The 72,089-nt window shown below is 36.9% G+C and overlaps 4 protein-coding genes and 1 long non-coding RNA gene across 7 annotated transcripts; 4 read left to right on the forward strand and 1 right to left on the reverse strand.

Annotated features, from left to right (window-relative positions):
• The first annotated feature begins 6,258 nt into the window (after positions 1-6,258).
• Positions 6,259-14,085, forward strand: LOC113113009 (kelch-like protein 31). Its single transcript, XM_026279092.1, has 3 exons — positions 6,259-6,383; positions 9,470-10,672; positions 12,045-14,085. The coding sequence occupies exons 2-3, from the start codon at positions 9,498-9,500 to the stop codon at positions 12,775-12,777; spliced, it is 1,908 nt and encodes a 635-aa protein (XP_026134877.1). The 5' UTR covers positions 6,259-6,383; positions 9,470-9,497; the 3' UTR covers positions 12,778-14,085.
• A 1,523-nt stretch (positions 14,086-15,608) lies between these two features.
• On the forward strand, positions 15,609-34,377 carry LOC113113010 (glutamate--cysteine ligase catalytic subunit-like). Of its 2 annotated transcripts, XM_026279095.1 has the most exons (17): positions 15,624-15,758; positions 15,834-15,885; positions 16,968-17,080; positions 18,000-18,182; positions 19,765-19,878; positions 20,217-20,275; positions 20,731-20,867; positions 21,242-21,316; positions 21,911-22,027; positions 26,400-26,538; positions 26,804-26,916; positions 27,062-27,154; positions 31,010-31,114; positions 31,295-31,376; positions 31,548-31,660; positions 32,824-32,944; positions 33,299-33,500. In XM_026279095.1, the coding sequence occupies exons 3-17, from the start codon at positions 16,977-16,979 to the stop codon at positions 33,478-33,480; spliced, it is 1,737 nt and encodes a 578-aa protein (XP_026134880.1). In that variant the 5' UTR covers positions 15,624-15,758; positions 15,834-15,885; positions 16,968-16,976; the 3' UTR covers positions 33,481-33,500. The 2 variants fall into 2 exon arrangements, with proteins under 2 accessions (XP_026134879.1, XP_026134880.1); XM_026279094.1 differs by lacking the exon at positions 15,834-15,885 and having other exon boundaries at positions 15,609-15,758; positions 33,299-34,377.
• Positions 34,378-35,856: 1,479 nt separating this feature from the next.
• Positions 35,857-48,835, forward strand: LOC113113012 (elongation of very long chain fatty acids protein 5-like). Its single transcript, XM_026279098.1, has 8 exons — positions 35,857-36,048; positions 39,480-39,544; positions 39,814-40,001; positions 44,088-44,165; positions 45,765-45,936; positions 46,270-46,394; positions 46,791-46,925; positions 47,014-48,835. Exons 2-8 carry the CDS (start codon positions 39,487-39,489, stop codon positions 47,131-47,133), a joined length of 876 nt encoding a protein of 291 aa, XP_026134883.1. The 5' UTR covers positions 35,857-36,048; positions 39,480-39,486; the 3' UTR covers positions 47,134-48,835.
• A 196-nt stretch (positions 48,836-49,031) lies between these two features.
• LOC113113011 (F-box only protein 9-like) lies at positions 49,032-58,465 on the reverse strand. 2 transcript variants are annotated; one of them, XM_026279096.1, is made up of 13 exons: positions 58,301-58,463; positions 57,655-57,729; positions 56,877-56,999; positions 56,650-56,707; positions 56,467-56,563; positions 54,418-54,548; positions 54,223-54,337; positions 53,965-54,083; positions 53,795-53,885; positions 53,243-53,338; positions 50,837-50,930; positions 50,577-50,734; positions 49,032-49,709 (listed from the first exon to the last, which is right to left on the reverse strand). In XM_026279096.1, exons 1-13 carry the CDS (start codon positions 58,301-58,303, stop codon positions 49,601-49,603), a joined length of 1,269 nt encoding a protein of 422 aa, XP_026134881.1. In that variant the 5' UTR covers positions 58,304-58,463; the 3' UTR covers positions 49,032-49,600. The 2 variants fall into 2 exon arrangements, with proteins under 2 accessions (XP_026134881.1, XP_026134882.1); XM_026279097.1 differs by lacking the exons at positions 49,032-49,709; positions 50,577-50,734; positions 50,837-50,930 and adding an exon at positions 51,731-52,516 and having other exon boundaries at positions 58,301-58,465.
• Positions 58,466-63,913: 5,448 nt separating this feature from the next.
• Positions 63,914-64,322, forward strand: LOC113113194 (uncharacterized). The gene is made up of 2 exons (XR_003293562.1): positions 63,914-64,071; positions 64,139-64,322. It is a non-coding gene; the product is annotated as an uncharacterized LOC113113194 (long non-coding RNA).
• Positions 64,323-72,089: the final 7,767 nt, after the last annotated feature.

Raw genomic sequence — 72,089 nt, forward strand, 5'->3', positions numbered from 1 at the left:
GATTCTTACAAATACACAACTTTTGGCTTCACAAGAGATTGATTGATGGACTGAAGTGGTGTGGATTATTGTGATGGTTTTATCAACTGTTTGGACTCTCTGACGGCACCCATTCACTGCAAAGGATCCACTGGTGAGTGAGTGATGTAATGCTACATTTCTCCAAATCTGTTCCCATGAAGGAACTAAATTCCCATTTTTCCCTCACTGCAAAACACAAGATCCAGGGGGTGAGGTTGCATCCACATTTAGGGGGTGGAGATGCTGGTCATATAATTACAATATCAACAAAAAGTTTATTTATTTCACTAATTCCATTCAAAATGTAAAAACTTGTATATTATATTCATTCATTGCACACAGACTGACATATTTCAAATTTTTGTTTCTTTTAATTTTGATGTTTATAACTGACAACTAAGGAAAATCCCAAATTCAGTATCGCAGAAAATTTGAAAATAACTTAAGACCAATACAAAGAAAGGATTTTTTTAAATTTTGGCCAACTGAAAAGTATGAACATGAAAAGTATGAGCATGTACAGCACTCAATACTTAGTTGGGGTTCCTTTTGCCTAAATTACTGCAGCAATGCGGCGTGGCATGGAGTCGATCAGTCTGTGGCACTGCTCAGGTGTTATGAGAGCCCAGGTTGCTCTGAAAGTGGCCTTCAGCTCTTCTGCATTCTTGGGTCTGGCATATCGCATCTTCCTCTTCACAATACCTCATAGATTTTCTATGGGGTTAAGGTCAGGCGAGTTTGCTGGCCAATTAAGAACAGGGATACCGTGGTCCTTAAACCAGGTACTGGTAGCTTTGGCACTGAGTGCAGGTGTCAAGTCCTGTTGGAAAATGAAATCGGCATCTCCATAAAGTTGGTCAGCAGCAGGAAGCATCTAAAGATTCCTGGTATACGGCTGTGTTGACCTTGGACCTCAGAAAACACAGTGGACCAACACCAGCAGATGACATGGCACCCCAAACAATCACTGACTGTGTAAACTTTATTGGATTGTGTTTCTCTCCTCTCTTCCTCCAGACTCTGGGACCCTGATTTCCAAAGGAAATGCAAAGTTGACTTTCATAAGAGAACATAACTTTGGACCACTCAGCAGCAGTCCAGTCCTTTTTGTCTTTAGCCCATGCGAGACACTTCTGACGCTGTTTTTTATTCAAGAGTGGCTTGACACAAAGAATGTGACAGCTGAAACCCATGTCTTGCATACGTCTGTGTTTAGTGGTTCTTGAAGCACTGAATCCAGCTGCAGTCCACTCTTTGTGAATCTCTCCCACATTTTTGAATGGGTTTTGTTTCACAATCCTCTCCAGGGTGCGGTTATCTCTATTGCTTGTACTCTTTTCCTTCCCTTCGCCTCTATATTAATGTGCTTGGACACAGAACTCTGTGAACAGCCAGCCTCTTCTGCAATGTCTTTTCCTCCCTGTGCAAGGTGTCAATGGTCGTCTTTTGGACAACTGTCAAGTCAGCAGTCTTCCCCATGATTGTGTAGCCTACAGAACTAGACTGAGAGACAATTTAAAGGCCTTTGCAGGTGTTTTGAGTTAATTAGCTGATTAGAGTGTGGCACCAGGTGTCTTCAATATTGAATCTTTTCACAATATTCTAATTTTCTGAGATTCTGTTTTTTGTTTTTTTTTACTTAGTTGTCAGTTATAATCATCAAAATTAAAAGAAATAACCATCTGAAATATATCAGTCTGTGTGTAATGGATGAATATAATATACAAGTTTCACTTTTTGAATTAAATTAGTGCAAGTAAGAAACCCAATTAACTTTGGGCTTCTTGGAGTGAGCAGAGATGATGCTCTTTGTGAGCTGCTTTAGTTTGTTCTCCCTCTCCTCTGACATGCGGCGGTACATCTCTTTCCAGGATTTATACTCCTCCAGCCAGGCATTTCTGAAGTCCTTCTGGCAGTGTCTTTCCGGCAGGTGGTCCATCACCCCAATGTACACCTGTGTCAGAAATATAAAATGTACACTAAATGCTTCAAACTGATACATGTAGATTAGATCCATATCTATATGGCACACACTGTTCCCAGCATTCTCAAAGACAAGAGTTAACTTCTTGCTGGATTATACTCCTCAATCCAGAGGAGCTGTTCAGACGTTCAACACTCTAGTACCGGTTCCAAAATATCGAATGGCAACCCTCCAATGTCATAGAGAGCGGCAAAACAGTCAAGGTCTTTAAAACCAAACTTAACTCACGCAAGTATTATATTGAGACCAAAATCATAATGTTAGATATCATATAGTCAATGTTATTCTGCAGCGCTCCAATTCATTGCTGGTACAGCGTCATTTATGTGATCTTACTTCCAGAGTACACTTGCATCTTATTATTCAGCCTTTGTCCAGTGAAGACCAGGGGCTCTTCATAGACATCAAATCCATAGCTCAGGTAGGCCTCAAAGGACATGAAAGGTGTTTCACAGCCATGCTCAGCAGATTTGTCAGTCTCCTCTTTTACCAATTTGTCTTTGGCCTTTTCAATCTTTTCTTCCTTGCATGCATCTCTTCTCTTCTCTCTCTGCTTTTGCATTGATTCAGGTCTTTTCAAAGATTGTGCAAGTTTCATATTCTCCTTTTTTTTTTTGCCAAAATCCTTCTCTGTCTTTTTGCTTTTATATTTTGCAAGCTCACAACTTGTCTTTTCCTTGTCGTGACTCCATGAGCCTCGAATAACACTTTAATCTTTTTTTGGCTCATCCTTTTTTTCTATTTTGGATTTGCTGGGCTTGATTTTGCACTTAATGTCAACATTCTGTGACATTTTGTTTTCAGTTCTGGTATTCTCAATTTTTGGCTTCTTTCTAAAATTATTCTCTGAAAGCTGGCTGTTTATCATGTTTATTCCTTTCTTGAACTTCTTTATTAAGCTGTTTATTTTGGGTTAGGCAGTCATCAGGCTTTCCCCCAATCGAACTGCAATTTAAAAAGAAAGAAAGAAAGAAAGAAAGAAAGAAAGAAAGAAAGAAAGAAAGAAAGAAAGAAAGAAAGAAAGAAAGAAAGAGGAAGTGGAGACTAGGATTATGTCACATGGAAAATATAATATCTCAAAGGCCAATAAAATACATTTGTTTTCGATTACAGATTTGTAGGCGCAGATGATACCTTAGAGTCTTTTGGAACAAGCGTTTTCCATCGATTCACCAATATTTCTGCCACCTTTCCAGCCTCATCATGTTTCTGAGTTGACGCCTTTACAATTCCTGTTTCCTACAAATATCAATAAAGCTCATGGGATATTTTCACTAAGAATAATGGAAAATTATTATTGTTATTTTATTTTATTTTTTTTCAATTAAAATCTTACAATAAGAATTTCAAGTGTAATGTCCAATACTTTTGTTTCTTCAAAATTTGTTCTGAGACAGAATAGGTTAAATTAAATAATCTAAGCAAATTAAATAATTTACTTGTTACCAGGTTTGGGCAAAAACCGCCTCTTTTCCAGCTAATAAGAATTTAAATTCCAACAAGCTGTTAAAATGAAATGACAATACAAGGAAAGATTTACTGAATTCAGTATCATCCGAACAACTGAAGCAATCATCCAAGCACATATGGTGTGGTTGCACGTGTTTCAACAAAATTGGCAAGAACATAACTCGTAAGAAGTTCTGTTTAAGCTTACCATCTTGCAAACCTGCTTCATGTTGTTTGATTCTATTTTGTAAACTTAGTAAACTAGAGCACTCTGGGAAATGAAGTTATTCCACAGTCCAGAAAATAAAAGTTAAAGACATGTAGTATGAATATGAATCAAATACAAATTTCTGTAGATACCATTTTAAACATTGATTGAATATGACCTAATGTTACTGAAAATACCCCATATGTTGTTGGTATCACGTATAGAACAGAATTATAAATCACTGTGTCCCTCCCATTTCCACGTGGCTGTTTAAAAATGTGAATTTGCTGAGCCAGCGCACTGGTCAAGCTCTATGTATAGGGAAACCTCAGCTGAGGTACTATAAATGGGCAATAAAATGACACCCACCCACCGGTTGTAAAATACAAGATACTGTGCGTGTGCACTAGAGGGGTTAATGCATTGTGTAGCCACATCAAAAAAAAATAAAAAAAAATAGTATTTTAAAAATGCACTACAAATTCACCAACACACTGACTGTTAATTTAATCAAAATAAGTACTGCCACATTGGCCCTTCAAGGCCTAAAGTGACAGACAGCCTACATGAGAGACAACTGCAGTGTTATTTTTAGAATGACCCCCTCTAAACTGCCTACCCCCCAACAACACCTCTCATCTTCCTGTCAACAGCTGCTGACACAGGCCACTACATTTTCTATTCACAGTACACCATCTTTTTTTCTGTGCAAAGAGTATAAATAAATAAATACATACCAAACCATTAATTTAAATCAAACTTAAGGCTTAAGTAGGAGACTGGGGCTAGCTGTCAAACTTACATTACCGATCGTAATGTAATAGGTATAGGTTATTTAATGGCTTTTCAATGGAATTTAAAACATTAAACAATTATATATATATATATATATATATATATATATATATATATATATATATATATATATATATATATATATATATATATATATATATATTTTTTTTTTTTTTTTTTTTTTTTTTTTTTTTTAGGTAAACTGACAGTTTACTAATTAAATACTTTGTACACTTTGAAGTATAGTCTCGGTAAACTACTAGTCTAGTAGTTTTATACTGAAAGTATACTCATAATTTTTTTAATGTGTATATATTTTGTTACATGAATATCTGAACACACAAAACATCCAAAGAAAGAACAAAGAAATCTGTAAACAAAAACATTTTATTCAAGCTTCATGCATTTTTTACAAACTTTAATGTTTTAAAAAAAAATAAAATAAAGAAATAACATTTGAAATAACACAAAAATCTGAAAAAGACTATTAATTGGAATCAGAATGATAATCAAAACGTAGATGGAGTCGATCAACACCCCAAAACTTGACTGTAATTATTACCTCTTCATTGGTCAACATTTTATTCCATAATGTTACAGTTTTGATGTCGTTTTATGTCAGATGATTGTGTTAGATTACATGTGTCAGTATCTGTTATTTCTTTTTTCTTCTTCACTTGTGTTTTTTTGGAAATTCTGTACAGAAGATGTGTATTAGCGCCATCTAACGTATAATAATTATAATGAACACACAGATTGTAGGAGTATAGCTCAAATATATTAAGACTTTTTGTAAGTATAAGTCAGGTATACTTAAATGACATTTTTAATTTATTTATTAGGAGAACAAAAAGCCCATTACTGAGAACTACATAAAAAGTAAACTAAAAGCATACTTTCCTATTTTTTGTTTAAAAGGACTATACTTATAGCATACTTGAATATACTTCTTTTTCGTAAGGACATATATTTTTCGTCACATTTATATGGGCGGAGACAATATAAATGAAAGTGTTTTCCTAGTTTGAAAGGTCTATTCAGAATCATTGCACACAAGCTGTTTGACTAATGAAGACTCATCGCAGGGCCTGCGTCCCAAACAGTCTGCAAATGCAAGAAGTCGATTAGTTACAACTTTGATCAATTCTGGAGCACAATGAAAAGACAAAACGCTTATTCTACTGACTGCATTTAATATTGAATGTAGCCTACAGCAGATGGGTCTGCTGGGCTGTTGTGTAGAGTCACACGGATACAGCCGTCGTGGCTGCTAAGTCCATTATATCGGACCAATCGAAATCCCAGTTTATCATGTCATTTTTAATGTAATATTGGAATTAGTTCAGTTTAATAATTTAAATTGGAAAATTTGATATAGGTTGCCTAGTTTTAACAAATAAAGTAAGGGAAGTTAAAAAAGAAACAAAAGGGAAAGATAGACTATGAGGTAACATGATACAGAAAACATCTTTGTTTGTTTTTTTGTTTTTTTAAGATTTCAGGATTCTTTATATAACTGAAGCACGTTTATTTTGATTATAAACCTTTATTTTTAAGAGTGTGGAAATGAGTTCATGAACTGCAGTCCAGTTGCGCTCCATCAGTATTAGGCTACACACATCCTCTAAACCCACTTTCTCCTTAATGTGTTTTCATGTTTGTTCTTCTCTTAAATCCAGCAGAGACAGTATCAGACTACATCAAAAGCATTTTATGCCAATCAGGTTTAATTATGACCTATTGGTGAAATAATGGAGCACCACATGCTCCGCACTGTTTGCGCAATCAGCCGCCTCTTCTGAGTGAGCTGGAGAGGAGGAGTTAATCAGCTCTATTCGGACCTCTGACACAACGTCTCTCTCTTCTGCACACCAACTTGGAGGTGCAAGTCTGTCTTTCTCCTCCACCTACTTCATCTCGACTACGGTAAGTGCGTTATATTTGTCTTTACACACAAACACAAAATGTTTTCTGTGGTATATTACAGCACCTAAGTTTAACAAAGAACTATCTCAGCAATTTCCAGTTTGACTGAAAGGATGTTGATTGTATGATTCTTGGGAACTGTTTTTCCCCTCAGAACCAGTACAAAAATAAATGAAAGTTGTTAGTGGACTTATATGAGACTTGTTAGTGGAAATAGTTTCTTATGTTTTATCAGGCTCTTTTCAAACACACACACCTTGTGTGTGTGTGTGTGTGTGTGAGAGAGAGAGAGAGAGAGAGAGAGAGAGAGAGAGAGAGAGAGAGAGAGAGAGAGAGTATGTAGTACAAAGACAGATCCTAATAGTATGAATCAGTTTACTGTAATATTTAACAAAATAACAGTTGTCTACAATGAAGTTACATGTTTTAGTTCTGAAATACTGAAAGGATAGATGGGATTAAATGACTTTGGGTCTATAAAAGGAACCTCAGAGCGATGGTACACTGCCTTTCTATTCTTGGCCATAGTTGTGATAACTTGTGACAGATGCAAAGAGGGGAATGCCGAGGTGATATGCTGCGATAACAACTCTTAAGTGTTTATTTTATTTTATTTATTTTAAAGAGTATTAGTATAACACTTTACACTTCTGATATTACTTTTTTTATTTATATTTATTTATTGAGTTCTAGTTTTCTTATTTTTTTGCTTCTTGTTAGAATGACACTAATAGTTAAGCAACACCACACGTGGTTTTGAAATATGAGAAATGACTAGAAGCGAGATCTGCTTATTTTTCCAATTTAATTAACATCAACAGTCACAATTCTAGGTTTCTATTTAAAATAATTAACAATTTGACAAGTAGTGTGTCAAGTTCTATTGATTGTAAGTCATTCTTGTCATCTTTTGTGGACAAGGTCTCTTAATATAAAGGCTTCGAATATTCCTCCTTTGGTCCAATGTGAGGTTAACCCAGGTTATAGGGAGGTATTGTTGGATTCTTTTTTAACCTGTTTCAGAGCACAATATTTGTGAGAATATTTGTGCGTCAGGAACTATAAGTTCTGTTATACAGTCTATAGTGAATAGTTCTCTTATTTCTGGATATGTCCCGGAGTAGTTAAAAATTGCTACAGTCCATCTAATTCTGAAGAAGCCTTCATTAAATCCTGCAGTGGTAAACAATTACAGACCTATTTCTAAACTACCTTTTATTTTAAAAAATATATAGAAAAGGCAGTAGCAATACAATTGTTGAAGGTTTTAAAGGAGAATAATATTTTTGAGAAATATCAGTCTGGTTTTACAGCTGATCATAGCACTGAAACTGCCCTTTTACGAGTGACAAATGATTTATTGATGGCAGCAGATGCTGGTGAATGCTCAGTCTTCGTACTTTTCAATTTGACTGCAGTTTTCAATACAGTTGACCTCTCTATTTTAATTAATACTTTGAAAACATGGGTTGGGGTTTCAGGGACAGAGCTGGATTGGTTTGTGTCTTATCTGTCTAACCCGACGTATTAAGTATTAGTTGAAGGTGAAGTAACGTTCTGCAGTTGTATGTGGGGTTCTGCAGGGATCCCTGTTAGGACCTGTTTGTTTTCTATTTACATGATCTCATTAGGTGCAGTAATTTGACGACAATATAAATGATCACTTTTATGTAGATGCTTTACAATTATACCTGTCATTGATTTCTAAGGACCTAGGGAGCCTAGAAGTTTTTCAATCATGTTTAATTGATTTAAAAAATGGGATGGCGTTAGGGTTAAATACGGAAAAGACTGAAGTGATGATAACTGGTCAGAGCTCAATTAGAAATCAGATTGAACGTGCTCTCAACATGGTTTTTCCTAATAATAAGCAGCTGCTAAAAAAATGTGGGTATTTATTTTATTTAACCTTTTAATTCCATGTCAAGAAGTTGGTTCAATCTTGTTTTTATCAGTTAAGAAATATACTCAAGGTGAGATGGTTTTATTTAATTTTAATGATACTGAGAAGCTTATTCATGCTTTTATATCTTCCAGTCTTGATTAGTGCAATGCCTTGTTTTCTTCTTTGAACTATCGTAACCGATCGTGGTTACAAATAGTGCAGAATGCTTCAGCGAGACTAGTGACATGAACAAAGTTAAATCAGCATATCACACCTGTTCTTGCCTCTTTACATTGGGTACCTGTTCATTTTAGGATAGATTTTAAGATTATCTTATAGACAAACAAAGCTTTACATGGCCTTGCACCTTTGTATTTATCCAAACTTTTGATACCGTACAAAACAGGGAGATGCCTACGATCCTCTTTTAATGAACTGCTGGTAGTTCCTAGAACTAGATTAAAGACTAAAGGAGATAGGGCATTTGTCTGTTTTTAAAGGTTGTTTGAAAACATATTTGTTTAAATGTGCCTATAATATTTTGTGAATTATTTTTTGCTTTTATTTTTAATTGTGTACTGCTTTTTATTAATGTTTTCTTTTTGTGATTGTGTGTTATATAGCGTAAAGCACTTTGTGCACAGAAGTATGAAAAGTGCTATACAAATGTAAAAAAAAAATAATAAAAAAAAAAACTACACTACAGATTTAAGTGTTGTTTTGTTGCTGAAAAATTTTTGATACATAAAGCACTGTAAAATGAAAGATCTCTTGCTCAGTATTAAAATGCTGCATGCACAGTTTGAGAGCAGGACTGCAGCCATTATACTGTACATATTTAGAGGGACATTTCCAAACCAGCCATTTTTATATGGTCATTTTATATGGTTTTTCAATAACTGATTATTAAGCTTTTGGTACAACCACTCTTTATATATATAGGTCACTAAAGCATATACATTGTTAAAGTCATATGTTGAAGTTTATGTTTTAGATCTTTCAGTTGATGTATGTTTTGTCAAGATTTAAAAAGTGTGTTATTGTGGGCTGTCAATGATTGTAAACATAGAAAGTGGTCACCTCCTGCATATTAACAGATCAAGAGTAATAGATTTGTTCAGATTCGTCTTTATACACTTATATGTTTTAAAATTTGTTCTTTGACTCATAATGTGTTCTTATTTTGTCAAAATTCCTTTAGGTCTTGGCTGTGACCCATTATTACAGTCATGGCACCCAAAAAGAACAAGGCCGCTAAGAAGAACAAAGCTGACATAAATGAGATAACAATTCTGGTAGAGGACAGTCCCACCAACAAAATCAATGGGCTCAACACTCTCCTGGAAAGCGGAAATGGTTTTAGTTGTATCTCAACCGAGGTCACTGACCCTGTCTATGCACCTAACCTCTTGGAGGGTCTTGGCCACATGAGGCAAGATAGTTTCCTCTGTGATCTGACTGTAGCAACCAAGTCCAAATCCTTTGACGTTCACAAGGTTGTGATGGCTTCCTGCAGTGAGTACATCCAAAACATGCTCAGGAAGGATCCAGCCCTCAAGAAGATTGAGCTCAGTGAGTTGTCCCCAGTTGGTCTGGCTACAGTCATCACTTATGCCTATTCTGGAAAACTGACCCTGTCTTTGTACACCATTGGTAGCACGATATCAGCAGCCATGCTGCTGCAGATCCATTCTCTGGTGAAGATGTGCAGTGACTTCTTGATGCGGGAGATCAGCGTGGAAAATTGCATGTATGTTGTCAACATTACTGACACATACAATCTGAAAGAGACGAAAGAGGCTGCGCAGAAGTTCATGCGGGAGAACTTCATCGAATTCTCAGAAATGGAACAGTTCCTAAAGCTCACCTATGAGCAGATCAGTGAATTTCTTACAGATGACTCGCTTCAGTTGCCCTCTGAGCTCACAGCTTTCCAGATCGCAATAAAGTGGTTAGACTTTGATGAGAAGAGGCTGAAGTATGCTCCTGATCTGCTGTCCAGCATCCGCTTTGGAACCATCTCACCCCAGGACCTTGTTAGTCATGTGCAGATCGTTCCCAGGATGATGCAAGATGCTGAGTGTCACCGTCTGTTGGTTGATGCCATGAATTATCACCTGCTGCCATTCCAGCAGAACATCCTGCAATCCAGAAGAACCAAGGTCCGTGGTGGCCAACGAGTGCTGCTCACAGTGGGTGGGCGTCCTGCCCTAACCGAAAAATCTCTCAGCAAGGACATTCTCTACAGAGATGATGACAGTGTCTGGAACAAGCTGACTGAGATGCCTGCGAAGAGCTTCAATCAGTGTGTGGCTGTTTTGGATGGCTTCCTTTACGTTGCTGGTGGTGAAGACCAGAATGATGCTAGGAACCAAGCAAAACATGCTGTCAGCAATTTTATAAGGTAAGATCCAATGCTGTTTCTTTAAAAGGATAGTTCACCAAAAAAATAATAATAATAATGCAAATTTTATGTTTATTTACTCACCCCCAGGCCATTGAAGATGTAGGTAACTTGTTTCTTCAGTAGAACAGTAAAGATAATTTTCAGGTGAAAATGCTGTCTTTGTCCATACACTACATTTTTGGGGCTGCTGACTTTTGAGAGTCAAAAAAACATATAAGGAGAAGACTTAAATTAAATTAAATTAAATTAAATTAAATTAAATTAAATTAAATTAAATTAAATTTAAAGTTTGCAAGCAAAATCCCATTCAGGAAGTTTGTGTTTTCACACAGATTTCTGACAACTGATCCAGAGCGATTCTACCTCTGATGCCATTGCATGACACTTAGAGCATGAACGCCAACGCATCTCAAGAGTCTCACTAGGTGGCCACCAGAGCTAATCGTGGCCGCTCTAGTTAACACTTGAGTTACCGGTCACGACAGTGCGTCTCAGAAACTGTTCTACGGACTGCTTCTGTCAAGATGCACTCATAGGCCTCTTTTGATTACATATAATGGCTAGTCTTGTCAAAATCCAGTCAAAATCCATTGCCATGACTTATCGCAAGAGGAATAAATTAAGTTTTAGTCGCATAACATCAGTTAATGAAAACACCATCATTTTGCAATACTTTTTATTGATAAAAAATTATCCGCAAAGTTTTGTGCAAATTTGTAATGGAAATGCACTGAGGCTTGCCTTTGCAGTCGCATCATACATCTTCTTGGTCCACCCAGTTCTTGGTCTGGATATTCTGGTTTAAACAAGTAGGGCTGTGCATAAAATTCCATGTCATCCACTTTCAGAGAGAAATCATCTTCCGCTATAAATTTTATGTAGTGAGATTTAGACGTTGGTTCTGCTGGTGAAGCTCTACATATGAGCCCTCACTCTCCATTGTAAACAAACGGCATCACCAGCTTACTTGTGAGTATGCGAAGATCGCGCTCCAGACAGTCGTGAACATGCTCAGAACCATTTGCCCAGGCTGTGGATAAAGGTAATAATGTTGTAAATAAATAATGTTCAGTTTCTTGCACAGACTGATCATTTCGCTTCATAGGACCCCATTGTATAGTCAGGAGACTCAAAAACCGGCAGCCACAGATGTGAGGTATATGAACCTCCAAAGACAGCAGTTTCACCTAAAAATCTTCTTTACTTCTTTACTGTCACCTAAATTTTGAATGGCCTGAGGGTTAGTAAATTAACAGCAGATTTTCATTTTTGGGTGAACTATCCCTTTCAGATGGCTTTATTGTCAAAAGTCCATTGGCATGTCTTTTTTTCCAAGCGATGCATAACGTACAAGTATTTCCCTCATTAGATATGACCCCCGATTCAACACGTGGATCCACCTGGCAAACATGATTCAAAAGCGCACTCATTTCAGCCTCAACACCTTCAACGGTCTCCTGTTCGCTGTAGGAGGGCGTAATTCTGATGGCTGCCAGGCATCTGTCGAGTGCTACGTCCCATCCTCTAACCAATGGCAAATGAAATCACCAATGGAAGTCCCTAGATGTTGCCATGCCAGCACAGTTATTGATGGCAAGATCTTGATTAGCGGTGGTTACATTAACAACGCCTACTCTCGTGCTGTATGTTCTTATGACCCATCCACCGATAGCTGGCAGGACAAGAACAGCCTGAGCACCCCGAGAGGATGGCACTGTTCAGTGACCGTTGGAGACCGTGCCTATGTTCTCGGCGGCAGCCAACTGGGTGGACGTGGAGAGAGGGTGGACGTCTTGCCAGTTGAATGTTACAACCCTCACTCCGGCCAGTGGAGCTACGTCGCCCCCTTGCTGACTGGAGTGAGCACGGCTGGTGCTTCCACCTTGAATAATAAGATTTACCTCCTGGGTGGCTGGAATGAGATCGAGAAGAAGTACAAGAAATGTATTCAGGTGTTTAACCCCGATATTAACGAATGGACTGAGGATGACGAATTGCCAGAGGCAACGGTTGGTATCTCATGTTGCGTTGTCACCATCCCCACACGCAAAACACGCGAGTCGAGGGCCAGCTCTGTATCGTCCGCACCGATTAGTATATAAGCAGCGACGGAATAGCCGGCAAAAGTAGAGTTGCTAAATGTAATTGAGTAAACATTTTTATCTTACTGTTTGTTCAAAATCAACTTTTCTCACAGATGCCAAAATGTATTGTCAGTTCGTGGCAACCTTGGAAATGTTGGATATCATATCACAACAAAAAATGACGAAGTTGAATTATGCATACACATTAACATTTATTTCTATAAGCCAACATTGTTTAAAATTTAAGCAATCTAAAAAAAACAACTAAAGATAAATGCATTTCAAAGATGGTTCCTAGGTTGTGAGAACAGGAAAAGTGAGAGAGATTTATAGATTTATGGAGGTTTATGGAAAAGGAAATGCATACAAACAATACAGGTTACAGTCATAATTTTAATTGGGAAATTATTTTCCAATTGGGGCCAATTCTACGGTTATGATTTGATTAGTCCCTTAATGTGCAAAATGGGGTAATTGCTACATTGCAAACTGTCCACATATATTAGACATTGTCCTCTGATCACCAAACAATGAAAAACCTTTAAAAATGCCTGCAGATATTTATTACATCATTTTTTTCCAATGATGCCATTCTTATTGCACTGTAGGCATGTGAGCTTGTAATTCATATTTATTTAGAATAATACAAAAGGAAGCACAGATTCCATGAGGAAGACCGGTTTTAACATTTCACCTACAACTACACTTAGGAGTAGGTGTTCATACAACCAGGCAGTTTATGTAATCATGTAAGACACCAACAAAGTGCTGCTGGCTCTTGGAAAATCAAGCAAGTTAATTATAAGCAGGGTTGCTGGCAGGAGGGATTACTGAGAACAACCTCCTTAGATCTAAATCATTAAGCCACACAGGGAGAAGTGCACATGTCCCCGGCCCTGTAGGATTTTAGTCGTGACCCTGTTTGACTCATTATACACTGAAAAAGAAAAAGAAAAAAAAAGACACTATTGTGTTGTGGGTGGTGATGTGAAGAACACTGAATAGGACATAAAAGGATTTACTGTGGTGACATATTTTGTAAACCTAGAGAATAAATAATTGTGAAAAAAGGTTTGGCCTGAACCATGTAGACAAGTATAAAATATGCTCTGTTTCCTGATGGTTCATGATTTTTAATATTTTGGTTAGAAAACATTGTAAGATAGGGGGAGAAAAGTGACATCTGGACACACTTCTGATTTATTACTTTAATAAGGTATTGCTTATTTAAGGTAAATCAATGGATTGTTCACAATATGCATACTGTGATACATGTTGTCAGATAATAAAGCTCTACATATTTATTAAAGCTTCTTAAGAAATGTTGCTGTTGACATTTTTTTTTGGAATCTATTTTGAAAATGACTAAAGAAGAGAGGGGGGTATTTCCTTAATTCAGACCTGTTTGACCAACCAATGAAAGACATTATTTTTGCATTTCTGTTTGGTGCAGCTAGTGGCACAGAAATAACTGCGTAAAGCACTACAAAAGGCATTGTTCAACCAAAAAATGATTTAATTACCCCAGTTGTTCAAAAGCTGTATACAGTAAATGTTTTTCTTCTGCTGAACACAAAAGAAGGTTTCTTGAAGAATATGGTCAACCAATTTTTCTCTCTCTCTCCATACTATGAAAGTCATTAGGGTCCAGCAGAAGAAAGAAATTCATACAGGTTTGGAACAATTGATGGTAAGTAAATAATGGCATAATTTCCATTTTTGGGTGAACTATCCCTTTACCGTTAGACTTTCAAGTTTACCAAGTAAACATAATGGGCGTTGGAGCTAGTGGCAGTTAACAGAAATTTGACAATGCAAAACACTAACAATCACGACGATGACAAGGGAATCTATAAAAAGTGACTCCTGACCTAATAACCTAATTGACTTTTCCCATTTACATTATTAATATACATATACAATTTCAAATAACAATTAGGGAATATGTTGTTTTAATGGTTTAAAAAATATAGGGCAAAGGTCTTCAACCCTGCTCCTGGAGACCTATTGTGCTGCAAAGTTTATTTTCAACCTGCTTCAGCACACCTGTCTGTGTATTTTACAACAGGGTTAGGGAATGTCCTGTGTAAGTCATTTTATGGGAGCGCATCTGCAGCATTTTGTTATTTTATAGTTATATATGTGTGTGTGTGTGTGTGTGTGTGCATATATATATATATATATATATATATATATATATATATATATATATATATATATATATATATACTCTCTTGCTAAATAGCCAGCATATCCCAATGTATTTAAATAATATTTTTACACGAACACAATAGAAAAAATTAAATAAAAGACTTACGATTGTGACTTTCATATAAGAAGAAGAGAAAACAATACGTGTGATAAAAAACAACCGCTGAACAAACGCCCACGCTTATATTTTGCATAGTCATGATTATAAAAGCTCATTAAATCAGATCGGCTTCAACTGCATCTCTCGGTCACCACCACAATAATGAGAGGAAAGGGTTGCTGAGTCATTAGATGACGTCACGGCGTCGGCACGGTCACGTGTACCCGCAAAGTGTCTGTGCGCGAGGAAGGGACTGACATAGCTCGCGCACTCCTATCAAATATCAGCTGCTCGCAATTCGACACTGCTTTATTCCGTAACAGTCGAAGTGGCTGAAACCGTAACCCGTGCTTGACTCGAAACGGCTCGGAAGCAAAGAGCGGATACATCCGTGTTTATTAAAACGAATCACATAAGGCCTAGCGTGTGCACTCGCGAGTATTAAACTGATTACTGCACGTGAAGTGTCAGTTACGCGGTTGAGGAGAAGCTGAAGTCGAAGTCCATAACAATACGCCAGGGATCGTAGGTTTGTGCTATGGGCTTACTGTCACAGGGTTCGCCACTCAACTGGGAAGAGACCAAGAAACATGCGGACCACGTTAGAAAGCACGGCATCCTGCAGTTCCTCAACATCTACAACAAGGTCAAAGATCGACAGAAGGATGTGCTGAAATGGGGAGACGAGGTGAGGCTCTTTTTCATCTTCATAAATGCACTTTATAATTGCATGTGATGGAGAAACACGTGGTTGCGTTTTTAGAGGCAGCATGCAGTGATGCAACGGACCAGACTCGGATGCTGCTTGTGAGCAGGTGCGCCGTTCGGATCACTTAATGTTATGCATGCTCGTACACTGACACTTCTGGACACACTTGACTGTGGATTTATGATTCTTAAAATCCTTCAGGTATAAAGGCCGATGTTTACAATATTGAAATTAGTTTTGTAGACGCATGCAATTTGTGTTTTTGCGTGAATTAATTTGCCAAACTAAAACTTCACTCTGTTTCGATGTGGCTGAGCACGAGCAAGGAGCCAACAGTTGTCCATCCACTTTCTTTAGTTATGTTAAAAAATGATCCCAGGGTAAAGTGGGTTGAGACAATGCTCAGTGGAAACTCAAATATGATATATTTTGTTTTGACTTCACTCCATGTTCTCCCATTTGTAAGTGTTGATTATTAGAGTAGAGAAAAATCACAGTAATAAGGTATTGCTGGGTGCATCCAATGTTCCACTGGTATAGAGTATGTATAATGCAGCCCAGGCATGTGAAGATCTGCCCACAGTGTTTTTAGTTCACAGATTTTGTGATGACAATTACAAAATCCCATTTCCAATGGATGGGTGGGCGGTTCGTCATCTTATAGTGAGCTCTAGCTCTTTTTTTTTTTTTTTTTTTTTTTTTTTTTCTTAACCATGTGCTAAAGTAAACATTTCAAACAATGGCGCCTAAAATTTTCACGTACAAATGAAAAGTTCATGTAGGATCAGCAGGCTAATGTCCATTTCTAAACCTCCTTTTGAAATGTCTTTTCATTTCAATACCTTTGTTCGGCCAGATGTCGTCGATGGATTTATGATAAAACCTGCGGAATGTTGTTGGTTTAGGTGAATCCTTTGTTCCGCATCGCTGGACTCAAAAGGCAAAAAGAATGGAATGACCTCAGTCTACAAATATCACACTGCAATTTTACTTTCATAATCAGTGTGTCTAGAGAAAAATAATACTGTGCTTTGTCATTGTTGGGTTTACAAGGCAAATCCACTCACTCAGAATATGCTTAATACCCTTAGTGAAAGCAACGGTGCTTACAGAAACCATTGTTACTTGTGGGTAATATTTTGTAATTTGATGAACCATTGTAAAAAAAGTGTCTGAAACATCTTGCAGGTGGAGTACATGTTGGTGGAAATGGATGATAAAAATGAAAAAGTCCGCCTTGTTCTGAACGGGAAGGATGTTTTGGAAACCCTTCAGGAAAAGGGTGAAAAGATCAACCCCAAGTGAGTAACGTTTTAGTGGGATTTTTTGTACAGTATGTCACAAAACAGGTCAGACTTTTTGATCTGGTAACATGTGCAGGGTTTTGCTATGAATCCAGAAATGGATTCTAACACTTCTGACCCTTATTGCACCCATTGAAGATTTTTTTTTTTTCTTTAACTGGGTAACCTGAGCCTAGCTGGTTTGTCCTTTAGTACACTTTAACCTCCTACAGGCCTGTAATGTTTTGCAGCCAATCCCTCTTTTATGCATGTGTCTAATCAGCCAACAAGATCGATAGTATCTTTTGTACCTGTACTTCTGTTTAAATGACAGCCTCATAAGAGTCAATTGAAGCAGCTAGCTCAGACAGCATATTCTTGATTTTAAGTTTATGATTAGTTATATGTAGAAGGGAGGAATGGCCTTTTGTCTGAACCTGTCTACACAAGCCCTTCTAAGGCTAAGCGCTACTGATGTTGTCTAGCTGTTGACCGTTGCGTGCAGTGTGAAATGAGAGAGCCGAGGCATTCCTCATTACTGCTTCTCTACTGCACACACTGAAGAGCATAGCACCCCGTCCCAACACAGAACATGGACAGTCTGAGATGCCACCCATTTATATACAGTAGACTGATAGATTGGCCAGACTTGTATTTCTCCATTTTAAGGTGCTAGATTTCGGAATTGATTTTCTTTTAAAATTTCCAAACTTTAGAATCCAGAGTCTACTGATATGACAGCCTTGTCAGAGCATGACATGACATGTTTTCTGTCTGTATAAATCTGTGCTAATTTGTCTACCAGTGCTTGTGCTAGTGTTCACATTCGTACGTCCCTTTAGATGAAGAGACCAAATATTGATCTCTTGCTTTGTAATCTTCAGTTTTTTTTTTTGCGTTTTCTTAGTAGTTGATTGTGATCCTTGCATGTTTGCAGCCACCCCACTCTCTGGAGGCCAGAGTACGGCAGCTACATGATCGAAGGGACGCCCGGGCAGCCGTACGGAGGGACCATGTCGGAGTTTAACACGGTAGAAGACAACATGGGAAAGCGGAGGAGAGAAGCTGCATCTGTGCTTAGAATGAACGAGACTCTCCTCACAGTTACTTCATTCCCCAGGTAATTATATCATCAATCCTTAGCTGTAATCCAATAATAATATCCATATCTACCCAAAGTTGAGTAAGCTTTGCTAAATTTCCGTTAAAGGGATACTCCAGCCCAAAATGAAAATTTTGTCATCAATCACTTCCCCCCCCATGTTGTTCCAAACCCGTAAAAGCTTTGTTTGTCTTCGGAACACAATTTCATAACGTTACGGTTGAACAACTGATGGCAGATGGACTATTCTGATGATGCATGTCATACTTTTCTGGACCTTGACAGTGTAACTTACACAAGCCTCCAGGTTTTCATCCAAAATATCTTAAATTGTGTTCCAAAGACGAACAAAGCTTTTACGGGTTTGAAATGTTATTGGGGTTAATAGATTAATGATTAAATTTTAATTTTGGTGTGGAGTTTCCCTTTAAGGTTGCCTTTGGATTTAGATTCAGGTTTTTGCATCAAGCACAGACCAGATTATAACCAATTTCTTGACGCAAGATGTTTTCCCTGGTTATTCCTGATATTGTCTCAGTTGGTGACCTTTTACACTTTTAATAAAGTATTACATTTACAGAAAACGTCCACTAGTCACGTCACAGTAATGATGCATTTCTGTGGACAAAACATATCTGAAGTATAGTGGACAACACAAAGTTAGCTGCTGTGGGGAAAAATGAATGACCCAGGTTATGCAAAACATGGCAGCTCTTTATATTATGTTGTCAAACAAACTCATAAGCTTCTAGGTTACCCTGTGTGTCAATGTCTGCTGTTCTTCAGTGCATAACTTGCATGTTTTATCACTTTATCTTCATCTGTGGAAGTTAGAAAATTCTGCAGATTTTTCCATTTTGCACCCTGGCAGAGAGCAGACTTCATTGAACAAGTGCCACTGAGTGCCAAACTGAGCACAGAAGAAAGGGAGTGCGATTAATCTGACTACATAACACATTTTGCTTGCGTGTAGAATTTGAGACCTTCAGGCAATTGAATTTGTATGAGAGAAGTAGCTGTAAAAGGACTGTTGTCTAATAGGGAGTGAATATAATATGGACTAATTATTATATACAGGTGAGAAAACCTACCTTTTACCAATAAACACTTGTCCTGCTTTTGTTTTTCTTTTAAATGTAGCTTTTTTTTCTTTCTTTTTGTAGATGGCATTTATGAATATGATATGCCCAGAGTTAGTCATGGCACAGGTCTTTTTTTTTTTTTTTTTTTTTTTTCGGGGATAAAAAAGACATTTAAAATGCGTCGTTTTGAATGAGCTGTTTCGATCCACTGAAATGAAACTGTTGCAGCTTTAGCAGTTTTTGTATTATATATATATATATATATATATATATAGTTACAATAAAGTTCAAACATTAGCTTTTTTTCCAGCATAACACTCCTGGATGTTTGAGTGATTTGGGTGTGCCATATGTGTGTAGACGGCATTCACCCTTTAGCCCCAAACACTTTATTGACCATGATAAAAGATGCAGGCTTATATTTGTCTTTGCATGTTTTTACATCCCTTGTAGAGTTGCAGTCTAATATGCAAATGTGTGCTGTTCTGAACTCTTTGCGATGTGTGTGTGTGTTTTAGGTTAGGCTGCCCAGGCTTCACTCAGCCAGAATACAAACCCACACCTGTTGAAAAAGGGGTGTCCAAATCACTTTTCTTCCCCGATGAGGCCATCAACAGACACCCTAGATTCAGGTGAGAGAGGAGTTGTTTGCATAAGCTCGAGCTCAGAGGCATTACACAGGGATTATGGGGAGCCCAGTTCAAGAGACGATGGTCTTTCACATTCCAGTAGCCAAGAGCATTGTGCAAAGTGGTGTTCATCTGTAGAGTCACTCATATTTATGGTCAGTTAAGGATTTCAGCAAACCTAACTATAAGTACTTAATTCATCCTGTACGGTTTGTTCTACAGACATGAATTGTACCAAAACCAATATTTGTAAATATTTAATCCATGGTTATTGCAACTGAAAAGGGTATGAATGCATTAGGTGATGCACTAACGAATCTCATCTGTTTCATGTGTTATAGCACTCTGACCAGAAACATACGCCACCGGAGAGGAGAAAAGGTGGTGATAAATGTACCAAGTAAGTGTTTTGATGGTTGTTTGTCTTTGTAAAAGATAGATTTCGGTTTCTGTAGTTGAAAGGAAGTCTTGCTCTGAAATAATAGAATAAACCGAGTATGTGGTTTCATTTGATCTGCTCCTAATGAAAGTGAATGAGACCCATAATAAATCAAGATGAGCAGAAATGTTCACTTTTTAAAATTTGATTAATCGTGCAGCCCTATCTGAACTAATACAGAACTCACTTGAGCCACATAATGACTTCAATGTCTTAGAGCTGCATTACAGAAGAATCTGAACTGTCTCTGTAATTGAGTTTCAATTGTTTGGTAGCATATTCGGACTGCAACATGTCACAATTTTTTTGTTTGAGCAGGTGATTATTAACGAAAAATAAAATAAAATCAAGATGTTTATTATATTTCTGCATGATTTCTGACATGTTTTTTAATTGCTTCTCTTTCTCCTTAACAGTTTTTAAAGATAAAAACACCCCGTCTCCTTTTGTGGAGGCGTTTCCAGAGGACGATGGGGAAGCTGCCCGGGCTGCCCTGCCTGATCACATCTACATGGACGCCATGGGCTTCGGCATGGGAAACTGTTGCCTGCAGGTAAAACAATGTATTTTCCTCCCAGAAACCTCTCTCACTACCTATGTTTCCATTACCCTGTTTGTATGCGCATACTGAAGTATCACATCAGAAACGAGTTATGAAGTGCAAGTAATTTATTATATGTGAAAATTCTTATATTCAGTGGCCTCTACTTTTGTTAGTGATATTTAGTGCCACTTAGTGATGATTTTGTTCTCTTTGACTTGTTGGATGGAAACCGTGCTTATTCACAAATGTTTATACAATATTCAAATTTTACTCCTAAGTTGAATTTGCAACTTTGGACGGAAACCCGGCTACTAATTTGCATTGAGGATATCTAAATCAAGTGTTTGACATTGGGTCTGTGTTGTCCACCCCTGCCATTTCAGGTGACCTTCCAGGCTTGCAGCATCAGTGAGGCACGCTACCTTTATGACCAGCTGGCCACTTTCTGTCCCATAGTGGTAAGAGAACACGGGTTTGGGGAATTCTCACAACAGAAACACAATGTCTTATGAAAAGGGTCCAAAACCAGAAAGTAAACTTTGCTTCACAGAACAAATGATAATTAATCATTATGTGTTTATACAGTTAAATAAATGTGGGGAAATGGTCAATGCAGGCGAGGCAAATTTTATGCTTGATGTGACAGCTTGCTAAAAATTGGGCATCTTTACCACACATGAAGTTATATAGGTAACACATTACAGTAAGGTGTCAGTTGTTAACATTGATGTATGAACTAACAAAGACTAATAAATACTTGTAACAAATGTATTGTTCATTGTTAATGTTAGTTAATGAAAATACTCATATGAAGTTAATACAGTTATTCATTGTTCATGTTAGTTCACACAATACATTAATGTTAACAAGCACGACTTTTGATTTTAATAATGGTTAACTACTGTTAACCTTATTGTAAGTGTTATTTTAATATAAAAACCGACCCTCTTCTTTTTCACGTTCCTGTGTTGTTAGCAGTTGTACAACCTTTAAGGATGCCTTTAGATGAAGCTTCAGAAATGCACTCAAAAGTTCTGTGTGTGTTTGTGCAGATGGCTCTCAGCGCTGCCTCACCGTTCTATCGGGGCTATGTCTCAGACATCGACTGTCGATGGGGCGTGATCTCTGCATCGGTGGATGACAGAACCAGAGAAGAGCGGGGCCTGGAGGTGAGATCCTCTTTACCATCATGCCTATACATAAATCAAAGTAGGGCTGGGCGATACATAAAAATAAATTATATCTCGATATTGTCAAATTTTTTACGATATTCGATATATATCTCTATGTTTGCGTTTGCATTTAAATAATAAAAAAAAACATGATTTTCTTTTGCACAAAAACAAAAAAAAAAAACAATTTAGATTAAACAGCTTATTTAAGCAGTTAAAAAAATCTAGACCAAGAGATCACTTACTGCTTTTTATTAAATGAATACATGTAGGCCTATATGTAACTGAAGCAGTGCAAATTAAGTACAGAAAGTGCATTCTGTCAACTTTTTAGTGGATGCAATTCACAATTTATATTATGCAACTGGGATAAGTATTTTATTTAAAAAATTTTAACAAGTTTTTAAGCTAAGAACACAAGTCTGTCAACTGTCTGCGGTTTTAAGAGAAGCTCTGGCATGTTCCTACTGACATTAAAAACCCTCTTAGATGGGGAGCTAGTTGCTGAAGCACATAGCTATTTCTTATATATTAATATATATAAATGAATACCAAAAACTTTTGCATTCTCTCTGTCTATAATATGGAAACTGGTAAACGTATCAGTGAAATTCCCCAATAGTAATTCCAATTGGCCATAGCCTATGTTTCTCTATTCAAACATCAGCGGTCGAGTAAGTGCATTTATTTTGCGATCACAAATGCAAACAATACAGTTGAGATCTCACGACAGAACACAGACCGGCTGAACGACGCTTTCATTAGATCGCTCAATTCCAGCTTGTTAGTGTTTTCAGATTATTGTCGGCGGCTCTTCCGCAATGAGGAGTGAGCACGTGCGCATGGTTGCCAGATTGCTTAAAATAAGCAAACACCGGGCAGAAAATGTATCCTTGTAACAGTGGAGCTCTGATTCGGAGATTTAAACTCTTGTTATCTGGCAACCGCTATCATTAAGCTCTCATAGTAGAGGGGCGTAGAGCAGTTACAGGTTCCTTTTTTGGACATTCGGCGCGTTCTTTTGGGAAAGTATGCTTGAATTTGAAATATTCGATATTCCCGATATATTCAAATTTTACATCGTCGTCAAAATTATTCCAGTACTATCGCTAATATTCGATATATCGCCCAGCTCTAAATCAAAGGTACTGTAAGAACATTATTGTGAGAAAAAGACTCACAATAGATATATTGTGTACTCAATACATTGAAATACTGTCTGTATGGTTACGCACTGCATACCTTCCACACGAGTTTCCTCAAATATTCGTTACTGTTGTCTGTATTCATCTCAGGACAAACGGTGATAAAGCTTCAGAAAGCATTCTACAAGTAACCCAAACAGTGCAACTAATTTCTCTCGATGCACCAATGATAATTATGGGTGATTTTAACCAATGTGTGCTGGATAAGACCCTGAGAGACCTTTACCAGTATGTCACATGTCCAACAAGACATAACAGGACTCTAGGTTTGTTATGTTTCCATAAAGGATGCATTTAAATCTCTCCCTCTTCCCCCGCCAGGAGGGACGGACTATAACTGTATTCAACTTGTCCCATTGTATCGTACAGCCCTAAGAAGGGAACATTTTAATCAGACAGTCTAAGAACTGAGCTGAAGATTCCATCTCGACTAGGGATCGTTATTTAAATGAATGATCAAGGTGTAATCAAAGTGATATAAAGAGAACAACTATTAAAGATCAGGAGGTTGAGGTTGTGTAATCATACAAGTATTTGGGATGTGTGATTGATAACAAGCTGAATTTTAATGTAAATGTGGAGAAGATTTGTAAAAGGGGCAAGCAACGTGTGTACTATGGAGACTGTCCAGATTTAACATTGTTAGATCCCTGATGACTCTGTCTTAGAAATCTTACACTGAGTCTGTTTTAATATTTGCTATGTTATGCTGGTATGGCAGTCTTGGTATGAAGACTGCATTGGTGAAAATAGTTAACACCAGTAGTAAGATTTTAGTTCAGCAGAGACATCCTACTGACCTATATAATCGACAGGTAGTTCGAAAAGCACAATCTATCTTAACGGTTACTTCCCATCCTCTCTATTCTGAGTTTCAGTTTTTACCTTCAGGACAAACGGGTATTCTGCCTGCGTACTGCTCAGAAATGTCGTACTGCGTATGCATACTGCCAAAATGTTGCTACGCTGATATGGAGAGGAATTGTTGAATAAAGTTGTTATTTTTGTTTTCTTCACATACAAAAAGTATTCTCGTCGCTTCATAATGTTATGGTTGAATCACTGATGGCAGATGGACTATTCTGACCATGATTTTCAGACTTTTCTGGACTTTGACACTGATATTTATTTGGTAGTCTTTCAGTTTTCAGTCTTTCTTTGGTTTTCATCAAAAAAATATCTTAAATTGTGTTCCGAAAACAAACTAAGCTTTTATGGGTTTGGAACGACATGGGGATAAGTGTTTGACAAAATTTTCTTTTTGTGGTGTAATTTTAAAAGAAAACGAACCCCATCTGATTACTGCTTTTGAGAACTTCAGAGGGCTCCAGACTGTGGCCATTGAGTGGTTGCATTGGTGCGACCACAGTGTTGTTCAACTCTCTCATTTCTGTTTCTGTTTCAAAACTAAATTGCGCTACTCATTTGAGTTGCGCAGACTGCGATGCAAACCAACTTCTCCAGTCTCAGAACAGCCAAAGTTGAGTTTGCGACACTGTTACAGCACAAGCGCTGTGAGATCCAGTGAGAAGGGTTTGAATTCGCTGCAGAATTAATAAAAATTGCTGTGAGATCTAATGAACAGCATTCAAATTCTGCTCAGAAATCTGTTACAAACAGATCATTTGGCAGTGACATAGAAAACCAGTAACGTTACAGTGTTTCCCACAGCCTTGCACTCTATTTGTGGCAGCACGCCCTTGCCCCCATATATAAATGCCAATTTAAACTTGCAGTGCTCATATTTATTTAACAAAGTCAAAGCCTTTTGGAAAATCTTTTTGTGGCAGTCAGTTTTGTCCTTGTTAATCAGCTTTCATTCCCCACTGATATAAATTATGGGTAAGGTTAGTTTTAGGGGGAGAGATTTAAGGTTTAAGTCTATATTTTTGAACAGTAATGTTGATCCAGGATCATTAGATGTTGTTGTTGTTGTTCCAGGACCATGTATTACTTGGCAAAATCACGGCTACTGTATTTAAATATGTAAAAGGAAAAAGAAAAGCCTGACTCAATTTGCACACATGAATATGTTAATTCTCCTCTTAAAATTATGCAATGTTAACTGTCACAAATGTTTTTTTTTTTTGTTTTTCATTTTTTGTTAGATAAAAATGTTTGAACTTAAAGTTTAAATGTTTAATATCGAATGACAGTAAAAGCAACATGTATAATAATGAGCAAGTTTGTCAGTAGATCTGACTACTGATATCAACAGTTATCAGTCAATGTCAGTGATTAATCAGCTGATGTTTAAATGTCAAAAAAAAAATTGAGTATAGCCCTATTCGGACGGGACTAGTTTTACAGGGAGTCGTTAGAGAAATCGGTGTTTCACAGACGTACTTGGTGATTTTAATCACGTCCGAATCAGCCATGTCTTTGTTTTTCTCACACAACCTCTGTGATAATTCCAGAGCAAATTACCTACCGTTTCAAACTCCGTGATCCTCTGAGAAAACTAATCCCGTCCGAATGCGAATGTCTGTGATTGCTGGTGATATTTTATTTCACAACGCGTTTCCTTGTGTGTTTTGGCCAACGTGAATTACCGTAGATGCTCTTACCGCGCGGATGTATGATATATTTGCTTAGCGGCAAATAAATAATGATAAAAAAATAATACAACTAATAAAATCAAGAGCAAGATCGCGTAAACTGTTAATACCGGCTATTGTAATATCAGCATCAGGTAAGATTACTCGCGTTCATTTATGTACTCAGTTACATAATGTTTTAATTACATTTAATAAAAAAAAAAGGTAAACAAGTTAAACTAAAGGAACCACACATTAACATGGTTTTGCTATACTAGCCATTTAGTATTTATTGTGTAATAATACTAAGGCAATCATTCTGAATGAATGCAATGCACGCATACAGAGCGCGTGATCTCTGTGACGCCCAGATACACAAATCAGACCCTCCCACCTCTGTAATAAACACGGAGATGTTAGTCCCGTCCGAATTGGTACATGAAAATCACAGACGTCAGGTGGTAAGAATCGAAACTCAAACGTAGTTTAGAAAAATAGTCTCGTCCGAATAGTGCTTATGTCGCATCATGTCAGTTTCTCACATCAATTATCCTGCTTTTTTTTTTCTCGGTTTCTGATTTTTTTTTTTTTAAAGAAAAAGTGAATCCATGTTCTGTTTCTCTGCAGCCACTGAAAAACAACAAATTCAGGATCCATAAATCACGGTACGATTCGATTGACAGCTACCTCTCCTGCTGTGGTGATAAATACAATGACATTGAGCTGACCATAGATGAAGATATCAACAAACAGCTCTTAGATGCAGGTAAAGAAACACACACTGGAACCCTGTCTACAGCAGCTTGAGGATCACCTCAAACATAAGTCTTGCTCATTCCTTTGTCCTCTTGTCAAAAGATCCAAGTCCACTGTAGACAGCATTGTTGCTTGTAATGGGTACTTTTTGCTTTCAAAGCGACACAGCACTCGTGTTCAGGGTAGATGGGGTGTGAAGATCATTGAAGCAGGCCGTTGCGGTCTGTCAGCTCTGTGTGCAGTATTTTCAGTCGCACTGTATTGCACTGTTGCAGGCATCGACAAACTGCTGGCACAGCACATTGCACATCTCTTCATCCGCGACCCGCTGTCGCTCTTCCAAGAGAAGATTCATTTGGATGATGAGAACGAATCGGACCACTTTGAGGTAAAGTTAACATCGGATTTTCATTGTTCTAGCAAACTGATCAGCAACAAAGTGTCAGTATTAGACCAGTGTTCACTTTTGTAGTTTGAAAGATTTGTTCAAATTGCATGTGAAAGTGAGCCATAGTTTATTTTGCATGTTGCAGAACCTTCAGTCAACCAACTGGCAGACAATGAGGTTCAAGCCGCCCCCTCCAAACTCTGACATCGGATGGAGAGTCGAGTTTCGTCCAATGGAGGTATTAAACCAACAGCCGTCTGCCGCTGTCTGTGTGCCAAATGATGCAAGCAGACGCGGCTTGACTGGCTGTGTGCTTAGCAAAGCAAACGTCAGTTCTCCGCTACCTAGTTTATTCAAGCACATGCAAAACTATTCATTTTCTACTGACAGAATACACACACTATAATGAATATGAGACAAACTTACAGAATGTTACATTTTATTATTGTGTGATTCAACACAAAGATGTTTTACCAGCTAAGAAGATCAGCACTTTTAGAGTTTCATCTCCCTTTCTGATGTGAGCAGAAGTATTGGGACAGTTGCCTCACGGGTCTTTCTTAGTGGTCAGCTGTGTCCTGTCCTGCATTAATTCTTCACGTATTAAAAGCAGGGAATGTGTCTTATGTTATATCCATTGCGTCTGCATTCTTGCATTCGACGATGACTCACACAAACCAGGATGAAGACAAGGAAGCCGACTCTGAAAGAAAAGCAAGCAATTTGGATGCTAAAAGAAAAGAGGAAGTTGATGAGAACTAAAGGGAAAAACAAAGAGCATGGAGAAATCAAGAGTTTGGAAACTACCGGGGACATCAGCAACCAACAACGACCTGATCAGCTGAGAAATCAGCTGAGTTGATGACAAATCATAAAAGCTGTGAAAATGAGCCCTAAAATACATGTCTGTAAAATCACCAACAACCTCCAGAAAGCTGGGGTGATGCTCGGCCAATCTACAGTCCGCAGGAGAATTTGACACAGAATTACAGAAGCTACACAGCAAGATGCATACCTCTGATCAGCACCAAAGATAGAAAGGCAAGATTTTGGAACTGAGTTGATGGACCGATGAGACAAAGATTAAACTTTATCTAAGTGATTGGAAAGCTAAAATGTGGAGAGAAAAAGGAACTGCAAATGATCCTAAGCATACAAGCTCATCTGTAAAGCTTGGTGAAGGTGATGTCATGGCATAGACATGCATGGCTGTCTTTAGAACAGGACCTCTTCATTTTAATGATGACTTTATGTATGATGGCATTTGCAGAATTAATTTGGAATGGTTCAAAATCATCTTGGCTACCTGTATTCAAGAAAATGCCACCAAACTCATTAGAAAGCACTTAATATTGGATCAGGACGATGACCCAAAACACCCTGCAAGTTAACTCAAGGACTTCATCAGGGCAAAGAAATGTAAAGTCTTAGATTGCCCAAAACAATCTCCAAATTTAAATTTGATTGAACATTAATCTCACCATCTGAAGAGCAGACTAAAGACAGAAACTCCCCAGAACAAGCAACAGTTGGAAATGGCTGCCTTAAAGGCTGGGGAAAAGCATTTCAAAGCATAAGACCAAGAGACTGGTGATGTTTATGGGTTGCAGACTCACTGCTCTGATTGCATGCAAGGGATCTGCAACTAAAATATTAGCTTTTAATTTTTTACATCTGCCTTAAATTCAACTGTTCCAATACTTGTGCTCACATCAAATAGTGGGATGAACTCTAAAAGTGCTGATCTTTTTATTTGGTAAAACATGTATATGTCGAAAGACATTCTGACATTCTGTAGTTTTGTTGCATACTCCTCTTTTAATCATATATATACGCGCGTACACACACACACACACACACACACACACACACACACACACACACACACATATATTTACATTTACATTACATTTATTCATTTAGCAGACATTTTTGTCCAGAGCGACTTACAGATGAAGACAGTGGAAGCAATCAAAAACCACAAAAAGAGCAATGATATTTCGTCCCCTTGGAATTATAAGGTTCTATCTGCGTTCTGAGCAGTTTTGAGATATTGAGCTTAAAAGTTTTTGCATTACATATAGGAAAATGTATATGGGGAACAAGTTTCTTTCAAACATAAAAATAACAGGGACCCTAAATGTATTCTAAATATACAATATCAAAATCCTATCGAATTTGTAAATGGGGATTTTTGGAATGAGTCAAATGCAGATAGAACCTTCTAATTCTAAAAAAAACACTTTTCACTTAGAATTATAAGGTTCCATCTGCCAAAACATTATTTGAACATTGAATATAAACTTAATGTTGTAACAATGTCTCAAAATGTGTTAGAAAGTGGGCCAGGTAAAATGGCTTTCTCTCTAGACATCAGTATGGCTGAAATAACATGCTAATGTTTATTGTTATAATTAAGACCCAATCAATTAAATTGTTGACTATTTGACCTTTAAGGCTTAATATTGACATTTTAAGACTTTAAAAACTGCAAAAAAAAAAAAAAAGACATGTTTCAGCAAATTAATTCATAAAGTTTAATAATCATTGAAAAATGATTCACTGACTATATATAAATCACAAAAAAATGTCAGAATCATTTTTTAAAACACATAACTATTATACTCTCTGTGGCTCATTTTTTCAAACACAGACTTTATCTGAGACACTTCTCCCGTTTCTTCTTTTCTGAGTAGCCCCCAGCTCTTTAATTTGTAAACTGTTAGGTGCAGACACTGGTTCCCCACTAGTTTGTCTGGTAAGACCCTATGCCCTGCTGCATCTACCTTGTTACCTGCCTGGAGAAAAAAAATACATGTGAAAAAATACATATTTAAACACAATATTTATATTATATATATTTAGCATCGTATCCCATTGAGTAGCTACACAGTGACAGTCTACAATCATTCTTAAATCGTTTTAATACTGAGGTAACTGCTTTAACGATCTTTCACTTGTTCACATAACGATCATAACTTACTGTAAACGAACTATTTTGAGTAGGATAGGTTCGTTAGTGTTTTTTATTTTTATTTTTTTTTTATTTTTATTTTTTTTTTTAATCTTAGTGCTTGCCTCTTAATATCAGGAACTATAAAGCTAGCACTGCTGGCTAGTGTGGTGTCTGACTATGAAAACAATCTTCTCAGCAAGACCTAAAAAAATAATGAACTTGCCTGGAATTCGAGCTGCGTTCCTTGATAAGATCGTCAATAAAATTGTAGATCTTTAGGTTTCTTAAAAACTTTGTTGCATGCCATAATCCTCACACTGCGATCTAAAGCCGGTGACACGACATATAAAGTTGATCCTGATTGGTCCTCTTCTGTGAATTCGAAATGCTGATTGGCTCACGCAGATAGAACCTTATAGAGCCAAGTTAGAGTTTGTCTTTGTAGATAGAACCTTTTTGTTTTTTTCAATAAAAAGTCCCAAAATATACACAACTTCAAAAAAACCATCACATAATGTAAATAAGTTGTCACAGAATAAGAATATATATGTGAATATAATATGTGAATAACTCAATTTTGACAAAAATGTCAGATAGAACCTTATAATTCCAAGGGGACGATTTAAGTGTTATAACAAGTCTCAGTTAGGTTAACACCGTACACGTAGCATGGGATTTTAAATAATATAATAAAAAGAAAACAGATAGAATAAAAAATAAAAGAATAGAGCAAGCTAGTTAGAGGTCTTTACACACACACACATACATATACAATTGCATAATAAATGAAAAGAAAATAGAATATAAAAAGATTAGAAAGGTAGTTAGATTTTTTTTAAGAATAGAATTAGAATAGTGAGTGTTAAAGTTAGAGGGTCAAATAAAGATGGAAGAGATGGGTTTTAAGCTGATTCTTGAAGATGGCTAAGGACTCAGCTGCTCGTATTGAGTTGGGGAGTTCATTCCACCAGAGAGGAACATTTAACTTCACTTGCAGAACGCAAGCTTCTAGAGGATATATATATATATATAAATATGCACAGGTTTGATGTGAGTTTCATATATGCAGTCATTTGATTTGTGCTTTGTTTCTTATATCTGAACGTTCCGTGCATTTCTACCTATTTTTTTAAACAGGTCCAACTGACAGATTTTGAAAACTCTGCTTATGTCGTGTTTATCGTTCTCCTCACTCGTGTGATCTTATCGTATAAGTTGGATTTCCTCATTCCATTATCAAAGGTTGGTTTTCTCTTTTTGTGTTTTGACACGTTTTACCTCTTGGTTACACTGCTGAAAAACTGGAAGATATTAAATGGCAAAAAAATAAAAAATGATAATAAACCCTCCAAGAATTAAACCTGTGCATGCGTGACATTTGTATTTCTGTTCATTAAAGCACTTCAATGTGTTTTGGTTTAGGTTGATGAAAATATGAAAGTTGCCCAGAAGCGAAATGCAGTGCAAGAAGGCATGTTTTATTTTCGGAAGGATGTCTTTAAAGGTTAGTTGACATTAAAGTTAAAAAGAGGTCACTATCATTCATATCAACATTGTGCTGTGACGTTTTTCTAAAGGCACTACTAAAATCATGTGGTCATTTCTGTTGCTGCATGCTGGTTCCATATTTCCTTTAAATCATAATACATTTCTTGATTTGTATTATTATTTAAAGGCTGCAACCCAGTGTTAGACCCGCCCTCCACAGCTCAGAATGGAGTGGAGAGTGAAGCTAAAGACGGTGAAGAGTTCACACTGATGAGTATTGACACCATCATCAATGGGAAGGTGAGTGTCTCTCTGCTCTTTAACTTTACTTTCCGGAGAGTTTTAACAATAGGCTTAAGTGGACTTTATTGCACTGGCTTCCAATAGCTGCTCGCATAAAATTCAAGGCATCGATGTTTGCCTACAAAACTACCACTGGCTCTGCACCCATTTACCTAAATTTGTTACTTCAGACTTATGTGCCCTCTAGAAGCTTGCGTTCTGCAAGTTAACGTCGCTTGATTGTGCCATTCCAAAGAAGCACAAAGTCACTTTTACGGACTTTTAAATTAAATGTTCCCTTCTGGTGGAATGAACTCCCCAACTCAATCCGAGCAGCTGAGTCCTTAGCCATCTTCAAGAATCGGCTTAAAACACATCTCTTCCATCTTTATTTGACCCTCTAACTTTAACACTCACTATTCTAATTCTATTCTTTAAAAAATCTAACTACCTTTCTAATCTTTTTGTATTCTATTTTCTTTTCATTTATTATGCAATTGTATATGTATGTGTGTATGTGTAAAGACCTCTAACTAGCTTGCTCTATTCTTTAATTTTTTTATTCTATCTGTTTTCTTTTTATTTATTTATTATATTAGTTAAAATCCCATCCTACGTGTACTGTGTTAACCTAACTGAGACTTGTTATAGCACTTATATATCATTGCTCTTTTTGTTGTTTTTGATCGCTTCCATTGTCTTCATCTGTAAGTCGCTTTGGATAAAAGCATCTGCTGAATGAATAAATGTAATGTAATGTAAATGTAAGTGGGTAGAACGATGCTCAATTCTTAAACTTTATTGTGTGGTGGTGTGTAGGGCTTGTCGCTGAAGGATATCATTATGTTGAGCCGGCATAAGTGATCGTGCCCATAAAAAAACAACAACTATTTATTTAATAACACTATATTTCTCACTGGGTAAAAACATATTATTAACATAACATAATGATGTTTTTCCCAATCACAATACAAATCACTTTGAAAACCATTCAATGAACAATTTAATTTAAATGGTAAAATTTTAATTGTGCAAAATATGCCGAATGAATTATAGGCTAGATGTTTACACAAAGTACAGGAAGCATACAAAAAAGGCAACAAAACTCAAAATAATTTAAATTAGACATTGCCCAGCCCTAGTGGTGTGTTTCTTTCTGTCTTTCTTTCTTTCTTTCTTAGGAAGGGGTGTTTCACGGCCTGATCCCAATGTTGAACTGCTACCTTGAGAACATGGAGGTGGATGTCGACACACGATGCACTATTCTCAACTACCTGAAACTCATTAAGAAGCGTGCTTCTGGTATGCAAATGCACTACGGTTAATTACAGTGTTAGTGCTTTTTTGTTTTTTTAAACATTAAAAAAAAAATCCTTTGCAGATTATTTTTTGCTGATTGTCTTATTGCAGTCCCATTGTATTTACATTTATGCATTTAGCAGATGCTTTTATACAAAGTGTCTTAACGTTCATTCAGGCTATATATATATTTTTCCTTATTACTATGTGAATTGAACCCACAACCTTTTGTGCTGTTAATGCAGTGCTCTACCACTGAGCCACAGGAACACTATTTGTTCAGTTATTGTCAGATCCAGCAGATTGATTGTGTGTTGTTTCGGTTTCTTTTAATGTTCACTACTGTGTTCTTCTCAGGTGAGCTGATGACGATGGCTAAGTGGATGAGGGAGTTTGTTGCCAGACATCCTCAGTACAAGCACGACAGCGTCATTACAGACAAAGTAAACTACGACCTGGTGCACAAGTGCGACAGAATCGCAAAGGGGCTAGAGAAATGTCCAGAACTTATCGGAGACCCGGTTAACAGAGGAAAATGAAGCCTGCTCGAAACAAAAACCAACCGTATATATATATAAAAAAGCTCCTTTGCATGAGAACGGAAGACCACTGCTGTCCAGAAAAAAGGTTTTAAGAAAATATTGAAAATAGCATGTGTTGATGCTGAGGTCATCCAAAGGGTTGTTGAATTTGTAAATGGCAGATTTTTATTATTCGCAAATTATTTTAATAGCTTAAACAGATCCATGATGCAATTGTTCTCTGATGTGTACATATTTCATGTCGGTCTGACTTGATTGAGAGATTATGTAAATGTAGCAAACACTGAATTGTACACTAGTAATATTTTCGTTGAAATGTAAATACTGTACTTCATCAGGCATTTACAAGTGTACTTGCTTTTTTTATGGTTGAAACTTTTGACTTGCTTTACCGATTCTTTTGGCATTTAATATTGTGCCAATTAAGAGAATGATTTGAAGGCACTGCTCTTGACTGAAGTCTGTATGCAGCACTGACTAACCTGAAATCAGGGGAATGGGAAGTAGAAGACCGTAGTCTTGTGTTTTTCACTAACACATTCTATTTTGTAATTTTAGTGTTTGAAGGACAACTAAATGTATACCATCTGAAGTGTCTTGCTCGTTAAGCTTTACATAGCAGCTCCACCACTAGAGGGTGTAGATGATCTTTTTATTAAATTAATGGAAAGATGAATAGAGTTAATTTATAGTTTGTTAGCTTTAGTCTCATTATATGGCTTCAAACAAAGTGATCCCTGTACATATTTCAGCTTCTTGAATGGAACACCTGCCTTTTATAGAGCACTGTAATCTCTTTAGCATTCAAGCCTTATGGAAACAATTCTTTAAACGCTGTTTGTGTGGAATGTTTGTTCTTTAAAATTGAGTTCATTAAATCATTTAAGCATCAGACTATTGTTGCTGACAGTGTCTATGAGCTTACATCGTCATGCAGACAATAAAAGCTGTTACACAAGCACATGCCCGCTGGCTGTTTAGGTTTGGTTGGTGTCAGACAAAATGTTTTTGACGGCATTATTTTATTGGACAGTGGACTGAGTGTGCTCTGTGAACTAGTTTCAATGACTAGTTCAATGATTCATTTTACCTGATTTTCATTAAACAGAAAAATCTTGTACATTTATATTGGCTTGAAATGCAAATTTTAGTGGTCATTTGAGTTTTTATTTTTAATAAAAAATAAAATAGGTCTTTAGATAATATTAAAGTCAGATTAAATGACAGCAGAAATTAGATATAATGCTTCCACAATTCAACTTACTCAGGTTCTTTATCTAAGAAACATTAAACCGTGTACCAAACACTGCCTTACAGGTCAGCATCAATTCAGATGTTATTGTGAATAATTTACTGCTTTGCATTTTCAAACCCAAAGCTGTCACTAGAACTCACAGAGCTTTATAGAAGGACCTCTTCCGGGTCCAAAACGAAGGCTATACCTCTAAATAATGTTCAGTTGTCCTCATCTAATGATGCCAGGAACTGTTAATTATGTCTACTGACTTGTATACGGCTTCAAATGAATAACATTTGCAAATGTGATTCTAAAGTGATTGACATATGATGCAAAATAATGGGACTTTGTATCACATTGTATCATAAAGAATCAGCACACTGAGCTATGACCATATATATATATATATATATATATATATATATATATATATTTATATATATATATATATATATATATATATATATATATATATATATATATATATTTATGCTTACTGACATAATTTTAATAGTCTCTCCAGGGTGTAACTACGTAACAAAATTCCATACAATTTAAAAGAATTAGACACTACAATATCTATATAAAAAGATTAACGATTAACCACTGCTTTCCAAAAAAAGAAAATGTTACATGATTGTTGTGTGGTCCACGTGAGCACGTTTGGTGGAACTTGTGACATTTTTCCTGTAATTGTTCATGGGCCCCTTGATGCGCTCTCTGCATCAGTGCAGCTCTGTGATTGGCCTGCTTCGGCTCCAGATCATAGCAGCGCTGTGATTGGTCTGTTCTAACTTCAGATGAATGGGGTGACTTTTAGTTCGCGAAACAGTTCAAGCCATGTAAATTGTGCAGCAGCACAATTTTTAAAACAAGCCGCTAGAACGCGCGTCATAATGGAACTCAGAACGGTAACGTTAACGTTCTAAATCCATTTGAAGCACAATAATTGTTCATGCAGTGGCATGGCGACATTCTAAATGTGAATAAACCATCACTTTTGACACTACACCTCTATCAATGGTCCTGTTATTTCAACGCGTTATGAATGTCCCAGTTGCATACTTTTGCTCTAGGAATTAAACGTATCTGATTTTTTTAATCTGCATGACAGTAAAGGGCAGCGGGGGACGCAGTGTGCTCGCAGACTTTGCCCTGGAGCGGCAGTATAAAGCAAGTTATTCGAGCGCGTCCCGTTATACGCATCAGTTTAAGGTGGACTATAGACACTCATGACGCTCTTTAGTTCACGAGATTTGTCCACCCTTTCACACTGACGACACAATCCGCAGAGGACAGCACTGAAGAAAATATCGGGCTGAAGAAAGGTAAGATGCTTTCCAATAGTTTTACTGGCCATGACGCTAAAGAGATGGAAACACCCCAAAATGTCATCTGGAACTGAGCTGTCTGGGGCATAATGATGCGTCCGTGACCTTATATGACATGACTTTATCAAAGATTAGAAGCATTAGGTTTACGACGATGTGACCCAAAGCCGTTCGTTATTTGTTCTGATGAAGAAGACTTAGCAAAAACGTTTCAGGGTCGTCTTGAAAAGTGTATTTGCATTTTCTGATCTGTTGTATAAAAGCAATATGATCCTATCGAGTAGTTGATAACATTGCAAATCAGTGACAGCAGTGCCCCGCTGTGAGACATCACGCTATAATCTTCAGGGGCTCAAGTGCGTAGAGCTGAAACCCTATTGTAAATGTTAGAATGGCCACGGATCAGCAATCTCCATGTAAAACTGATCAGGCAGACCAAAGCGTAAGTCGTAGAGACTTGAAACATGGAGGGAATGGTAGTACTCACATCGTCTACAACGTGACCAAGGCTCGCCCCAATCGGCCTGACGGGGGCGCTACAGCGATAACCAGTACGAAATTGCTCATTGCTTCTAAACTTATCGCAGACTAATCGTTGTAATTCTTGGCTCAGGATGGAAAAAACTATGACGGCGTTTTAGTGACACGTTGAAAAAAAAAAAAAAAAAAAAATACGAGAATAAAGTCGTAATACTATGAGAATAAAGTCGAAATGTTAAGATAATTTAAATAGTAAAAAAAGTTATATTTATATATTTTATATAGTTATATTTCGACTTTATTCTTGAAACACTTTGACTTTATTCTCGTATTATTTCGACTTTATTCTAAAAACATTTCAACTTTATTCTTGTAGTATTTCGACTTTATTCACGAAACATTTCAACTTTTCTCCCATATTTCGACTTTATTCTTGAAATATTTAGACTTTATTCACGTTATTTCGACTTTATTCTCGAAATATTACTACTTTAATCTCGAAACCTAAGATTATTTTTATTTTTTTTTACATGGCACTAAAACTCAGTTGTACAAAAAGCATGCGTCAGATTCTAGGGAAATTTTGTAATTTATTTGTAGATTTTGACAAATCTAGTACTTTTGCAAAAGAGTCGCATGTTTTTCAACATATCAAAACCAAACTGGTGCAGAAATATTTTCTGGAGAGTGAATATCAATTATCAAAAAAAAAAAAAAAAAAGAAAAAAAAACCCTTTACATTTACTGTAATGATGGGACATTCATAAGAGGTGCCCCTATAACTCTTGAATCGAAAAATAAATTTTCGCCAAACTCAGAACTCCCATGTAACAGCTCAATCCGAGGTCATGGTACAAAGAAAAAATATAATAAAAAAAAACTCTATTACTACGCACCTGTTAGTTTGATCGACTTGAAAATTAGTATGCAGTGTCTTTTTCCACAAGTGTCTGAGGACATTTGTGTATATAAAAATTCATGTCTGCCATCGACCAATGAATTGTGAAGGTAAACGGAGGCTGATCGGATTGAAACTTGATGGGCATGTTTGACTCATGGCCCTAGAGGTCTGTAAAAGTATTTTGAAAAAAAAATTGCCACTAGAAATCAAATGGCGTTTCAAATGATTTCAATCAAATCGCTCTCAATCAAATCATTTATTAAATATCCTTAATTATGTTAAAAACTATTTCTCTGTTTTTTACTCAACCACAATTAAACCACAGCAAAACAATAGATCAATCATTACAAAAAAATTCTGAAGTTTACCCTTTAGTTAGCTATAACGTGGTCATTTAGAAAAGGGGTGTTGCCAAAATACCAGAAATTAGGTGAGCACATGCAACAGATGATTCTTAACAAGCAAGCAAAGTTTCTGGGAGATCTGACCATAGGTGGTGCTATAACAGTTAAAATGTTTTCAAAAACTCTTATTTCTATGGTAAATGACTTCAAATTGAAAAAAATATATATATTCACAATTATTTAAAATATTCACATATGATAGATCAGCTGATTCTGATCAACTTTGCCTCTAGGACTACTGCTGTCAATCAAATTGTTATTTAAATATTTGAGATCATTTAAAAACCTACTTTTGTGAACTAGTCCTTGGTTTTTAAATCAAAATCAATAAAATCAATACAGTATACAATCCTCTCGACTCTCTGGGTCGATAATTATGAACAAAATATTGAACTTCTGCATTTGGACAGCTATTACTGAATAATTTTAAAATATCTTGATCTAGTTTACCCAAAAGCCTATAAATACTAAAAGAAAACTTATATCATATCATCATATCATTCCAAATAAGCATGCAAAATGATTACACTTAATTTATACAGATATATCCGTTTTACAATTATGCCACATTATGATTAGTTAAACCTGAAAAAATGTGTTTTAAACAGGAGACTTGCAGTAACCATTTTGTTACATATCAGTTATTTCAAATATTTATATCTGCAACAAAATGTGTGTGTGTGTGTGTGTGTGTGTGTGTGTGTGTGTGTGTGTGTGCATCTGTGAGCGTATTCTCCATTGTGGGTGTGTTTTAGCATTAGCCATACATTTCAGATTTGCTAGACACTAAAAGCATAGAACATTAAAGGACTCAAAGTGTTTGAACCCCGGTAATTTTTTTTAAATATAATTTTAATTTCATTTTATATTAAGCAATTGTTGTATATCAAGTTTTTAGTACTTATTGTTATACATTTGCAGACTTTTTGTCAGCATTTTGTGTTTTTGTAGTTATTATTATTTTTTTATTGTATGTTGATTCATGAGTTTATTATTATCCAAAGTGCAATCATAGTTATGCACATTTAAAAAAGTTCACAATGAATAGATGATAATACCATTTTAGTTTGTCATATTTGTTGTCATGAGATGTAACTTACGATTTTCAAATATTATCATATTAAGATTAAAAAAAGTGGTCAAGAGCATGTCACATTTCACGCCAAAAACAAAATCAGTACAAGCCATTACTTGGATACATTTGCATATCTTATGGCAACAGCAGCGACACTTGACAGGCTGCTTCAATAAACACAATAAAGGCCTGCTTGAGGGTGTGGAGAAACTATGTCTAATAATGAGCTAAGGTTATCTGAGTTAATGTATTCTCATCTTTAGTCCTACTAACAAAGGAAATAAAGGTTTTCTGGGTTATAAGCACTTTGTCTTGACCTTTACTGAGCTAAACAAAGGCGATAAAGAGAATTTAACCTGATGGATGGTAGTCCTTGCTGTGGGCAGCCATTTTTATTGCTCTAATCAATAAGTGTTCCAGCAAGGATTTATAAGGTTAACTTCTTCTTGCCCTTTTTAAATAGTTGTATTAAGTTTTAGGACTTCCACAGACAGGCTGAATGTATATTTGTTCTGACACTGTGCTTGTGTAAACAGCTGAAGTAATTTTCATATAATTTCTCCCGAAGGTTAAAGATGGAGACCTTTAATCACAGAGTTAACACTTATATTGACTCTTGGATGGGACCCAGGGGTAAGACCAATACTCCTTTTTTACACATCTTCAATTCTCTTTATTGCTGTTGTGTTCCTATATGATTCCTATATGGCAAACGTCTGAGCAAACTTTGCAGGATTAGCAAATATAACATATTCTCACTTTATTTTCAGAGCTAAAACAATATTTTTGCATGCTGATGATTTTAATCTGCTTCACATCACGTCTTATGCAGCCTATTTATTTATTGAGCATCTTAATGCCGTTGCATATGCGTGAGGGTGGTTGTACTCTATCAATTGCAGATCCTCGGGTTAGAGGATGGCTTCTACTGGACAACTACATCCCCACTTTTGCCTTCACTGTCATGTATCTTCTGATTGTGTGGATGGGACCAAAATACATGAAGAATAGACAGCCATACTCCTGCAGAGCACTGCTAGTGCCATATAACCTCGGCCTGACGCTTTTGTCCTTCTACATGTTCTATGAGGTGAGCTTGTTATGTGTGTGTCTATTTCTAAGTGGTCATACCATTATACAAATGAATGCACATTCAAAATATGTAAAGAAACAAAAAAACTAAGATAAAATAAATAAAAAAATAACATTGGCTTTTCCTGCTATCACTACTTTCTAAAATGTATTTGTAATTCTTCTGACTTGGAGGGCCTTTCAGATACATTTCAGCAGTTTTGAATTTCCATTGATTTTAGGCTCTAATAGGTATTACACAATCTCGAGCAAGTGTCTCCAGTCCTGTTCCTGCAGATTTAAACTCAAACCCTGATCAAACACACCTGAAGCAGACATCAGGGTTACTTGATAATGACAGGCAGGACATCTGCCGGAGGGTAGCTCTCCAGGAGCAGGGCATTAGGGGACCTCTGATACAGATATTTGAATTGACTGGGGCCTTTTAAGTTGGTATTAAAATGTCATGCACTTGGATACCGATGGTTTGACTTTTTGGAAATTGAGCAAGACAAACCAGCTGGTGATGAATCACAGTCCATGTCAAGTCAAGTCCCCTTTATTTATATAGCACTTTAAACAAAATACATTGCGTCAAAGCAACTGAACAACATTCATTAGGAAAACACTGTGTCAATAATGCAAAATGACAGTTCATCATTGAATTCAGTGATGTCATCTCTGTTTAGTTTAAATAGTGTCTGTGCATTTATTTGCAATCAAGTCAACAATATCACTGTAAATGAAGTGACCCGAACTAAGCAAGCCAGAGGCGACAGTGGCAAGGAACCCAAACTCCATCGGTGACAGAATGGAGAAAAAACCTTTGGAAGAAACCAGGCTCAGTTGGGGGGCCAGTTCTCCTCTGACCAGACGAAACCAGTAGTTCAATTCCAGGCTGCAGCAAAGTCAGATTGTGCAGAAGAATCATCTGTTTCCTGTGGTCTTGTCCTGGTGGTCCTCTGAGACAAGGTCTTTACAGGGTATCTGTATCTGGGGCTCTAGTTGTCCTGGTCTCGGCTGTCTTTCAGGGATGTAGAGGTCCTTTCTAGGTGCTGATCCACCATCTGGTCTGGATACGTACTGGATCCGGGTGACTGCAGTGACCCTCTGATCTGGATACAGACTGGATCTGGTGGCTACAGTGACCTCGGAATAAGAGAGAAACAGACAAATATTAGCGTAGATGCCATTCTTCTAATGATGTACCAAGCACATCGGGTGTTATGGGAAGTGTTTCTGGTTCTGGTTTACTTAATTAATGCAGCCAAAAATCCTTTAACGGATTTTGATATTAGAAGCATATTAGTGTGTTATGTGTAAGCCAGGTTAAAGAGATGGGTCTTTAATCTAAATTTAAACTGCAAGAGTGTGTCTGCCTCCCAAACAATGTTAGGTAGGTTATTCCAGAGTTTAGGCGCCAAATAGGAAAAGGATCTGCTGCCTGCAGTTGATTTTGATATTCTTGGTATTATCAAATAGAGTTTTAAGAACGCAGCGGACATAGAGGATTATAATGTTACAAGAGCTCATTCAAATACTGAGGTGCTAAACCACTCAGTGAGCAATATTTTTAAATCTATACAATGTTTGATAGGAAGTCAGTGCAGTTTTGACAGAAACTGAACACCTTAATGAAATGGTCATACTTCCTGGTTCTAGTAAGAACTCTTGCTGCTGCATTTTGGACTAGCTGTAGTTTGTTTACTAATTGTGCAGAACAACCACCCAATAAAGCATTACATATTTTTTGGGATGGAAAAATGCAGTTTTACAAATGCTAGAAACGTGTCTTTCTAAGGAAAGATCAAATAGCACACCTAGGTTCCTAACTGATGACGAAGAATTGACAGAGCAGCCATCAAATCTTAGACAGTGTTTTAGATTATTACATGCAGAGTTTTTAGGTCCTATAATTAACACCTGTTTTTTATATCGACTATGCATTCCATTACTTTTTCAAATTGGTGTGTTTCATTGGGCCGCAAAGAAATATAGAGCTGAGTATCATCAGCATAACAGTGAAAGTTAACACCATGTTTTCTGATGATATCTTCCAAGGGTAACATGTAAAGTGTGAAGAGTAGCGGCCCTAGTACTGAGCCTTGAGGTACACTCCATGTGCACCTTCAGAGTTCTTTCTTGCCTAATTTGCACTCTCCATGCTATCTGCATTGCAAATAAATGTAATCACTGTGGCAGTAGTAATGCAATATTTAGAAATTGTACTCTTATACTCTTGATACTCAAGTACTTTTAAAAACAAGAACTTCAGTACTTTTACTTAAAGGGTTAGTTCACCCAAAAAGGAAAATTATGTCATTAATGACTCACCCTCATGTCATTCCAAACCAGTAAGACCTCCGTTCATCTTCAGAACACAGTTTAAGATATTTTAGATTTAGTCCGAGAGCTTTCTGTCCCTCCACTGAAAGTGTACGGTATACTGTCCATGTTCAGAAAGGTAATAATTTGCTGAATTTAATTTGAATGTTAATTTGTTGAAACATCGAAAATACATTTTGTTCCAAAAATAACAAAAACGACGACTTCATTCAGCATTGTCTTCTCTTTTCCGCGTCTGTTGTGAGAGAGTTCACTGTAGTGTATTGATATCCGGTTCGTAAACGAATCACTATATGTAACTGGATCTTCTTGAACCAGTTCACTAAATCGAACTGAATCGTTTAAAACGGTTCGTGTGTCTAATAAGCATGAATCCAGTTAAAACAAACCAATATATATATAATATTCAAAAAGTACACTGACTGAACTGCTGTGAAGAGAGAACTGAAGAAGAACACCGAGCCGAGCCAGATAACGAACAAAAGATTCTGTACACGGTACAGAATCGGTAGCCCTCTCGCGGCTGTACACGGTAATGTTTTCTCTTGGTCCATTTCTATTGGTTCATGTCAAATTCATTTTGATAAATAAGTCGCACCTGACTATAAGTCGCAGGATCAGCCAAATTATGAAAAAAAAGAGCGACTTATAGTCCGGAAAATACGGTACGACTATATTGAGACAGTGGAATGGCACTTTGTGTCTCCTAAAAGTCCTTTTAAAGAATTTGAGTTGAGATGTCCCCCTCTGAATAACATTGTCACTGGTAACATAAGATCAGGCATTAATGAGAACCCTATTTGAGGTTTAATAAGATGTATATATTGGGGACAGATGTGTCGCTTTCACTTTGTATTTGCTGAAAAACCTTGAACAGGGGCTTTATTCAAAATGAGACAGTTAACAATGACAGATTAGAGGCTCATGGGAGATTTTCCAGGAGGTCTGCACTGTGTTCAGAGAGAGCTGAGAACAAGATCATGGATGACAGTTCAAAAGAATGAAAATGTGAAAAATGAAGCATGTTTGTGCACTTTACTGTACAAGTTAGCAGTAAAATATCTCCACGCATCAGCTGTACACCTGCAGGCCTCTGCAGCAGTTCATAGTGCGTTCCACTTCAGTTAACAGAGGAGAAGTTTATTTTAAATACTTGCTTAAAGCTACCTTTGCAATAGAAGCTTGTGCAAGAGAATTTTGATCCATTTAATGCCCTGTTTTGTTGAAATCACAAGCCTTGTGATAGTTAGGATGCATAAAATAAACCAGTAATGTTTTAAAAGATATGCCACTGATTTCCAGCAAAGGTTTTCATGAATTAATGAGTTATATTTATAGTTGTATTTCCAGCTATTACTCTGAATTAAAAATGAATGTATATTTTTTAGTTATAAGTATTTTTAGTAATATGCTTTGAACATAAATAAAGGCTACTGACTAAATGGACCTATTGAAAAAAATCTAGAGCTCCTGTGTCAACCATTATACAGTGGAAGTACTGTGTACATATTATAGCATTTACAATAACTGGTTAATAACTACGTACTAACCTTGAACTACCCCCTTAACATGTTTACCATATACTGTACTACTTCCTAGGGTAAGTACATGGTAAGTACAGTACACATACTGTAAAATAAAATGTAACCAAATTGATCCTCAAGCATTAGTACTAATTCCAGAAATGTGCTACATACTGGGAAGATTGTACAGTGGTGTGGAGATGATGATTCATTCTGTTGTCCTTCTGTCTCTACAGCTGGTAATGTCAGTGTATCAAGGCGGATACAACTTCTTCTGCCAGAACACCCGCAGTGGAGGAGAGGCTGACAACAGGGTAAAATACACTGTGTGAGATATGGAGAAGTCTAAGATTTAGCTTTACTCTTTATCATAATCCTCAGAAAAGAGACAATATTCCCCATCAGGTTGATGTGAGTGTACAGTTGACCTGGCTGCTCTGTTCCACAAATTAGGTGAAATGTTATTTTTTAAGGTTTCGTGTTTCGTTCTCTTCCCTTTATCATATGACTAGAAAAAGTTATTCTAAAAGAGTTTTTTGTATCAAGTGTCACCATGACCCTGAAAACCTGGCAGTGCATGGTGCTCTGAGACATACATCACCTCATGATCCACAGCACTGACCTGTGATGGTTTATTTCAAGATTTAAACATGAATCCTCTTTGGATACTCTGTTATATCCTAGTAGAAAAGAAAGAGGAAAAGGTATCTGAATATATGGTGAATGGAAACAGTGGTGAATTGGTCAGTAAGGGTTTTTTATTTATTTATTTTTTTCAGACAGGGCTTAGTGAAAAGTATTTTTAACACTATAAATGAATGACCCTTGTATGACACTTTAGAAAACTTTAAAACGTACTTATTAATGAAATAATATTCTTTAAATATACTTAAGAGCTAAGTGAATTTAATGTAATTAGCTTTGTGACCATTTAAGTTAATCTTTGTATGTAATTTAAAAAATGAAAATTACCCCATGATTAACTCACCCTCAGGCCATCTTAGGTGAATTAGACATGTTTTTTCAGACGAATACAATCAGAGTTATGTTAAATAATGTCCAGGCTAATCCATGCTTTATAATGGGAGTGGGTGGTAGCCCAAAATTTGAAGTTCAAAAGAATTCACCCATCCATTATAAAATAAGTCCACATGGCTCCGGGGGGTTAATAAAGGCCCTCTGAAGTGACACAATGCATTTGTGTAAAAAAAAAAATTCAATATTTACCACTTTATAAGTCTGGACATAACTCTGATTGTATTCGTCTGAAAGAAGAATTTCAAATCCACCCATGGCTTAAAAGTGAGTAAACCATTTTTGGTTGAACTATACCATTAACATAATAATTCTTTGGTAAACTTAAATATACTTTAATTTGATTTCTATTAACACCTGTATGTCATGTACTATATAAACTTATTTGTAATTACACATTCGTAATGAGTACATTTAAGGTACTTTATATGTGCTTTTGTATAAAAGTCAACACATCAAAATAAGGTCACTTGACGAAAGGTTATTAAAACAAGAATTTAAAATAAAATTTAAAGGTGTACTTAAGTGCGTTAAAAAAACAGTCATGATATTGATTGCACTTAGGTGGTCTTTATTTCATTAATATATTATCTGTAAATATATACTCCACATTCAATGCAATTAAGTTCACTTGTTTTTTCACAAGAAAATTTCATGATGTAATGCTAGAATACACAGCTTGTACAGTTCAGCAGTATTATATTTGTTGTTTAGTGTTTAGTTAGAGAGCAATAACTGCCTAAGTGGCAATCTAAAGTGGAGTGAGAATAATTACAGCACTAGTGATTTCACAACGTTTGTAACTGATGCTGCATTTCTGTAACATCGCTGTTGAAATTAGTTCTTGTGTAAATGATTGTCTTTTAATCCCTCCTCAGATGATAAACGTACTTTGGTGGTATTACTTCTCCAAACTCATTGAGTTTATGGACACTTTCTTCTTCATTCTGAGGAAGAACAACCACCAGATCACCTTCCTGCACGTGTACCATCACGCCACCATGCTCAACATCTGGTGGTTCGTCATGAACTGGGTGCCGTGTGGCCACTGTAAGCTCCTCACAGGGAAACTCCTCTGCTTTGCAGTCAAAGGCTTCTGAAGGAGCTTATGGTGCATTTTATATGCTGAATTTTTTCAGATGCATAAAAACATAGCTAACATAACATTGAATAATGCAACATGGCATTTAAAGGAGTCTCTTAAGTTGATCTCCATTTACTTAGAATAGATTGTGGTTACCAATTAAAGTTCATGAATAGTCAGTTCTTTTTTACATTTTCAAATATATAAATGTGTATCATAAGGAACCCACTTTGATGTTTCATAGGTTGATTTGAAGCAAATGGATGAACTAATATTGATATTATTGCTCTTTTCATCAGCCTATTTTGGCTCGACGTTTAACAGCTTCATCCATGTGCTGATGTACTCGTATTACGGCCTCTCTGCTGTCCCCGCCATCAGACCGTATCTGTGGTGGAAAAAATACATCACCCAAGGGCAGCTGGCAAGTACACACTTTTACTCCAAACTTCTATTAGGACACTTTAAAATGCATTTTTTCCCTTTCACTTTATTAAAATGCCAAGTGCTTTCTTGTAGTGTAATGTGTTCACTGCTATAAGTCTAAATAGAAAAGTCTAATAGGTTTGGATGGCTAAAACTTTATTGTTCATTTGTCAATGTCTTTTACTTATGGATAATTTTCCAATTTTGTGAACGTTTCTCTTCCTCTAGTATGGTTTCCTAGTGTGAGTTTTAATTAAACTAATGGTTACATTTGTCAGAATGTGGACCTTTTTTTTTTTCTTTTTTTTTTACCACAGGCAAACTTGTGTTAACTTAATTAATCAAATTGAAGAATAATTCAAGAATGATCAATGATGGCTGTTTGCTCCTGCAGGTCCAGTTTGTCCTGACCATGTTCCAGACATCTTGTGCTGTAGTTTGGCCATGTGGTTTCCCAATGGGCTGGCTGTATTTCCAGATCACTTATATGATCACTCTTATCTTGCTCTTCTCAAACTTCTACATAAAGGTTAACAAATTCTCAGCATAAAGAATAGTATTGTGTGAAAGTACGTCTTGAAAAAATGCTCAGAATGTTCCCCTTCTTTGCTCCACAGACCTATAAGAGCCACGCGGGATCTCGGAAGAACGATCACTCAAATGGATCAATAAACGGTCACGCTAATGGAGTGACATCCAATGAGAAGGTTAAACACAGGAAACCGCGCACAGATTGACGACAATCATCCACTTACAGTCCTGTTATTGTTATCAGTGCAGTAGAGGAGCTTCACGTATGTCTATCCAGTCACCACGCTACAGCCATTTCATCTTTAAGAGACTCCTCACATTACTGCACACTGCAACCTCACGTTATTCATATTGAATCCAAAAATTAGGAATTAGGGTCCAAGTTAGAGTACTTGATGTTTTTCATATGTTATTTTTCTTGAAGAACAAAGATGGCGACCCTTAATACTGTACTAATTGCACTGGTGTTTTCACCAAACTTTGTAGACATAAAGATGATTGTACAGAAGTACACAGATTTATGTCACACTTATGAGCCGAATTAAACTGTAGCAGCCTATTCAATCTTTTTTTATAGCACAGGCATATATAATCTTACAAGACAGGCATAAAAATACCTTGAGAAATACAGAGAAATATGGAAGACAATTCGTTTTATCAACTAATCAAGCAAGTTTAGTTAATTAATGTATGTTTATAAAGGAAAATGGACTGTTTATTTAATTTTAACACGTATTTAGCTAATTTGTTGTAGCGCTGTATTGTAAGTGAAGCTCTAGAAAACATGTCCTTGTGTAAGTGTAAAACGTACACTTTTTTGTGTATTTTACATTATTTCCGTAAGATTTTCTTTTCTTTTTTTACATTAAAATTTTACTGTACTACGATGTGTAGATACTTTGAAATTTAAATTATAGTTGGTTTTGCATTACAGTAATGATAATTTTTTTCATTAAAATGTGCTAAAATTTAATTAACGTCACAAGTTTAATCTTTTTTTTTTTTTTAAGAAAGTAATTAATTATTATATTTCCTTTGATTTGTTGGTGAAATATGAGCCAGGCGGGACCCAGGGTTGGAGATTATTGTAAAACACAACACATTTATACAGTTGTTTGTTGTATATGTTGGCGCAGATTGTGCTGACATTGTTTGAGACTCCACCAGTCTCTCCAGCCTGCAGACGTCAGTGTGCTGTTCTCTTCACCTGGCTAGTCTTGTAGGAGCTCTTTGCTGCAACAACGAAGCAATGAATAGCTTCTGATTTATTTTCTGGTGTCAAAAATGTAATAACGAATTAGTAGTTCAGCACATCTGTTTCAAATTTACCAAAAGTATAAACAATGGCTTACGCTGTTATTAAAAGCACTTTTATAAGTCTGTAACGCTTTCCTTTTCCCTTTCTGAGGCACTGTAAGTTCTTTCGACCTGTACTGTTCCTGTACTGAGAAATCAGGATCCAATGCGTTTCATCTGCCAGCATTCAAGATCTTTTCAAGCAACATTAATTCTGATCTTGTGTTTGAACTTGTGTGTGTTAAATCATGAAACATAGAAATGCAGGAAAACAATGAATACTACTGTGAAACCTCTGTTACCGATTCATAATCATAATTCCTTCTTCTTAAAAATCAAGTCATTCTCTCTGTTAGTGTTCAGTTTAGGATAAGTAATGATATCTTGCATTATTGTATTAACTCCCTGGTAAATGATATAATGCTGTTATTTCATGCTTTCAGTGCAGACGTATACTGTAGATCCAGCCATTCAGTTTACAAGTGCTGTTTGCCGATAGCACAGTAGAGATTTAATGGTGTATCACAGAAGTAATACTGCACATGTTAATACAAGACATAGGCCATTAACATCAGACACAATACCAATAAACTGATTTTATTTGGAAATCTATCAGGTGTCAGTGTTTGTTCATTTGACTTTTTGATTTCAGGTATATTGAGTTTTTGTGTATTGAAAGGTTTCTCTTACTGGTTTTAAATTAATTCTATTTAATTAGAATAAATAAATTGCAGTAGAACTGATGAGTTCCCACAGATTTAGATCAATGAATTTCAAGTACTTTTATAGTAATTTGTGATTCTGGATTATGATGATTTATTTTTTTATTTGTCATTGTGAACGAAGACAATGATTAAAGACATTTTAAAGAAATTTAAAGTACAGGGTCCACCAAAGAAAACAAGCTGAACTTAAATTGAAAATGATGTTATAACAAATCTGTCTATAACACCCTTCCCTTCTATTTCTGAGTACAGCAAAACATTCAACAAGACTAAATATTGAGCGGTTGAAAAGGTGACAACAGCCAAACGGGAAAAAAATCTGTTTATATTGCAAAGACCGCTTTTGATTTATTTTTGATTTTTCTTTTTCTGATTTCAATTCGACTTAAGCAAAACAATTTACACACACAAAACAAAAAGAGAAAATCACAATATAGCTAATTTATGTGGGTGTCCCAGTTGTCAGCAGACCCATTCTGTCACTAAAACAAAACAAAATGCTTTGAGCTGCATTAAAGAATAGGAATCTAAAAACGTCACACCATTCGTTTACATTCATAAGAGAGAGCTCAGGGCTGGAAGCAGTAGGGTGAGCAGGTGTAAACCATTAGGGGTCAAGGGTCGAGTTACTGGATGCATCGCTTGGGTCGTCCTACAGTGGACGCTCTGAAAAGGCTGTGTAGCTCTTCACTCGTGCAAAAAACAGAGGCGTGTACATTTTGTCTACATCAAATGCAGTGACAATGGTCTCTCCAGTCGATCTAAGGAAGATAAAGAAAGAAAATGTTTAGAAATGAACAAAATCACCCAGCATGCTGGAGTCACTGCCTACTGACTGCTCTGGATCAAACTGTCAGACACAATTGGTATGGAGCTCAAGTCTAGACGTGACTGTTCCCGACAACCCTGATAAAATATGCCTACATGATGCCTGCACAAAATATGAACAGCCAACATAAGTTTATTATGTATTATAACAAATACCTGCAGAGGCGCAAACGGCCTGAAGATGCTTCACTTTACTCAGAGCTTGGGTGTTGGCATAGGTTTATGAATGATTTACATTACAAATCCAGTGAGATAACATGCAGTTTTCCTTTATAAATGTAGAGCAGCACACTATATGCAGAGGAAGAGTTTATAGAGTAGGGCTCTATATTTATATCAGATGCGCTGCATCGTTAATTTTGCGTAAAAATATAGTTTTACTGAGAAAAAACAAGACACGTCATATATAATGGCCTTTAAATATTCAAGTTCTTTTCAAGTACCTTCTCAAAAATATGTCTGTTTTCTAGGACTTAAAAAAAAAAAAAGAAGTCAATCAAGTACCTCAAGCATTTTAAGCACTTTGTTCGAACCCTGACTTGTTTATATTTTTATATTGACCACTTCTATAATGATTTTTTTGGTGCTTCTGTGTTATGTTGGAGCTTGACATTCTCTGTCCCCATTTGCTTTCGTCATGAGATGAACATATTTCAAAACAGAAAAATTCAAGTCATACAGATCAGCATCGTATTCAAGGTAATGAACTAAAGCGTCCTCATTTATTGTATGAACAGACAGCAGGTGGAATCTCATTCTGACTCATCAGATGTGTTGGTGAATGCAGATTAGTGAGAAACCTGTAGGTGATGTGGCAGGAATGGTGGATCCACACCAGCTTGTTGAAGCGTTGACGCACCCCAGAGGACAGCTGCAGTCCTACATGGAAGCTGCGCTCAGTTTCGGGGGCTGTGTTCCGCCTGTAGAACCGACTCCTCTGGTACTCTGCCACCCTTTGCTGGAAGATGACAAAAAATTGGTTCAATGCTAGTAAAAATGTAAAAAAATAGAACAGTGTTGTTAAACAAAATGGTCTGTAAACATGAACATGCAAACCAACCTCTTCTTTTCTCTTGGAGACAACAAAATAAACTTTGGTTTGATTGTCCGTATCCTGAGACAGCCGATAATGGCCAAACATGATGGACTCCATCCTGTGAAAATTGAAGATTTGTTAAAATTGGACATTGGATGCAAAATTCAGTTTTACATGGTGTCTGCATTTAAATGTGTCTTAGCAGTGTATGGACACATGCCCCCCTACAATGATAAAAATCCATTCACTCCTTTTTTTAAACCCCAAAAAACCTAAGCAGCAGTGATGTAAACAATTAACCACGAGCCGGTTGAAAATCGATTCAAATATGTGAAGATTCAAATCAGTTTAGATGCTTAACAAATCGCGATTCAATTAGGGGTAGGAGGTTATCTGAGGGGAACTTATTGTCTTTAGAAAAGTTTAGATGGTATTTTTTCTTTTCATCTTGCCTCTGTATAATGCATATTAAAGTTCATAAGTGCAGCGCTGCTTTGTTTACAACGGAAATCAAGGAAACGCTTTAAGCTCCACCTGCTGGCAGAGAGTGGATCTGCTTCTCGTTCAGCTTGTCTGTTGTTTCTGTTTCATGCAGATATTTTTTATGTATAGTTACACAAAACTGAAGTCAAATAATTATGTTTAATTATATTTAATTATTCAATCTAATTTAGATTAAAAACTGCTCATGTGCATGTATGCAGCATCTTTGTTTGGACCATGATTAAGATACAGTGGTTGCCTGCCTCTCATTTTAAATGAAAATAGCAAAGACAAAGCCTTATTTTGTTTATATGAAAATATTTATTTTATTTGTTTTACCTATTTGATTTTGGGCTTGTTTTTAAAATTTTGTGTAAATATCCAAAGCGACTTACAAATGAGGACAGCATGTAAGGAGGATTTAGGCTGAGTGCTGATTCCATAAGCGGGTCTTTATTATAGGATCTGAGCATAAAATCCAAACAATATTCACAACTCGTGGTCAGGGAACAGGCTTGGGTCAAAACACAGGCAAAACAATCCACTGGCAGACAAATCCAAAACAGTAATCCAAAAACGTGAGTCAAAAGAGCAAAAGCAAAGATCATAACAAGTATCAACAATGGAACAATGAAAGAACACTTAGTAAGGCAGTGAACTGGCAATACTTCGCAAAATGGCAGTGCAAACAAATGACTTATATACAGGGTGACATGAAATGACAAGACAGGAAATGATGTGGCAGGAACAGGAAATGGCAGAGTTCAATATTCAGGTGAAGGCTCCCTCTGGTGGACTGGAGCCTGATCAAACGTTACACAGCAGAAGTAATCAAAACCAACAAATAGCAATAATAGGGACTTTCGCACTGTGGGAACCTTTTCATAGCACCAGAACGAATTGTGTAACTAACTTTTGGGTGTTTTCACACTGCCAGAACTGGGTGCGATTTTAGTAATAGACTGCCTCTAACCAGCACAACTGGTACAATCTGTGACGTAAGTAGACATTTATTGGCCAAACGTATTTGAAAACGCTCTCACCCGCCATGAGTTAAAACGGTGTGTAAACATAACTGTAAACATTGTGTCAACCTATTTCGCAAGTATGATGAACAGCAATATATGGGCAGGCACTTGTAGCACTACAAGCTGTCGTTGGAGATTCCTTCTTTCCATCGTTTTACGTACACATCGACATTGCATGCCATTATTGTGAAACCTGTGAGACACAACAAAAACACAGCTCCAATCACAGCATCCTCCATTCTCCTGTTGTTAACGTTGTTATTTTTGTTAACTTTGTTGAATGCCGCGCACAAGTGACATCGCTGTCAACCGGCTTTCGTCACTCCCTAGTACACACTGTTGGTGTGAATACAACCCTTTAAATGGTGCTGGGAAATAGTTCGCACAAAATCGTCCCAGTACTTCAGTACTGTATATTTAGTTCTGGAACGAAAGCAGTGCGAAAGGCCCTAATTTGGAAGTGCTATACTAGTATATTATTATAGTGTTATATTTCAATTTCACAAAGTTATGTGCAGCATTTTGTCCAAGCAATCGTTTATAATTTGTCTTAAATCTCATTTTGTTAAAAAAATAAATAAATAAAAGTGAACTGAATAAAATTGAATCGTGAGTTGAGTGAATCGTTACATCCCATCTAATCAATCTCAATTACCAAGCCATTTTGTTTTTCTGAGCACTATGATGCCTACAACCACTGACGGACTGTCCTGTATTAGCAAATTTCCTCCATCAGCCAATTTATTAAGAACATTTTATTAAACATTTCATTAAGACCCATAAATATTCATAACAACTTGTATTAAATGGGCATAAGATGTCACCTTTAATGATTTAAAAATGACACGGCCTAGAAATGTGCTGTCAGCCAAGTTAAAATTCAGAGCAGAGGCTTGTTACTTAGACCCATGATACATACCTGGAGTTCTTGCTGCGCAGCCTTGGGACAGTGACCAAAGGGTCCTCAGGTGTGGTCAACATCATCACCTGACCATCAGGGAAGAAGCGCAGGTACCTGAAAACACATTAACACAGAAAAATATCACACAAACTGCATTTTTGTGTCAAAATAAAAGCTGGATGGTTAAACTACAACTAAAGAAACCCGTACAAATATTGTATTGCAAATTTGATATACTTACTATGATTAAAGTGTTCATTTTGTTTATTTTACAGTGCAGTTTTATTACAATATTAATATTACTGTATTATTATATTATATCTATTAAATTTGGTCAATGAAAATTATTTAAAGCTCTTAATTTTGCAACAGATTTTTGTTATTTTCAACCAATATCAATATTTTCATTCACGGGTGAATGACCCCAGACATCCCTAGATGGACACAGGTCTGTTGTCTTACAAAATCCCGTGGGAAACACTGGGAATGCATACAGGTTTGGAAACAAATTGTAAATGCTGACAGAATTTAGATTTTTGAATGGAGTTTCCTTTAAAGCCTCAAGCTCACCTGTAGTACTCCACCTGCTGCCAAGCCCTGTAGAAGCCATCAAGAGACTCTTCCCCCTGACGGATGTATGATGTTTTACTGATGTAAACACCTGCACAAACCATGGACATTTATTAAATTGTGTACAAGCCACACATATTTAAGAAGACAGAAAAAACGCACACATTTACCATCAAAGCGTACACGTGGCCTTTCCAAAAACATCTCTCTCCAGGATGAAAATGGCAGCATTTTGGTGCAGCTCCGCCCCCACACCCTCAAACAGGCAGTGCGCCAAATCTCAGGGTCCCTGAAATTAGACACCCACAAAAACATGACAAACTGAGGTTTTTATGCTTCAAATCTGAGTGGTGCTTTTGAGCACAAGCCACTATGATACAAGTGGGGAAGCTGGTTTATGCTGATGTTTGATGAGTGTGTGAGCCCACCTGGCACAGATATAGAAACCCCTGCAAACCAGGGAAAGCTGCTCTAAGGCTCGAAGGTCCAGGTCACATGACACCACCCAACGGAAGATATACATGAGCACCTCGAAAGGCAAAGCTGTGGACATGAAGAAAAGGGCCTTCAATGCGACGGGTAAACCCTAGAAAACCACAGACTAGCTCCAGAGTGAGAATTACCCGAGATGTGCAGCTGAGTTGAGTCTGTCTCAGGCTCACACAGCTTCATGGTGCCGTCGCACAATGTCAGCTGCTGTTGGAAGTACATCAATAGATCGTCTATCTCCTGATCATTCTCATTGTCCTCCAAGCTAAAGAGTTTGACAATCAAAAATTCACATTACCATGCACTCAACCTCCAAACGGCAAACCAAAAGAGAGAAATTGGAACTTGAAAATTATTTTGCATGTAGAAAATAAAGCTTTATAAAAACTTTATTTATTGCAATTGCACACATTTATATCAATTATTACTGTAAGGGGGGAAAAAATATAATCATTACTGTGAAGCGAAATATATATAATTTACATTTTAAAGAACATTTGAATGAATACTAATGAAATAATGTAACAGAATCTTCGATATATAAGAAAAATATAATATAATATAATGAAAAAATTCGGTTGAAAATGGTCATGAAAAAGAAAATCACAAAAGCTTAATTTTCTTTAAGCAAATCTTATAATATATATATATATTATTAAATATAACATATAGTTTATGAAATATTTACCTTCTTTTATTCAATTAAACATCTATTGTTATTATTATTCTGTAAACATTTTTTCTTACATTTTAGAAGGCTAGAAAACACAATAATTAAAAAAAAAAAAAAGTGTAATATACAAACCCGATTCCAAAAAAGTTGTACAAATTATGAGTAAAAAAGTAATGGAATAATTTACAAATCTCATAAACTTATATTTTAATTACAATAGAACACAGATAACAAATCATATGTTGAAAGTAAGACATTTGAAATGTCATGCCAAATATTGGCTCATTTTGGATTTCATGAGAGCTACACGTTCCAAAAAGGTAGCAAGGTAAGACAGGTAAGAGGCCAGAAAAGTTAAATGAACATATAACGAACAGATGGAGGACCAATTTGCAACTTATTAGGTCAATTGGCAACATGATTGGGTATAAAAAGAGCCTGTCAAAGTGGCAGTGTCTCTCAGAAGTCAAGATTGGCAGAGGATCACCCATTCCCCAAATGCTGCAACGTGGAGCAATATAAGAAAAGGAGTTTCTCAGAGAAAAATTGCAGAGTTTGAAGTTATTATCATCTACAGTGCATAATATAATGCAAAGATTCAAAAGAATCTGGAGCAATCTCTGGATGCCTGTGATCTTATGCCCTTAGACCGCACTGCATCACATAGAGGAATGCTACTGTAATGGAAATCACAGGAATACTTCCAGAAAACATTGTCGGTTTCTTCAAGTTCTTTTTGGAAAACTGGGACGCCATGTCATCCGGACTAAAGAGGAAAAGGACAACACAAGTTGTTATCAGCGCTCAGTTCAGAAGCCTGTATCTCTCATGGTATGAGGTTGCCAGAGTGCATGTGGAATGGGCAGCTTACACATCTGGAAAGGCACCATCAATGCTGAAAGGTATATCCAAGTTCTAGAACAACATATGCTCCCATCCAGACATTGTGTCTTTCAGGGAAGACCTTGCATTTTCCAACATGACAATGCCAGACACATACTGCATCAATTACAACATCATGGCTGCGTAGAAGAAGGATCTGGGTACTGAAATGGCCAGCCAGCAGTCCAGATCTTTCACCCATACAAAACATTTGGTGCTTCATAAAGAGGAAGATGCGACAAAGAAGACCTAAGACAGTTGAGCAACTAGAAGTCTGTATTTGACAAGAATGGGACAACATTCCTATTCCTAAACTTGAGCAACTTGTCTCCTCAGTTCCCATACATTTGTACACTGTTATAAAAAGAAGAGGGGATGCCACACAGTGGTAAACATGGCCTCCTAAATTTTTTGAGATGTGTTTATGCCATGAAATTTAAAATCAACTTATTTCTCCCTTAAAATTATACATTTTCTCAGTTTAAACATTCAATATGTCATCTATGTTGTATTCTGAATATAATATTGAAATTTGAAACTTCCACATCGTTGCATTCTGTTTTTATTCACAATTTGTACAGTGTCCCAACTTTTTTGGAATCGGGTTTGTAAATGACAGAGGACTTACTAACTGCCACTTCGGTCCGGATCAGGAGTTCTGCTGTAGTTGATCTTAAACTCAATGTCCGGTACCAGCTGCATTGCACTCTTATAGTACTTGATGGCTGCAAAATCAAAATGGGGATATTTATACCTACTGGCTCTTCATAATCCATTTTATTAGTCTGAATGGCTAATCAAAAAGAAAAACCTTCATAAACTGCTCCATTCTGTTCTTCCTCGACGGCCTTTAGGAACAGCTCTCGGGCCTTTGAGCACACATACACAATCAGCGATAAGACACAGTCAAGTGAAGAATATGACATGACAGCACAGAGTTATTTTGGTAATTTTGATCTCTTGTACTCTTACAATCTTGATTAGATTCTGTTCATCTAATGTGTGCAATGGCACATCCTATAAATCATGAGCTCACACCTTCTCCTCTCTAGCAATTTCCTGTTTCCTCTTCAGGTCAGCAGTTTTGGAGACACTTTTCTTTCCACCTGAGCTGGGCTGAAGCTCAGACATCCACTTTGCCCGAAAAGCACTGAGTTTCATCTGAAAACATAACAATACAGCTACAGACTTCTAAAAAACTGGATTGAGACTTGATTTTATCCATCATCAATTGATTTCCTCACATAATAGAAGGGGGTCAATAGGTAAGAGGGGGAGGAAATGCTGACATTATTTTCCTTGTTGTGACAATCTGTATCGTTTAAAGCTCTATATTAATAAAGGTGACTTGACTAAAGGTGACATTAGCCATAAAGTAAAAGTCCTTTCTTTGGCAGAGGAAAATCTACTTTAAAATAATATACAAACATTAATTTAAATAATAAATAATCAAAATAATATTTTGTAGACAGTGGTGCAGATTTTTCATTGTTATTTCATGTATTAATCCTTGAAACTAACTGGTTTAAATTATTATACTAAAAACATATATTGAGATTAGCAACAAGAAAAATGTAGGGTGGGACTTGATTTTGGCCAATGATTCGTTCCATAGTGGAATTTAAAGTAAAAAAAAAAATAATTAAAAAAAAAATGAATATTTAAGAGATTTATGATGTCATCTAAAAAGAGAAGTCATTTCATAAATGGAGTAGTAGATTACAAAATTATTGTACTTCATTAAATATTATAATTCATTTATTTTTTGAATCAAATAAATGAATACTAATATGAAGAGGAGACCAAGTACACTAACTTGCAGATCAGAATCCTCTGTATTCTCACTCTCCCCTTCTTGAACAGTGCCAGCAGTGTTTTGGTTGCTTTCAGCCTAGAAATAACATTTATTCAGTCATTTCAAATTATATACTTTTATATTAAGAAGGTGAAAATACACACAGACAGTTTAAAAAGTAGTGACGCAGATCTCACAAAGCCAAGACTTAAAAAAAAAAAAAAAAAAACACGTATAACTCGTACGTGTTAGGTGTGGAAAATAACCATCAGACCAATCAGAGTAGCAGATCAGAGTATGACATGCATTAATCACCAACAGAAAATCACTCGACTAAACTGTTAAAACACAGATGATCGTCTTTCAAGTTAAATTATAATTTAGTGAATCTGAAGTCCAGTCGTTGCGTGATTTGAAGAACTCCAAACTTTACAAAGAACATGTACATCATAGCTTATTTTCAACATACTGATATTATGCATAATTGTTTTTACATGCTGAACATTTAAATAATTATTTAAGACTGTTATTCATCGTTAAAAACAAAAACAAAACAAAAACACTCAGGTGTGAGTGACAGGACTAGTACAAGTCATGACTGATAACATGCTAATGTTAGCATCTGATTAACAGCCTCGCTAATCTTAGAAATACAGCTTTTACTGACCATGACAGCTTATTTTGCGAACTCTTTTAATGTCGTGTTTAAAGACGAGATTTCAGCGAATGTTTTACAGATCACGATCAGAGAAGCGGACGACACAGCGGGCAAAATGACGAGCTCGCCACAAGGCAGCCATCACGACGAGCAATGAGCACGTGACAGAGGCGTGCGCTGAGACTGCTGCCAGAGACTGTTCCAGGGGTGTTGAAATAGGTAGTCAGGTTTGGTATTTTTCTTGAAAACAAAGATTTTGAATTTGTTAAGAATTTCCTGGTATGTTTTGGTAAACAATTTTAAAGTGCAGATGGTTGAAAACTAAACCCAACTTTATTCAGGGTGTAATGAGGTAAAACTCATAAATCTTTGAAATTTGTTAAGAACAAGAAAGCCCTTAAGTCTTTTTTTATTTTTATTTTTATTTAAAAGACCAACTCCCACCCCCTTTTTTCGATGTTTCTTGTGTAGTTATTTTCCTTTTAAGTTCTTTCTGGTTTATTTTGACGCTTTATTTTGTTGTTGTTGTTGTTCTAGCCATTGATTATGCTCATATATATATACATATATATATATATATATATATATATATATATATATATATATATATATATACATATATATATATATATATATATATATATATATATATATATATATATATATATATATATACGTATATATATATATATATATATATATATATATATATATATATATACATACATATATACATATATATATATACGTATATATATATATATATATATATATATATATATATATATATATACATACATATATACATATATATATATATATATATATACATATATATATATATATATATATATATATATATATATATATATATATATATATATATATATATATATATATATATCCCAATATATAATATTGGGAAAATCGTAACGGTTTTAAAATTATTAAAAAGACAAAAACACTCAACGTCATACTTTTTGTTTTCCTTTAAAATGTACATGTCTTTTATTAAAAAGGGGTAGATAAAATTAAATGAAAAGGAAAATAAAGGTTCCAGACGTGACCTCAGCTCCATTTAATAAATCCAGCGGAAACTCATAGTACTTTAAAACTGTAATATGGCGAAATATTATCTTATGAATGTGGATGAGATGTTGTTAAATGTAGTTGGTAATTCTTCCAGATTGGTTACGTTCAGACTCATATGTTTCGCGTGTTTTTTGCCCCTCCCACAACGAAGGCTTGGCTTATTAAGTAAATTACTTCTCCTTCAGCAGAGTATTTCGTCACTTCGCGAACGGGAAGTCTCTGGACACAAGCCCTAGATTTTCACTTTAATTTAGTCGAAACCTTTATATTTCCGTAATATTATCCGCAGTGTTATTAAATACCAGAACAGCTTATAATACTAATAATTGACGCACAGCATGAATGACTTTTGTTAAAGTGAATCATCTTTCCTGCAGGGATGCAGGATGCCTGAAACCATAATTTCTATTCCACGTACCAACATAACATCTGTCAGTCATCTTCAGAGCAATGGAGAAGATTCTGCGAAAGCTTCAGAAGGAGGCATCGGGCAGTTAACATAAAGCCCTTCGGGACTGTGTCGCGTGCTGTAAGATGCACCTGTCCGTCTCCAGTCTGCGAGGAATAAATAAGATGAGGATAAAAACAAATATGAGGAACGCGAGTTCAGCAATTCAAAACACTGTTTTAATGTTTGCGAACAACAACCTCGACCAGACCACGTGTGTGATCGCCTTTCACTGATGTTTATTTAGAAAAACTGCATTCTAATATAACCCCAGCTAGCAGGGAACGTTCTCAGAACTCTGGCTAACATTACGTAAAAGATTTTTAAATGTTTGAAAGAAAACATGTGAAAGTATTTTTTTTAATGTTCTAAGAATGTTTATAATAATAAATAAAAAAATCCTATAACGTTAAGTATAAAACAAATCTAGAACATTCTTTCTGCAACATTTTGAGGATGTTTGTTGAGGTAACATATAATATATAAAATATAACGTAATATATAATATAAAAAAATATATAAAATAACACATATAACATATAAAATGTTCTCAAAAACACATTGGGACAATGTTTCAAGATAACAAATGAAGAACATTTTCTCAGCCACATTAGTAGAACGTTCTAAGAACATAATTGAGGCTTGAGGTCATGAAATGTTTTAATAAAACGTTCTTCGTGACGGTTTAACAAAGATAGAACATTTTATCCGAAACATTTTGAGGTTGTTGTTGTTGGGGTAACAAATAATAAAATGTTCTCAAAAACACATTGGGACAATGTTTCAAGACAACAAATGAAGAACATTCTCTCAGCCATATTAATAGAACATTAGACTAACATCATAGAGGCTTGAGCTCATGAAATGTTTTGTTTAAAATATTCTTCTAATGTGACTGTTTAACAAAGATAGAACATTGTTCCTGCAACATTTTGAGGATGTTTCATTGAGGTCTGAGATTGTGTAATGTTTTTATAAAATGTTATTGTAATGTGACTTAATAACATGTTTTGTGGACGTTGTTGAGGTAACAGAGTAATGTTCTCAAAATAATATTACAATGTTTCAAGATAACAAAGTAAGAACATTCTCTCAGACAAATTAGGAGAACATTATAGGAACATCAATGAGACTTAAGATTGTGTTATACTCTTGTAATGTGACGTACAAACCCTATTCCAAAAAAGTTGGGACACTGTACAAATTGTGAATAAAAACAGAATGTAATTTAGAAGTTTCAAATTTCAATATTTTATTCAGAATACAACATAGATGACATATCAAATATTTAAACTGAGAAAATGTCTAATTTTAAGGGAAAAAATAAGTTGATTCTAAATTTCATGGCACAAACACATCTCAAACAAGTTGGGACAAGGCCATGTTTACCACTTTACCACTGGCATCCTCTCTTCTTTTTATAACAATGCAAATGTCTGGGGATTGAGGAGACAAGTTGCTCAAGTTTAGGAATAGGAACATTGTCCCATTCTTGTCTTATACAGGCTTCTAGTTGCTCAACAATGAGGCAATAATGATTGGTAAATAATAACATTGTAAAAAAAAAAAAAATAATGTAGGCAAATACAAAATAATATAATAATTTGTAAACAGGATCAGCGCAAAGTCATTGTGCAAGTGGGCACTAATTTTATGTATGTTGCTGAAATTGCATCTGCATGGTTTTTTTTTTTGTAAATGGTTTCAGTGTTATGAAATTTAAGGTCATAAAAAGTGTTAAAGATCTTAATTATCATTTTGAAAGGTCCTAAATTTGGGGATGAAAATTGATTATTTATTTATTAATAATTAAATGTGAGTCCTGCATATTCAAAGTCAAAAGTCAGTGCTATTGCATGTTGTACAGTACAAGCTCAAATTTTCAGAGCAGTTCGCAATTCACGTTGTTTAAAAACTGTCATAAAAACTGCCTTTTGTTAATCCCATTCCAGCTATATTGGTTTGAACAGGAAAGTTCATTGCCACACACACACACACACACACACACACACGTGATATCCCATGTTTTTATTTTTACAAAAATAGATTGAAACTTAATGCTTAAGACTTCTTTCAGTATTAGTGTTCTGCTGTTTTGTGATGACTTGTGATTATGACTGAAGTCATATTTATTGAGACTTTAGTAGGATAGAGTTAATATATCCTAATATTATTTTTGATACAAAATTAAACTGTCATGATTTCAATGATTTTAATATAGTTTTTATTTGGCAATTAAGTTTCCTTAAGGCTTGCCAGTAAGCTACTGTTTACTTCCAAAACAACATTGCTTCAATCAAAAGAATTGTGTTTCGCATTTTGTTTGGTGCGACAGATAGAATAAAAAAATATTAAAAGTGATAGTAAAAGTGTTCATAAGGTGTGGGGGTTGATTCATTTCTATAAATAAGTTCATTCAGGTTATAAACACTGTTAATGTACTTGGCTGCAGTGTCGTTGAAACGATGATTCAGCTCATGGATCAAATTAATTGCATTTTAAGCCTCATCAGAACAAATCGATACATTTTCATTGAATGTTGGCTGAAAAATATTGAGGTATTCTTTTTGAATCTATATCCTAGACTAGAGAGTGAATCAAGCTTTGATTTATAGTTCAATCTTAAAATGTGAAAAGGAAATCTGTGTTATAGTTTTCTACATACCTTCTCTGTCCTCTGGTAGAATCTGCTAGCTTGTTTCTGGAGTGGTTCGGACAGTTTCACTGGAGATACATGTGAAGTGAAAGTTGCAGCCCCCTCACACTCCCCTTCAATGGAGGCTGAGTACATGAGGATCCGGGCCATGGCTCAACAGGTACCTGTGCACCTCATGTCATTTACAACTGTACACTGATCAGGACATCTTATACCAACTTAGACTGCTAGAACATATTGATACTGTGAGAAAATAGAGCAATAGTTATGGATAGTTATGGCTATGAAAGCCCCTTTATACTGTGCCAACCACTATTATTCGTAAATATGAGCAAAGGTGGCATCATTTATCTTTTAGATCTTTCATTCAAAACCTAACCTATCATTAAAGTAAAACAATTGAATTTGGGGGGAAACTCACGTTATGAAATAAATGTTTTTCTATATATAAATTCCCATTCATATTTACACATTCTTTTTAATACACCAAAGTGACTCCCTGTTCCACATGGTTCTAAATAGAAGGAGACAAAGGCCAATTTCCCTTAATCATCCATCACAAAGGGCCCTATCTTGCACCCAGCGCAATTGACTTTGTACACCGACGCATGTGTCATTCCTATTTTGCACCCGCGCAAAGCGCGCTTTTGCCTCCACAGAAGCACGTCGCTAAACTAGTGAATGAACTTGCGCTCCCTGGGCGGTTCAGCGCAAAAAAGTAGGCGTGTTCCGGCGCAAACAATCCCTGGTGCTATTTTGCTGTTCCATTAAACAATTGCGCCACTGACCAGAAAAAACCTAGTCTAAAGTCAGTGGCGCGTTGCGCGTTGTTCATTATGCTATTTTAGGGGTGCATGCTTGACCATAATGTATAGCGTGCACAACACTTCACATACACTTTGCTCATGTAATCTACACAGATGCAACAGTTATTTTTGCAAATCATAAATTGTTACACTAAAAAAATATTAACACATGAGATGACGGAAATCATGACGGTATTTTGGGTGGGTTTCTCCCATCCCCATACAACACAACTTCTCTGTCTTTCACTGCTCTTACAAGAACATCAGTCTCCTCGGCTGTGAACCGCTCCTGGCGTGCGCCTGGTAAATACGCCATAATAATATCAATCCATAATGGAATTTGCGCACCTGCTTTTAAAGGGAATGTTGGATGACGCTCTGATTGGTTTATTTCACGTTACGCCCAAACCACACCTATGAATAATGAAGCTACTTCAGACCAACCCATTTTAGATCTATTTCGACCTCACTCAGACCGTCACCACGGTCTTACCTTGAATGACGCCATTCCGCCAGCTCTCCTTGAGACCTAATGTAAACAATGTCAGGTGACTGACCCCTAGTGGTTGGTTCCCTATAAAACATCCGGATGAACTGAACACTTCCTCTTTGCCTTTCTCGCCTCTCTAGAGACCGGTTTGGAGGAAATCCGCGTGTATACGCTGTTATTTGGAAATCTGTACCCATTCAATCCATCACTATAGTGCAGGCGCCTGGTGCCCCTGAGGATTGCGGTATTTTTTTCCTTTTTCTTCTATATTTTCTTCTATATTTTCAGGTGAGTGGTTGGTATTATTTACAGTACAATTTAACGAATTTGATTCATGTTAAAATTTGTTTTGTAGGGATTGTATTCCGACGCTTAAGAAGCGTATGGATGTGGTGAGTAACTTTTTGCTCTATATTCACATCAGTTGAAAGGAGGTTTATTTGTTTACCTGGTGATCTGCTGTTCGCAGCGGAGGGGAATCGGTCACCTGTCTTTATCTGTGCGTTCGCGCATAGATAGGTGTTGCATAAAAAAAAAAAAAAATTTTGGAATCAAGGAATTTAGTTATCACACTGTCTCCACTGTTCGCAGCGGCTCAGTGAAATTAAGTAGATATATATATATATATATATATATATATATATATAATTTTGATTGTGTATACACACATTTACATATCATTGGCAAACTCCTGTGCGCAGGAGTATTCCTATGTGTTATCTGAGCTACAACTGTACGCAGCTCTCTAACAATCATGAGTCAACCTCTGTGCCATTATTGTCGTGCTACTATGCTTCTTAGGGATGGACATCGCGAGTGTCCATCATGTCTGGGTATGGCCCATTTACTGGAGGACATTGGAAAACCATGCCCGGCCGCAGCTGAGTTCTCCCTACAAAGAGAGGGTGTAGAGAGCTAGCCTTTTTGAACGGCCAGATCATGATAGAGGTGCATCAGGATCAGTGGTTGATGCACGCTCTCTTAAACGGAGAAGGGAACATTCTCCTGTTGAAGTCCATGATGGACCTAGCTGCTCTGATGGAAGAAGGTCAAGGGCTTCAGAACCTCAAGCTGACACCCAGATGCAAATTCTAGCAACTTTACAGGATTTCTCAACCATCTGTTTCGATTCCTGTTACTGAGGACTATTCACAAATGCTAAGCAAAGCCTGGAATCATCCCAAAGCTGCACCCCAGTTCAATGCTGGTTGCAGACGCTTTGCTAATATACAATATGCTGCAGAAACCGGCATGGGCGGAATGCCAGCGGTGGAGCGTGAAATGGCATCTTTAACATCCTTGGGTCTAGACCGGGTGACTGATGACCCACGCTGCCCCCGGAAAGAGTGTGAGAAGACAGATAACCTAGTGTGTCGAACTCAGCCACACTGATACTATCAGGAAGGACCTGACATACATGCCCGTCACACCAGGCCGTGTGTTTCACCCAGACGACACTTGATAAAGCTGAGCAAGCGCGGAAGAGAAGAGAATCAGTGCAACGCACGTTTGGTCCCGCTAAGGCAGCTAGACAGTCATATCGAGGCTTTCAGCCCCCTCATCATCCCCATTTTAGTCGGCCAGGACCATGGGAGTTCAACAAAATACCCATTCTCAGAGGTTTGATAGCAGCCAAAGTGCCAGACAAGCACCACGGCATTCACAAATGGCTCGGTCTCGTACATCAGTTAGAGATGCACCACAAAAGAAGCGAAACCCCAGGGGCTCAGGCCCCTATGGGGGAACTGCGTAGCAATCCTGGAAGAGCTGCCGGAATCTGCTCCCAGCTATGCCTGGACAGCTGGGAGAGGAAAATCTCAGATTGTTGGGTACTCGCTATGATAAAAAGCGGATACAGAATCCAGTTCCGGCAACGACCTCCTTTGTTTTCAGGGATTCACTTAACTGTGGTCAAAGACGCAGTCCAGGCAGAAATTTTATCCAAAGAAATAACAACCCTTCTTGGGAAGAAGGCAATTACACAGCTACAACCCTGCGAACAGCACACTGGGTTTTATTCGAACTATTTCCTTGTGCCCAAAAAAGATGGTGGTCTCCGACCCATTTTAGACCTAAGAGGTCTGAATGCATACATAAAAGTGTTGCCATTCAAGATGCTGACCACCGCCCAAATCTTGGAGGTTATAGAGCCAAATTAGTGGTTTACAACACTAGACCTCAAAGATGCATACTTTCATGTGTCCATTCATCCAGATCACAGGAAGTTCCTTCGCTTTGCTTTTCAAGGCCAAGCATATCAATTCGAGGTCCTTCCCTTTGGCCTTTCCCTCTCTCCCCGTGTATTTACCAGGGTGGTGTCAGCCGTTCTTTACCCTCTTCAGGCAGTGGGTATAAAGATCCTCCCATACCTGGACGACTGGCTAATCTGTGCACCAAGCCGTCACAAGGTTCTAAGAGATACAGAGGCTGTTATCAACCATGTACAAGAGCTTGGGTTCCGCGTGAATCTCAAAAAAAGCAATGTCAAACCACGGCAAGAAACCGTATTTGTAGGGTTAGTTTTGAACACCTTAACAATGACAGCATATCTGTCCCCACAGAGGGTAGTAAGGTTATCTGCCCTGGCACTATCTTTCCGCTTAGGCAAGCGAATGGAGTTGGCACAGTTCCAAAGATTACTGGGGATGATATCGGCAGCAATAAAGGTAGTGCCTCTGGGACTGCTCAAAGCATGACCATTGCAATGGTGGATCAACAAATTTCAACTCCACCCAAAATTACACAGGCGAGTGAAGTTGAAAGTCACACAGAAATGTGTTCAGGCTCTGCGTCCATGGATAAGCAGCAGCAGGTTGGGTCAAGGTGTTCCTCTGGGGAATATACCAGCGAGGAGAATGGTGGTGACAACCGATGCTTCTCTGAAAGGTTGGGGGGCTGTCTGGCAAGGAAGATCAGTCAGAGGCTCATGGATGTTCCCATGGACTATGGAACACATCAATGTGCTGGAGCTGAGAGCAAAGTGAACCGCGCAGCCGATCTCCTCTCCCGAACTGGACCTCTCCCAGGGGAATGGCAATTACACCCGGAGGTGGTGCATCTCATTTGGACCCGGTTTGGGAGAGCCCACACCGACCTGTTTGCATCAGCCGAGACAACCCATTGCAAGATGTGGTTCTCTCTGAGTGGCCAAGGAGGGCCTTTGGGACTGAATGCACTGTCTCACGAGTGGCCGGGAGGTTTATTATACGCTTTTCCTCCCCTACCATTGATTCCTCATGTGCTCAAAAGGGTGGATCTGGGATGTTGCAAGATCTTACTGATCGCCCCGAAATGGCCAAAGAGACATTGGTTCCCACTTCTCCTACGTCTGGTACAGGGCCATCCATGGCCACTACCAACCAGAACAGACCTTCTCTCTCAAGTGGAGGGACAGATCTGGCACCCAAACCCAGCCACATTACAACTCTGGGTTTGGCCCCTACTGAGCCCCTCTCTTGTCAGCTAGAGGAGGCAGTAAGGAAAACCATAAACAATGCTAAAGCACCTTCCACTTGGGATAACTACTTGAGTAAGTGGCGTGTGTTCTCTAACTGGTGTCAGGACAAAAACTTAGACCTCCTGAATTGTGGTCTCAATTCCATTTAATGCATTCTTCAGTCACTTTTAGACTCAGGAAAAAAAGTCAACACAGTACGAGTTTATGTGGCGGCTATTTTCCATTTCCACAGTATTGTGGAAGGTTCATCAGTTGGTAAACACATGTTGGTTACTCAATTTCTCAATGGTGCACGTCGCCTCTATCCAGGCAAAAGGCTGAGATCACCATCCTGGGATGGTCCTACAGTCATTGACTAAAGCCCCATTTGAACCACTGGCCCAGGCAGATCTTAAATCACTGACGTGGAAAACAGTTTTTCTTCTTGCTATCTGTTCAGCAAAGAGAGTGGGTGAGTTACATTCTTTAGCAGTAAGTGAAGACTGTCTGAGATGGAAGGCAAACTATTCAGGGGTCTCTCTTTGGCCGAACCCAGCTTTCCTGCCTAAAGTTCTTAATACTTGCACGATCAATCAAGTAATCGAACTTGCAGCGTTTCAACCTGATCCTGATCTCTCTTGTACAGAACTTGATCTTGCTACCTTATGTCCAGTTCGAGCACTTCGCACATACATTGAGCGGACACAGTCGTTACGACATTTACACACTCAGTTGTTTTTGTGTTTCGATAAAACCAGCCTCGAAACAGTGCCTATCCCATTGGATAGTAGACACTATTGCACACACATACTCCAGTCAGAGCTTACCAGTCCCAGGGAACCTGGTAGCTCATTCTACCAGGAGTCTGGCCACATCCTGGGCAGCACTGAAGGGGGTGGCACTAACGGACATATGTGCAGCGGCATCATAGAGCTCACCTTGTACCTTTGCCCGGTATTACAGGGTCAATGTGGCGGACCCAGTTACGCTTGGGTCCACAATTCTGCTCTCGGCCGCTAAGCAGGGATGTAAAGAAGGAGAGGCTTACATTCCCTCGTGACCTTGATGGCACTAGTCATCCAAGGTAAGACCTCGGTGACGGTCTGAGTGAGGTCGAAATAGATCGTAAGTTATGACTATAACTATGGATCTATGAGGCCGAATGATGACCGTCACCATTTCTTGTCACTCGGGATGAACTGAGGCGTTCCAGGCAAGAGGAAGTGTTCGGTTCATCCGGATGTTTTATAGGGAACCAACCACTAGGGGTCAGTCACCTGACATTGTTTACATTAGGTCTCGAGGAGAGCTGGCGGAATGGCGTCATTCAAGGTAAGACCATGGTGATGGTCATCATTCGGTCTCATAGATCCATAGTTGTAGTCATAACTTACGATTCGCGCCTGGCGCAAGAGCCATTTATCCCGCCAGGAAAATAGCAACAGCGCCGAGACCCACCCACAAAGTTACTTGCGCTTCGCGCTTTGACACTTGCGTTTCAGATCGTTAAAATAGGGCCCAAAGAGTAAAACGAAAGAATTTAGTTCTGATGTGCAGAACAAGATTGTTGAGCTTCCCAAAATAGAAAGTGGCTGTTAGAAAATAGCTAAAGCATTTAAAATTCCCATTTCCACCATCAGGGAAATAATTAGGAAGTTTCAATCAACTAAATATATTAAAAACCTGCCTGGAAGAGGACGTGTGTCTCTATCATCCTAATACACGATAAGGAAGAGAGTTTGAGTGGCTAAAGACTCCCCAAGGATCACAGCTGGAGAATTGCAGAGATTGGTGGAGTCTTGGGGTCAGGAAAGGCCTAAAATAAATTATCAAACAGCCCCTACATCATCACATGTTGATCATGAATGTTTCAAGAAAAATCCATTTCACTCATCCAAAAACAAACTCCAGCATATTCAGTTGTCAGACATCATTGGAACCTTGAACAGGACTTGCTTCTGTGGTCAGATGAAACTTAAAAAAGAGCTTTTTGGCAGCAAACTTTCCAGATGGGTTTTGTGTGAACAGATAAAAAATAGCCCATGTCCACAGTTAAATATACTTCATGGTTGGTATTCCTACCAACAGATAAAAAAGTCCTGACGGACTCTGTTAGAAATCTTATAATAGGCCTTGGATGGATCTTCCATCAGGACAGTGATTAAAAACAAACATCAAAATCAACACAAAAATGTCTTACTGAGCACAAAATGAAAATGACAAAATGATCTGCTATGACCGTTTTAGTTCCCTGTCATTAACCCTAAATGATTCTGTATAAAGGAATGTTTTCTGATCTCTCATCAGGTGTTGTCCAAACTCATCAGGAATTATAGGACAAAACTGAGAGCTGTTATCGTGGGAAAAGGATGTTGCAATAATTGGGTGCAAATAATTGTGGCTAATGTGAACTAGAGAAAAACATTTATTTCATAATAAGATTTTTCCCTCACTTTCCATTGTTTTACATTTTTTTCAATGAAAGATCAAAAGGATAAACCATGCAGAATTATTTTCACAGCTACCTTTGCTCATAATTAGGATGCCAATATTAGTGGTTGGCAAAGTACATTAAAAATAGCTTCAAAGCAGCTTTATAGCAGTAAACCGCAAAACAGCATCAATGTCTCAAGGTTCTTCAATCAATAATTTCATTTATAATTACAACTTAATTTCAAAGTCTGTTGAACTTTGTACTGTATGTCACATTTCCTGCTGGTAGTTGATGGTGCTATGATTGTGAACCACAATTGCCACATCCATGTTATAAGCTAGTGATGGGATTTATGGCTCTTTGAGGGGATCCGGATCTTCGCGATCCGTTCCTTTCAAAGAGCCGTTCAAAAGAATGGCTCTTTTGGCTCTTTTTAAATATTTAGTCAGTTTTAAGAAGCCAGCTTGGGAGCATCTCAGTTTATCCTGGAAATAATCACTGGGAGGTATTATGAGGTGAGATTTGTAGTCAAATAATTAAAGCTCAGATATCACACACCAATATCTGAGTTTGAATTATTCTGAAATATTGATTATTACCTCATTTCTCATGTGTCGACTATATTCCATAGGGTTGCACAAATCCCTCTGCTTAGACAGTGACATCATTATTTTGATTTACCTTTAGTACAAAGTGTGTGTGTGTGTGTGTAAAACCACGTTGACTTATGTTATTCATACAATACCTACTCACAAATAAACATAAAAAACAAAGCCGGCTGCAATGAATTTCTGTGCAAAACAGCTTTTACTACAAACACTTCCACACAAGAACATTGTTATCACACAAGAACATTTTTGATAGAAAACTATTTTTTTTTTAAGTAGATAAAATTAGAATAAATAAAATGGAAATGTCTACATACTACATACTATTACTACTGTAAACTTTGCAAATAGGACATCAGCCCCTTCAAGTCAATGAACAATAACAAAGTGGGCTGCAATGAATGTCTGTGGAAAACAGCTTTTAGTGAAACATTTCTATACAAGTACAGTATCACAAAAGAACATTTTTAATGATTTTAAAATGAGTTTTAAATGAACACAAAATGCAATGTAAATGCATGCACAACTAATAACTAATATCATCACGCTATAAAGGGTTGGCCTGCGCTGGGTGCGCCCCTCCCACTATAACTGTTCTGTCTCCTGGCGGAGCTCATTTGTATGAACACGCATAGGAAAAAAGAACGATAGAAAGAACGGCTCCTCTCCAGTCGCGACTCGGCTCCCATCGTTCATGTTTATGAGCCGTTCAAAAGAATCGGTTCGTTCGCGAACGTCACAACTCTACAGCCCTCATTACCAAACAATACAACTCCAATTTGTCACCCTTAAGTGTAAAGTCGTTATGTATGTTTGTAGCAATAGCCAAAAAAACATTGTATGGGTCAAAATTATAGATTTTTCTTATATGTCAAAAATAATTTAGTAAAGATCATGTTCCATGAAGATATTTTGTAAGTTTCCTACCGTAAAGATATTAAAACTGAATTTCTGATTAGTAATATGAATTCTTAAAGACTTAATTTGGACAAATTTAAAGGTGATTTTGTCAATATATTTTTTTTCACCCTCGGATTCCAGATATTCAAATAGTTGTATCTCAGCCAAATATTGTACACTTACAAATCATATATAAATGAAAAGCTTATTTATTCAGATTATTTTGAAAAATTGGCTAACCAGTTAATACTGTCTTTGTGGTCCATGGTCACATTTGATCTAAATTAAACTTTTTGAGAGGCTTGATGTTTCCCTTTTTTGCCATAAATGTATTGTTTTGCCATGGCATGTTCAATATATCAGCAATCTATTCTCAATTTAGTGTCTTTAATTTCTTGACATACATTTGACCAAGTTCGACAATTGCATGAATACCCAGGAGTATTTAAAATTTCACTGTCTGCACTTTTCACAACAAAATCTATGAAAGCCATGTGCTATCTTTTGCCATGGCCTACATTCAGTGCTTTAGCTCTAAAATATGAAAATCAGAGTCATCGCTGCATCTGAGAATATTGTGAATTATTAATATATTAATAAACTATACTAGAAGTAGTCATGAAAATGACAATAGAATTTATTTTCTTAAAGTAAAATGTTATAATATTGAGAATTGGAGTAGCTGGTGTTTTATTTTAAAGCAGTTATTTACATTAGGCCATGTGCTAAGGGAATTTTAGGAACTAAAAACTCCAAAGGACTGCCTATGCTCCTGCAGAACCTGTATGACATCCTCTTGAGTTTGTGAAAGGTTCTGGGAGCCTTGAAAGACAGGGCAGAATCACCACAGCAGTGTCAGAGCCGAAACCTGCAGGCTTTCTCCACTATATCTCAATGCAGAACCTGGCCATCATCTTTGATCTGCTGC

This window comes from Carassius auratus, chromosome 13 (assembly GCF_003368295.1).
Source record: "Carassius auratus strain Wakin chromosome 13, ASM336829v1, whole genome shotgun sequence".
NCBI lineage: Eukaryota > Metazoa > Chordata > Actinopteri > Cypriniformes > Cyprinidae > Carassius > Carassius auratus.

What these genes read in the sequence shown, in the direction of transcription:
- LOC113113009 (XM_026279092.1), top strand. Translation starts at nt 9,498, where the DNA reads ATGGCACCCAAAAAGAACAAGGCCGCTAAGAAGAACAAAGCTGACATA. An exon ending in GCTGTCAGCAATTTTATAAG is followed by an intron (nt 10,673 to 12,044) that starts GTAAGATCCAAT and finishes TTCCCTCATTAG; the next exon opens with ATATGACCCCCGATTCAACA.
- LOC113113010 (XM_026279094.1), top strand. Translation starts at nt 15,609, where the DNA reads ATGGGCTTACTGTCACAGGGTTCGCCACTCAACTGGGAAGAGACCAAG. An exon ending in ACAGTTACTTCATTCCCCAG is followed by an intron (nt 18,183 to 19,764) that starts GTAATTATATCA and finishes TGTGTGTTTTAG; the next exon opens with GTTAGGCTGCCCAGGCTTCA. An exon ending in TCGGAAGGATGTCTTTAAAG is followed by an intron (nt 31,377 to 31,547) that starts GTTAGTTGACAT and finishes TATTATTTAAAG; the next exon opens with GCTGCAACCCAGTGTTAGAC.
- LOC113113012 (XM_026279098.1), top strand. Translation starts at nt 39,487, where the DNA reads ATGGAGACCTTTAATCACAGAGTTAACACTTATATTGACTCTTGGATG. An exon ending in CTGGGTGCCGTGTGGCCACT is followed by an intron (nt 45,937 to 46,269) that starts GTAAGCTCCTCA and finishes TCTTTTCATCAG; the next exon opens with CCTATTTTGGCTCGACGTTT. An exon ending in TCTCAAACTTCTACATAAAG is followed by an intron (nt 46,926 to 47,013) that starts GTTAACAAATTC and finishes TTTGCTCCACAG; the next exon opens with ACCTATAAGAGCCACGCGGG.
- LOC113113011 (XM_026279096.1), bottom strand. An exon ending in GCCACGTGTACGCTTTGATG is followed by an intron (nt 53,886 to 53,964) that starts GTAAATGTGTGC and finishes TGGTTTGTGCAG; the next exon opens with GTGTTTACATCAGTAAAACA. An exon ending in CAGCAGGTGGAGTACTACAG is followed by an intron (nt 53,339 to 53,794) that starts GTGAGCTTGAGG and finishes ATGTGTTTTCAG; the next exon opens with GTACCTGCGCTTCTTCCCTG.